Source organism: Electrophorus electricus, chromosome 16 (assembly GCF_041902795.1).
Source record: "Electrophorus electricus isolate QZ-2024a chromosome 16, ASM4190279v1, whole genome shotgun sequence".
NCBI lineage: Eukaryota > Metazoa > Chordata > Actinopteri > Gymnotiformes > Gymnotidae > Electrophorus > Electrophorus electricus.
In genome coordinates, this window is record NC_137512.1 from 14,261,428 (window position 1) to 14,332,607 (window position 71,180).

The 71,180-nt window shown below is 38.1% G+C and overlaps 6 protein-coding genes and 1 pseudogene across 9 annotated transcripts; 5 read left to right on the forward strand and 2 right to left on the reverse strand.

The window, feature by feature from the left end:
• The first annotated feature begins 2,229 nt into the window (after positions 1-2,229).
• On the forward strand, positions 2,230-15,170 carry LOC113574194 (uncharacterized). Of its 3 annotated transcripts, none has more exons than XM_027004944.3 (8): positions 2,230-2,689; positions 10,005-10,092; positions 11,585-11,608; positions 12,738-12,905; positions 13,028-13,062; positions 13,288-13,339; positions 13,526-13,656; positions 14,183-15,170. In XM_027004944.3, the coding sequence occupies exons 1-8, from the start codon at positions 2,381-2,383 to the stop codon at positions 14,441-14,443; spliced, it is 1,068 nt and encodes a 355-aa protein (XP_026860745.2). In that variant the 5' UTR covers positions 2,230-2,380; the 3' UTR covers positions 14,444-15,170. The 3 variants fall into 3 exon arrangements, with proteins under 3 accessions (XP_026860745.2, XP_035388128.1, XP_035388129.1); XM_035532235.2 differs by having other exon boundaries at positions 13,526-13,650; XM_035532236.2 differs by having other exon boundaries at positions 13,535-13,656.
• A 518-nt stretch (positions 15,171-15,688) lies between these two features.
• LOC118242294 (tumor necrosis factor ligand superfamily member 13B-like) lies at positions 15,689-19,023 on the forward strand. The gene is made up of 5 exons (XM_035532359.2): positions 15,689-15,698; positions 16,067-16,168; positions 16,277-16,293; positions 17,094-17,217; positions 18,832-19,023. The coding sequence occupies exons 1-5, from the start codon at positions 15,689-15,691 to the stop codon at positions 18,945-18,947; spliced, it is 369 nt and encodes a 122-aa protein (XP_035388252.1). The 3' UTR covers positions 18,948-19,023.
• Positions 19,024-19,503: 480 nt separating this feature from the next.
• LOC113569450 (transforming growth factor beta activator LRRC33-like) lies at positions 19,504-21,022 on the forward strand (annotated as a pseudogene).
• Positions 21,023-24,254: 3,232 nt separating this feature from the next.
• On the forward strand, positions 24,255-37,887 carry LOC113568028 (uncharacterized). Its single transcript, XM_026996190.3, has 12 exons — positions 24,255-24,615; positions 26,233-26,455; positions 27,383-27,521; positions 27,602-28,439; positions 28,516-28,728; positions 28,812-28,942; positions 29,018-29,184; positions 29,290-29,444; positions 30,534-30,613; positions 30,701-30,815; positions 32,140-32,291; positions 35,611-37,887. The coding sequence occupies exons 1-12, from the start codon at positions 24,419-24,421 to the stop codon at positions 36,450-36,452; spliced, it is 3,252 nt and encodes a 1,083-aa protein (XP_026851991.3). The 5' UTR covers positions 24,255-24,418; the 3' UTR covers positions 36,453-37,887.
• Positions 37,888-38,016: 129 nt separating this feature from the next.
• LOC113568026 (gap junction alpha-3 protein-like) lies at positions 38,017-42,159 on the forward strand. Of its 2 annotated transcripts, none has more exons than XM_026996188.3 (2): positions 38,017-38,699; positions 39,691-42,159. In XM_026996188.3, the coding sequence occupies exon 2, from the start codon at positions 39,726-39,728 to the stop codon at positions 40,791-40,793; it is 1,068 nt and encodes a 355-aa protein (XP_026851989.2). In that variant the 5' UTR covers positions 38,017-38,699; positions 39,691-39,725; the 3' UTR covers positions 40,794-42,159. The 2 variants fall into 2 exon arrangements, with proteins under 2 accessions (XP_026851989.2, XP_026851988.2); XM_026996187.3 differs by having other exon boundaries at positions 38,021-38,699; positions 39,702-42,159.
• Positions 42,160-42,728: 569 nt separating this feature from the next.
• On the reverse strand, positions 42,729-50,403 carry rnf128b (ring finger protein 128b). The gene is made up of 7 exons (XM_026996186.3): positions 48,170-50,403; positions 45,392-45,636; positions 44,658-44,729; positions 44,469-44,551; positions 43,577-43,664; positions 43,180-43,333; positions 42,729-42,868 (listed from the first exon to the last, which is right to left on the reverse strand). Exons 1-7 carry the CDS (start codon positions 48,729-48,731, stop codon positions 42,729-42,731), a joined length of 1,344 nt encoding a protein of 447 aa, XP_026851987.2. The 5' UTR covers positions 48,732-50,403.
• Positions 50,404-50,548: 145 nt separating this feature from the next.
• LOC113568027 (vacuolar ATPase assembly integral membrane protein vma21-like) lies at positions 50,549-51,898 on the reverse strand. The gene is made up of 3 exons (XM_026996189.3): positions 51,736-51,898; positions 51,016-51,125; positions 50,549-50,905 (listed from the first exon to the last, which is right to left on the reverse strand). The coding sequence occupies exons 1-3, from the start codon at positions 51,795-51,797 to the stop codon at positions 50,763-50,765; spliced, it is 315 nt and encodes a 104-aa protein (XP_026851990.1). The 5' UTR covers positions 51,798-51,898; the 3' UTR covers positions 50,549-50,762.
• Between the last annotated feature and the right edge of the window lie 19,282 nt (positions 51,899-71,180).

Sequence of the window (71,180 nt, forward strand, 5' to 3'; positions counted from 1 at the left end):
TTTTTTTAATACCGGTTCTGAGGTCTCATTGCCCGACACCTTTATTATTTACAGAAGGGACTTAGCAGCCCTACCTATTTTGTTCTCTGTCCTCTACTCACAGCTCTTTTGAGACATCAAACATTTTAACGATAGACAAGCTTGAATAGTTTTCACTCCTTCCTTTTCTGTTCAAACATTAACTGATCTGACTTAGTTAGCTAATAGGCTGCATAAACTGAGAACTGATGATGATTATTATTGTCATCATTATTATTTTCACTCTAGTTTATTTTTCATAGCAGTACTACTGGTTGTGAAGTATAATGACTTAAATGCCAACTAAAAGATGTTTGACTTTGTGAACCTTGTATCCATTTCTGATATATCAAAATCAAAAAGACATTTTTTCAGATCTTTTAGCAAGCTACTTTTAATAAACATAACCCAAATACGTGTGCTTTAACTGTTTTGGCAACTACCCTTGGCAAACTTTTCTTCCCTCTAGAATCAAACAAGCTTAAAAGTTCTTTCATTTAGTCATAGCTGTTCATGACCCTTATTGGTCTAAAATGGGAATACCATATTGCTTCAAGTGTTGCCAAAACATGTTTCACGAGTGGTTTAATTTGGCCTCCTCTGATTTTTTTTACAAACAGGTGGGGACCCAACGGCACTTGCAGCTTTCTGTTTTTAATTCATGAAATATGTGAATTTTATAAGACACAGTAGGGTGCAGGGAGTAGTGAGTGTGAGTTTTCAAAATAGCCTACTACATACTACTTGCGTACAGATTGGGCCTCATATCAGTATGGCATATGCAGTATGCGATCAGACCTATCTATTTGGTGTACTGAAACACGTCATGTAAGGATAGTGGACAGAAACATTTTACGTTCACGTAGTATGGTTAGCGTTTTGCATACTGGATACTATACGGCATACTACCATAGGAACCAGTATGCAGTATGCAATATATTCTGAGTGCAGTATACAATATACAGTATGTTTCGAACATAGCCAGTGAGTTGCTGATGATGGGGAGGAGGAAGTTAAAATAGTTATACTCGTTACTGCCCACAAGATGTCGCTAATTTCAAAAGGTTGGATATTCTTGAATGACAGATTTACCTTTAGGGAAATGAGAGTTCCCACTGAACAAAGAATCAAGAAAATTAATAGAGACACTTGCTTTGGAGGCAATCACATACCCCAAAGGCTGGGTTGATTAACAGAAATTATGTTAGTATTGTTTTACAAATAAATGTCATTACTTATTTAATCTGTAAAATGAGTTCTCCATTGAAAAAGCCTTTCAGTAAACTCTATAAAGAATCTTCAGCTGAAGAACAATATCTTATTCCTATTTAAAATGCACATAAAAAAGTTTTAATAAATAATATTAATAAACCGCTTTACACTTTTCATCTTCATTGGTATTGGTTAAGAGTACAAGTAAAAAACTGTGGAGTAATAAGGGCTTGGTTATAAATTAACTCTACACATAGATAAATGTAACTTAAGATCAACAGTTCTCATTAATCAATTGTGTGATCACTTTATGAATGTAATCTACCTCGGCAATTGATATAGAAGATTAATTATATACTTTAACTCAGTGTGTCATTTTAACGAAACGTATTGATGTGTTTTCTGCTGTATTGCTGTGAAAAAAACAACAACTTTGCTCTACTACTGATTGTTACTCACACACCAATTCTATTGGAGAAGTGAGGCCTTTGTGGTGCTGGGCCTGTGGGTGGGTTTTTAGTGATAACTTTCAGCTCTGCGCCTGTAAATGGGGATACCTAACCTCTCAGCACTTTCTATATGCATACACACATTACCAGAGACTTAAATCATTCAAATTTTATCTATCTGAAATGTTGACAGATTTTTTTTCAATTTGTCATCAGTAGTACTATAGCACGTTCTACTAGTTAGTTTATGTTCCTTCAAATAAACTTTGATTAGGTTACCAAATATATTTGATTAAAAACCCATATTAATTAGTAGGTGAGTTTAGTAAATGAATTATCAGGTATCTTTTGTTGAGAGCTAAAGGAAGACTTCAGTCGATAAATTATAAGTTCAGAATTAGGCTTATTATTGGAATAAAACATAGCTCGCCCCTATTTTAATATAACCGTTTACAAAAAAGGACACAGACCGCGGACTGGCCAATCAGGGATACCGTGGGCGTACCCCAAACACCTTAACTACAGAGTCCTAACCGCAAATATTGTTCTGCGATGCCATTACTCCTTCCGAATAACGGATACACGTTATCAGTGCGCGCCTTGCATTGTACTACCGAGTAGGCTACTCTAATGAATACTAGTGGATCAGCACCTACAATAGAACTGATTATGCCAAGATAGCACTGTCTTTCCCTCTTACCATGATGGCATGCGAAAGTTTAGAGGGCAGGTTTGCTGGCATCAAGGCCGAGTGTTCTCAACTTCATTACTCTTGCACGTGCAAGAAAAACTGTAACAACTGCAAGCTTTTCTTCGGATTCTTTATCGTTTCGCTCTCGTTACATGTAATCACGCTATCATGCTTTCTTGATCTTCGGTCTGAAGTAAAACGCGAGCTCTTGCAAACGAAAAGAGAGCCGATGCTCACCGTCGGTACGGAAGATGAGAGTAAACCAACTGAACACGCAGATCCAGAGGAAAGCGCCAACGATGTATTCTTCGGCTCTGATGTAAGCAAAGTTTTTGACACAAACTCTTTACTGTCTAAATTGTTTCTCTGTAACAATGTAAAGTTAGTACTCTTGGCTATGTAGCATTGACTCTACTGACGCTTCAACTGGTGGTGTTGAGATAAGAATAGAGTGTTTGTCCTCAGAGGAAGAGTATGGATTCAGTCGTGGTTTCTGTCAGTTTCTTCCTCGTCGTATTGGGGAGTCTATCCTTGTTACTGTCGCCCGCGCTTTGCTAGTTAGGGTCTGGGCTCTGTGACATCTGTAAAACTGGTCTTTGAAAAGCGCTACACGCTTAATTTTAACTGGTATTACTACTTAACAGCAGTTTATAATGTTCAGCCTATAATAACTAAACGATACGTTGTAAAACGCCATTCCACCAAAATAAAAGCCATAATTTATGCAATAAGAGTCTTTAAACAGACATTTAAACATTGCATAAAATATAGCTTTTATTCAAAAAGCCATTGAAACTATTTGAAAAAAAAAGCTACTTTCACAGGTGTCAGTCTTTTATGAGAAACCTCATGGGTTCACATGATAAATAATAAAAATAATATAATAATGTACTGAATATTAATTACACTATTATTCATATCCTGTTATCTTATATGCAATGTTAATAAAATGAATCATATTTAAACGTGCCAAAACGTTTTATTCAAAATGGCCTACCAAATTTCTTGGTGAATTTTAGGAACCACCAGAGGGGGTCAAATACTTTTAAAGCCAGCATTTGTGTCAAACTGGGATAAGTTGTTCCTAACCAAGCCCATGGCACAATTAGAAATGGGATGTAAATTGTAGAATGAATACCAAATTAAGATGGAAAATTCACATTTGATATAATCCAAACTTAAAGTTGGTTTGAGACCGGCCGGTTCTGTGGAGCTTGACCTAGACTTTGCCCTAAAACAGGTGGATAACTTTCATGTTTGAAGATACCCATAGTCCTAGCCCAAACAGATGAGAGAATGAAAATGCAAGAGGGAATCGAAACCTCCAATGCAATGCAGTAGATGGATTACTTTCCTGATGCAACTGGCATTGCAGTAGCAATATTCTCAGAAGTGTCACAAGAATATTCCCCAAGCAAGTATCCATGGGGTAGCTCAGTCTGAATGGAAATTAAGGGTAGAATGGGTTTCAGATTCACCTAGAGGCTTAAAAAGGTATTTTGCAATGTTAAATACCAAAACAAGAAACATAATAAATCAGTAGACTCACAAGAATGAATTGGCATAGTGTTTTATCAGAATGTGCACACAGCTCACTGGAACATAAAGGCTGTCTGTAACCTTGACTAGGTGCATGGTAATGATCCAGTACACAAAGCAATTGATTCAACTGTGTAACCATACTGTTAATGGTCATATTTTAATCTTTAATCTTTTTTTAACTGTATACACCAAGTAGACACAGTAACCTTAGACACTACCTACTTTCTCACTTTACCAACCCTTTGCTGAACTGCATGCTCCAATTGTGACTCTGTAACTCTGCCACTGCAGCTTACCATGAGCTGCATGTGTACAGTAATCCTGTACAGTAATTTCATGTACTGAAGAAAGGGGAAAATTGCACTTGGGGAGACCCGTCTCACTTGAATGTTAACAACTGGAGCATGATAAAGCAAATATGCATAATAGATGGAACAGAGAGAGCCGAGCTTTGGCGGTGCTGCAGAGCAGATGTTAGGCTGGGTCTACAAGGGCTTGTTTCATCTGTTTGTGTAGTTGTCCCAAATTGGAAATATTTGAATCCACAATGAACTGTACTGCATGCCATATGGAAGAGTCGGGGACCAGTTGACCATGAGGTAGCAGGTGGAAAAACATTAGCCAAATTGCTAGCAGGTGCACTGGTTTGTGGAAATTTAGCGGGGTTTAGTTGAACATCAGGAACTTGGCCATGTGCCACCTAAATTTGATATGTGGCTATGAAGTTGCGGCATCACGCTTTGAAGGTCTCGAGATGGAATGAATCATTAGGTCCTAGACAGTTCACGCCACAGCGATGGAACCCCCCAGCCCCAAAAGAACAGAGCAGAGCATTGTACTTATGGTTCATTCTCAGCTTTTGATGAAGTGCACGTGCACACTGCATCATTGTCTAATGATAATAGCAGATGCTTAAGATGAAGGATAAGGGTAGATTAAACATGCCTAGAACACAATCACTTGGATGGTCCTGCATGGTGATATAAAGCAGAATACTACAGTATTTGTTTGCTTTGGGTTTCATTAAAAACCCTTTGACATTTCAGTGGTATTCCATTTTCAGACCTGCAGGTGCCAGGAAGAATGTTTAGTAATTGTGCAATTGCTCTTTCATGTTTACCACTGCACATTGTTGTTGTACTTTCTGAAGTTCCAAAACTGATGAGTTCAGTATAAACAATATTAGGAATTATATAAAATCTTTCAAAGTTATTTACATATTTTTCTGTACTGGTAGTTTTCCCCTTTATGTAAAGTCAGTTATGAATGTAGATCAGACAAGCTGCATATCTTATAACTAACACAAGTGAAATTCTCATGTTGGCCCATGCATGCAGTGTCAGCTTGTCAGCCTACTAAATTTAACATGGTTGAAACATGTAGCTTGTTCAGAGTGTAACACTTGAAACTACAGTGTCTGTGAAATGTCAGCCAGTTAACTGGAGCATAGGAGTTATTTTTTCTTCAAAATCCTAAAACAAATTGATTAATGTTCTCAAAAACCTCTCTCTCTCTCTCTCTCTCTCTCTCTCTATCTATCTATCTATCTATCTATCTATCTATCTATATATATATATATATATATATATATATATATATATATATATATATATATATATTCGCAAGTTGTTCAGTGGGATTGTGGTTAGAGCTCTGTGTGGGCCAGTTAAGTTCTTCCAAACCAAACTAACCCAACCATGCTTTTATGGACCTTGCTTTGTACACTGGGGCACAGTCATGCTGGAACATTAAAGGGCTTTCCCCAAACTGTTCTCACAAAGTTGGAAGCATCCATTTGTCCAAAATGTCTTAGTATGTTGAAACATTAAGATATCCCTGGAACTAAGCAGCCTAGGCCAACCCCTGTAAAACAACCCCGTAGTATTATGCCTCCTCCACTAAACTTTACAGTAAGCACAATGCAGTCAGGCAGCTAACATTCTCCTGGCATTTGCCAAACCCAGACTCATCCATCAGACTGCCAGATAGAGAAGCATGATTCTTCACTCCACAGAACACATTTCCTCTGCACCAGCGTTCAGTGGTGCCATGCTTTAACACTACATCATCCAATGCTTGGAATTGTGATTGGTTGATTGGTGATGTAAGTTTTGCATGTAGATGCTTAGCCATGGAAATGCGTAGCATGAAGCCCCCAATGCAGTTTTTGTGCTGATGTTGATGCCCATTTATTGAGTCAGCAGAGCATTGGTGACTTTTATGCACTATGTTCCTCAGCGACCCCACTCTGAGGTTTTTGTGGTCTGCCACTTTGGCTGAGTTGCTGTGGTTCTTAATTGCTTCCACTTTTCAATAATACCACTCAGTTTAATTCAGAGAGCTCTTTAGAATGAAACATTCTTTCACAAATGTTTGTAAAGGAAGACTGTATGACTAGGTGCTTTATTTCCAACCTGTGTCAATGGGACTGAATGAAACGCCTGAATGCAGTGATTAAGAAGTGTGTCCCAATACTCCATATAGTTTGTGTGTGTGTGTGTGTGTGTGTGTGTGTGTGTGTGTGTGTGTGTGTGTGTGTGTGTGTGTGTGTGTGTGTGTGTGTGTATGTACAATATATATATATATATATATATATATATATATATATATATATATGATGTGGAATTTAAGCCAGATGGTGATGCTTTGTGAGTTGAAAAACTCATACAGCTGTAAACATTTAATGGTGGTGCTGTCCATCCCAGATGTCTCCATTAAACAATCGTGATTACAGATACCACAGTTTACATAGCTGAAGAAACAGGAGCATGTGGGTCCAAGTAGATGTGTCTCCCTCGCAGGCTGCCAGACAGCTCCACTTTGAAGATTTTAAAACACTCTAATTAATTGTTTCTTTTTTATGTGCATGCCCTAATTGTTCACATTCCAACACCTGCTAGCTCGTAGTGTCACCAACCTTTTAATCAGGGCCACTGAGGTACCAAAAGCAATGCTCTTCAAGGGAACAAGGAATCCAGTGTTAACAGTGTGAATATGTGTCTAATACTGAAAGTAATTTATTCCAAATGCTCTTAAAAACACTATGTGCAGCAGAGAGAAGTTTTTTTTTTTTTCCCCACCACAAACAGGCTCTAAAATTTGGCTGCAAGAGCAGTTTGTAAAGCCATGTGTTAGAGTGTTCATTGACACTTCATTGACTTGATACCCCAGTGCCAACACCTGGTCTCATTCTGTGGGAACACCTGCATGCCAAACGAACAGTGAACAGACTGGGAGAACATCTGGAAACTCGAGCGCAGATGAGCCGTCCAACCATATAACACTTTATCAGCCTGGAATCTCGCACTCATGAGGGTCAGAGTGCCCATCCAGATGCTTCCTGGCCAGAGCTCTTGTCCGATGTTCTCTAGCTGGGTGGATGGTGCCAGAAGAACACCCTGGTGGGCAGCCCCTCCTGCAGAGCATCGATCCGGCTTCATTTCATAAAAAGCAAAAATGACCCAGCCAGAGGAGACGGGGCCAAATTGTGGTGGGCCACGCCCAGCTTTGGTTGTAGGGCCAAGTGAAAAGAAGAGAAACTAGCTGGATACTTAGGCCAAATGCTGTCAAAAGGAGGACAAGTGCTTTGGTACACATAATGCCCACTGGGAACAAAATGAGTGGGGAAAATCTAATCCACCGAAATTATTTCTTCTCAACATCATTTTCGAATGTCACAGCATAGAACACACCAGAATGCAGCACATGTCATCAAACAAATGGTATCCTTTGAACAAATCAGTCACAGATGTGGAGAGCCGCACTCCAAATTATCTGAATTGTGTAATATTGCACAATAATTCATGTCTGCCTCCTGCCCCATGGGGCTCAGGAGCACTCCAAGGAGAATGTGTATGCTAGTTGACAGCAATGAGCTATACCTTGAAGTTAAACCTGGTTTAGAGGCATGACCCAAAGAGTGTGACTCCTCTAGAACGATACTCTTCCAAGTGCTGTCTTCTCAATGAACGATGGAAGTCTGTTTTCCATCAGACTCATGCTCCGAGGCCTTTCCCATACGAATGTGGCCAGGCCATGCAAGTCATTCTGGCTATTAGAGAGACTTCTCTTTCCAGACCAGACGCATAACATCTTCCCTCTGATCAGCTATCTGATACCTGCAAACCTTCCATTGAAATGCACAGGGCTATGTGATGTTTGAAGAAGGCATGTGAAATATGGTGTGGATGTTCTCCAAACGAGCACACGGGGCCATAGAGTCATGTTGCAAAGTCTAGACGACTTGTTCTGCTTTCCTGCCGCAGGTCAGTGTACACACCATGGATCACCCTGCCTTTTTTAGGCTCCTCCGTGCCATTCGAACCCATCAGCCTTTGGCTCGCCCACCGTCTCAAAACGGCCAGCTTCCTCCAGAGCCCAGCAAAAGCCTGATAGCATCTAAAGCGGAAGTAAAGCAGATAAACAGCATGCACTTGTATAGCAATTGTTTTGTCATTTGTGTCAGTTCGCTGCAACGGGATGAAAAGAGGGCTCAGTGTCATGAATATGGGTAATTTTAGGCTGGTTGCAGTGTCACACTGAGACATCCGTTCAGCTATCAGCCCAACAGTCCTCAATTCACCCAGGGGAAAAAGACACCTCTTTCCTGTTCACAGGGCTGAACAGGGTCTCACCACATGAGAGCCTTGATACTGCTCTTTTTTCTTAAATCAGGTAATTCATGCCAGTTTGAATAGGACGGAAACCAGAAAAACCAAGAATGAATATACTTCTTGGATGAGTTACAGATTTCCACCTTTTGTATTCAGAGGGGATATTCAAGGCATTTGTGCTCCTGCGAGTGTCTGAAAGATGGAAAGGAGACAAAAGTATCTTGGGTTACAGGGTGAGTTACGGTAGCAATGATTTAGACAATTAAATAACTTGTTCTCGTTTCCGTATTGTGTCCGTGTCCTTGTACTCTTCAAATTCATACAAACTGGCTTTGCTGCTCAAAAGATTATTTTTGAGATCCACTGAAATAATTTCAGGTCAGGTAGTATTGCACAAAAATCCAACATTGTTGTGAAGAGCGGGTATAAAAAATTGTATGCAGATGTGTACACTTGTGTGCATGTGTGTGTTATATATTGCCAAGGTCAAACATATAGGTAAACTGATTGGAACATTTGGATTGAGCTACACTTTTTTCCAAGAGGTCATTTTCCTCAAATTTCATGTGCTTTTAACATCAGTGACCTTGATTTCTTAAATTATTTGTTAAAATAAGATATGGCATTGTAAAATACTACATGATGTTAATAAAATAGGAATGTCTTTATTGTATTCTTATGACTTGGAAGATGATCAATCGCATTTTAGGAACCATTCATACAGATATCCAGAAATTCAGACAATTGAAAAGGATTCGGAAACTTTTTTCTCTCAGAACTGCATAAGACATCATTTATATAATGCCTCAGATTCTATGGGGGAAGCAAGGTGAAAGCACTGCTTTACTTTCATTCAAGTGTGCTTGTTCTAAAGCCAAATGTAATTATGTGCTATGTTCTGTGCCTGGCATGATTTACTGCAAGGAGGCCCTCCATTGTTTGCAAAAAGCAGTGTTATGAATACACGTGCGCACGCACGCACACACCCACACACACACACACACACACACACATGCAGTGACATCAGAGCTGCGCAATCACTATGCTCCCCTTAGAGAATAGTCTCATCTGAATTTGAAAATTATTAATATCCCACCCTAATTTTTAAATCTCATCTAGAAAGGGGATACCTACATAAAAGTACGTTGATTAAGCCTTGAGTCTGACCCTTTTTGCTGGCCATGGTTATAGTTTCTACAATTTTCAACTCTTGTGAACAAACTATTGTTATAATTCTGCAGCTGGTGTCATTACGTTGCAATCTTAAATCACTACTAATTATTTTAGGCATGACCTATTCCACACTGTGTGTTATGTTGTGATATAAATATAGTCATCTTCTTTTGTCATCATGACAAAAGAAACAAAAATATATTCATACCAATACAGTATCATCTCAGTATGGTTCCTGTACACTTCATGAGAATGTCATGAAGAACTATATAGAACTCCAATAATCATTATGTTCTCACTTCACAGGCAGAGACCCAGATACAAAACCATGATTCTACTCATCCAAGAGAAGAGAAGACAAGCTCTCTCTGGAGAACAAAAAGGGCAGCCAAAGGTGAGGCTTTCACAGTATTTAAATTTAATGTTAAAAATATTCAGATTTTAAAATCTCATTAAAAGCACAACTCTTCTGTTTTAGATAACTGATATGGGGCAGAAATGTCTTTGTTTATTTCTTTCTTTTGTTTCTGTCTTTCAAGCATACCAAAAGTCTGTAGTCCACTTAAACACTAGTTCTGTATGTTCTCCAGTATGTAGGCATATAATGCAGAGATTACAGCAGACCTATTGCGCCTACTATTTCAACTTTCCACACAGCTTACATTTTCAAAACATGAGTCTGAAGTTGCACAAAACAGTATAAAAGGTTATAAACAGATTACATAGTAATTCCTCAGGCTTTACTGTTACAGTGTACTGTAACTTACATGTCATAGCTGAAACTAGCCAGGTTGCCTTCTTAAGAAAGGGGGAAAAAAAGAAAAAAAGTCTCTATGAAATTTTACTGGCTCTGAGATCAATGTTGATTCCCAACACATTGTAATATGTCAGTCAGTGATCCATATGTTCCATGCAGCTATGTGCTTTTGATGTTTGTCCTTTGAATACATGCAAATCCACAGTGGAGCTCATCCACTGTTATAATTGCTCACATCCCCTCTAGAAATGGTCTCGCAACAAGTGCTGCAGTGTGCCAGGATGACGTGAAATTTCCCACATTCTATTGCGTGACAAGAAGCTCTTGATAAAAGTGCACCGCTTGTGTTTAAAGAGCAAGGAGGCGAAAAAAATTTTACCTTGCCTGACTTTTGCTGTAAATCAGTAAAAATTCGGACTCTCTAAACAATAATTGCTCCCAGGCTCTGCACGCACCATACAGACAAAGCTTTCTGTAATCTCAGCTCCAGATCACAAAGCTGTCTGTATTTTAGACGTTTGCAGTCATAACATGTACCAGATTTCAGAGAGGGTTGCTCATTAGGACAAATTCATGTGGGCGCATCCAGTAAGGTGCATCCCGGGAGAAGAATAAAAAAAATCACTGACCACATGTTTAAGGGGAACTCAAACTGTGAATATTTTAAGGTTAAATGGCCTTTGTGGGTCTAATGACATGGTACACATTAAAGGATTTTTTTCAGCATGCAAGCATTGTAGTGATGCCCACCTCTCTGGACAACACACACATACACCCAACCCTGCCACTTTCATCTACATTTCCCATCTGGGCCTAATTCGTAGGAAAGGATTTTGGCAGGATAATATATCTCTCTAATTAACCTCTTGAGTTCCCTTGCCGGCTAATGCTTCAGGCACATGTGTATGGGGTGTACGGGAAGCCACACTTACAAGCTGTAAGTGCATTGTTCAGTGTTACCTGGGCCAACACTGCTGACCCACGTCATTAAAATTCAAGCCCAGATCTTTCTTAGAAATTTGTGTGTACATCGCACATTTGTATGCTTTAAGTATGCTTCATTCACTCCCTTACTGAATGGTACAAAGTAATTTTTTTATATTCTAATATATCTTATATTCTGTTTCAGAATCGAATGGAAAGCGAAAAAAAGGTAATTGATTCACCCCCACACCACTCTCATAGGAGTTTAATCCATTATAGCGATACTGTAGTAGAATGCCTTGGAGCTGTGTCTAAGAGATCACCACTGACATTAAAAACTGAAAATTGAATTATCGGTAATTATCGGTACTTTGTTCAATCACCTAAGATATGACCGCTAGAAGACTTTTTAATAAGTGAAGTAATTTGTAGATGTTACACCACTATGAATAGTAGTGTGCGCTATGAATAGTAGTGTAATTTTTATTTTTTCATAATAAAAAAATAAACAACAAAAATAAACAAATTTCCAGTCCTGCTGCAGAAAACCCCACCCCCTGTAATGTGATACCACCACCACCATCACCACCACCATGGTGTAACCTGTGTGGTTTGTTGTTTCATTTTTACCAAACATACTACCAAAAACTTCACTTTAGTCTCATCAAACCACAAAACTTTGTGTGCGTATCATGTTGTAGGTGGTATAATAAAATATTTTAGGTGTAAGGATGTGTTTTTCCATTTCCCTATAACATTTTGGTACAATGGTTTGGTGCTTGTTAATAATTGAGAAGTGTTTTACATTCCAGCCCTTGTTTTCTGTAACTCATTCAGGGTCACAGCTGACCCAGTAGTTTCTGTTAGAAAGTATCCAAGCTTTCTGGCAACTAGGTGTAGGTCAGTTTAACTTTATATTTAAATACTTTATATAGTATAAAGTCAATTTCCACTTAGACCATTTTCTACTTGTTTTGCATTTAATATTTTGTTTAATACTTTGTTTAATTAGTGAACAATTATGTTTGAACATTTTTAAGATTCAGTCTAAAAAGTGTTTGGAGCCAAGTATTTTTCAAGAACAATTTACTTTACAAGAATTAAAGTAATATTCCTTAATCTTTGCAAAAATAAATAAATAAGTCTTTGTAAAATATGTTCTGACTCAATTCATGTGCTCAGATGGTTGTCCTCAGTTTATGTCCTCAGATGGACAAATGCATGCTGAATGGTTAGCCAATTAACTACTAAGTTGATTAAATTTATTATGACATCAGTGATGACAAAAACAATTATATGACCCTTATGTCCACAAATAACCATTATGTTGTTGTATATCTCCATGTTTCTTCTCACAGGCAGAAAAAGATCACCAGGTGCACCTGGTCCTCCTGGCCCTCCAGGGCCACAAGGGCCACCTGGTATTCCAGGAATTCCTGGTATTCCTGGCAGCAATAGTTTAGGCCCTGCAGGGTCACCTGGACCCCCAGGACCAAGGGGCCCTCCAGGGCCACAAGGGCCAGCAGGTAAAAAAAATCATAAAATTTGTATGTTTATATTTTAGCCTGACAGGATGGACTATCCTGTAAACATTAAAATGCATACTTATTTTTTATGTTAATTAAAGTAAATGCTTTTTTTCCTTCAGTTGTTGTTGAAAAAGCCAAGGCAAGGGAGTTCCAGGTATGTATTTAAGCAGGAGATGGGTGCAATATGATGAACATGAGCGTAACAACTTGACTGCTATGTGTAAGCTAGGCCACCTCATTGGTTTCGATACAGAACTGCCTGTTTCATGTTATAAAGGATGTGGTTAAAATAAATGCCCAAAGTCCCACAACTGTCAGAAAATACAGCCTTTTAAAAATTATTCAGAATCCTTAAATAATTCTGTCTTGTGATTTGCAGCCTGCTGTGGTCCACTTGCAAGGCCAAGAGACAACAATACTGGTGAGAGAAGGTAAGAGTAATGTTTCATACATTTTCTCAAAATGTGCTGAACTCTTTCCAACTATACTACAGATAATGCAGATTAATTGCTCCCTTACATAAATGAACACTCAAAAGTAATAGCTGTTTCACCAAATATGGGGAACCGCAATGTTCTCTGACTGGTATTGAGCAACTACCTTTTCCTCACACTGAGATCTTCCAGAGGGCGTGCTGAAAAACTGGAAAATGGTCTCTGTGCACCACAAAGTTTTCAAGATGCACTCTCGCTCCGGACAGCTTGAGGTGCTCATGGATGGCATCTACTTCATCTATAGTCAGGTAGAAGTGAGTACGCTCCTGGGCCCCTTCTTGCAGCATGCACATCGCCAACATGAGATTTACAGCCGCTACCTTTTTAGTTTTAAATGGACCAGTTCCTGGAAAATGATACACATAACATGTAGCATAAGGCCTATTATATTCATATAGTCAAATATTAAATGCAATAACAGATTCTAAATCAGCTCTTCAGTTCTGAGAAGTAGGCTAAATCAGGACCTGTGTGCTTCATAATCTTGATGAATGGTGGTCATTCAGGGGTGTCCCAATTTGGCAAAACCCAAACCCTGAAGAAGGGTGGCCTTTTGATCAAAATGCTGATGGTGTCATAATAGGCCCACAAAACTGAATAATAAAACTTTGTTTACATGAATCATTTGTATATATTAAAACACTGTCATCTCTAGAAAAATGAATACAAATTTAAAAAAAATAGGCAAAGAAAGTGAAAGCCCCCCCAAAAAAAAGGAGAAAAATAAAACGCTGTTACAGTATCCTGTTCTCTGTGCCCTGTGTTTTTGGTGCTGACCAGATTTACTATCTCAACTTCACGGACATTGCCAGCTATGAGGTGCTGGTGGATGGCCTGCCATTCCTGCGCTGCACATGCAGCATCGAGACGGGCCAACGCAAGTTCAACACGTGCTACACAGGAGGTGTGAGCATGCTCCATGCCCACCAGCGCATCTCTGTCCGCATCGTGTACGAGGACTCGCTCATCAGCATGAGCGATCATGCCACTTTCCTGGGCAGCGTGAGGCTAGGGGACGCACCTTCTGCTGGTCACGCTTAAACACGGGACATTTTCAGCCTGTAAATATGCTCAATGTGTGTTTTACATTCACTTTCTTTTGCACTAAAAATAAAATTCTTACTCTAACTAGTAGTACTGCTTCTGATAGTGGGTTCTAAATGACAGATGGATTAAATTTAAGTAATTCATTCCGTGATGTACATAAAAAATGTTTTCTCTGTGTGTGTGTATATATGTACATAAAATAGAAAATAAGTTTTTTTATAAATTGATTCAGATACAATAAATACTTATGAACGTGTAATCTATTTACTGTGGATGGTAGTTTTTGTCATCTGGTTTGAAACTCAAGAATGCATCACAAAGATCAATATAAAGATGCTATAGAGTTTGTAGAGTACAAGTGAACATGTTATTAGTCAACTTGGCCAAGCTACTCAAAGGCATTTCCTGATTAGTCATGAAATGAAACATGGATACATTTCCTCATGGGTTTTCCCCATCTCATATTTATGTTTTATTTTGAATGGTAAATTATTTGAATTTACAGCTAGTGACTGACACAAAGACTAAACAAGGTCAAACAAATCCTGTTTGCTTAAACAAACCCTTGGCTGCTCCATATATCTGACCGCTGTTATACAACTCGCCTGGTTTATTGTATAAATGAACATTATTTGATGGAGAATATTGTAAACTTTCTTCCAGTGGTATTCTACCACATGGCTGAAAACCTCACTGAGATCTGAACTGATACCGTTTTGAATATAAGAAGATATCATGAGAGCTGTGGTTTGTTTATTTGTTTGTTTAAGCATTAAACAAGTTCCTCATTTGCAGTGTATTTTGGAAATTTCCTGTGAAAGTCTGCTCCGCCGTTTCAGATTAGTCAGCAAGAATCTTTGTCAGCAGTAGCCTACCTTACAGTAACTGCAACTATGTTTCACATAAGGCCCTTTGGAAACCATTTTAATTTGCTATTTTCTGTAATCTTGTTGTCATTATGTTTAAGTTTCCTGCTAATCCAAGATGTTAGTATCATGAAAAGCAAATTGAGGATATTAAAAAACAATCTAATACTGTAGTTTGCACAGCTGCAGCCATCAAACATACTTGACGACGACATATTGATGTCTAACATGTGGGAGGTATGTCAGTTCACTTCTCAGTTTGACTTATTGTGGGTTCGTCTGAATCACTGAAACTGTTTTGAAACTGCGACATGTTTGGTTTTGTCGTACTCTCTTTATATCATTGTGTTTACCTGACATGCTGGAAACCAAAATGACCAACGGTTATTCACCGGGGTCTTTCAGCGAATCAAACGGGAGCTGACTGGCTGTACATGTAAGCACCAGCACCACAGCCATATGGTTGCAGTTTTTACGATTTACGTAGATCACGTACGGGGCAACATTTGACATTCATTACAGTAACAACTGATAGCAGCCTATTCCTCACAGCAGGCCATTCATTTCTGCACCTCACACCAAAAGGTGATGAGAAACCACAGTTAAGAGGCAGAAGATGCATAAGTAGGCATAAAAAAATCACAAATAGTGTATTTAATAATTAGCCAGTGACATTTACACATTATATGCATCAATTTAACAATAAAAAACATCTCTGGTGAAGTTGATTCTTTAGCTTTTTTTGACAAAGGAAATGTGACTGTTATTCCTTGGGCTATTACTGTGCAGCAGGGACCAGCTTTTGCTATATTCAACAACCACATTACAGTACAACAAGATGGTGTATGGACAGGTACTCTATGAAACAACAGGCTAAGAATGCACTTAGCACAGCCTACCAATGCTGTATGCTCCCTCAGACAGTATTTATACTCAAAGCATTCTCAAAACCAATGTTCAGTCTACATGACAGCCAGAGTAAGGCCCAAGAGCCTTAATTACTATTAAATCACCAAATGTGTCTAATGATAGCTCTATCTCAGGGATCTGATTAGGGCAGTAATTACTACAATCCGCTGGTAATCTTGCTTGGTGACAAAATACTTTGGAATGACCCTGGGAGCAAATCAGCTCGCAGCATATGTATATGCATACGAATCCAAGAGAAACTTGATCTTTGCTGTTAACCACATGAAATATGCAGGTGAAACAGCTAGGCTAAGGCAGGAAATGTACTTTAAACTTGGAATGATCTACATTAGTCAGGTTTTATTGCATATTCCTCTTTGTATTCCAAACTGAAAGTAGCTGTTTTAAACTTTCTATTTAAATCAACTCAATAAAACTTTGACATCTAGCTCCTAAATGCAACTATACCACTGGGATAAGAGGCCAAGTGCCCTTCTGAGAGTCTGATCAGCTGTGCTTGCTATGGAGGGGAAAGTACTTTAGCTGTTTTGAGCAATGTGGAAGCTGCTGTGCAATACAAACCACACTGATATGGCTGCAGTGAAAACTAGATGAAAACAAATACAGGGAAGCCTGCATTGTTGAACCGACAGCCACAGTCCAGATGGACACAAACAAACAATGTGGGTGTTCCCAAATTGGAGTTTGCACTGTGGATTATGTCAGCTAAGGGAGAAAAACTGTGTGCCTTAGTATAGGTATATTTAGGTATGGCTGAATTAATTATTTAATACCTGAATTGGGTTTTATCCTATGAATAAATCAAATATGAAATTTCAAATTTCTAGGTCTTGTTTCTACACCCAAAGGCAGTTATGGGGCATGTGATCACACACAGAACACTGGGTGCAGAAGGTAAGGGACAAAGTGTAACACTGTTGCACTGTCTGCAAGAAATGCCAGAAGATAACGCAGCAAACACCTGCTATACTGGTAAGCGAAAAACAATACATTGTTTTCCTACATGAGAAGAGCGAAATAATGGTGGTTTGTTTTTTCTCTCTTCAGCTTATAGCAGGGTACATAACCATGATAGATGTATTCGAAAATCACCTATCAAAAGGACCACCCATCACATAGATGTGGATTTGGTTTATTGGTTGCAAAGAAAAATGTATATTTATAACAGCCAAAGATTGTAATTTTAGTGGATGTTAAAATAAGCCTCATTCAGACTTCTAATTATAGTGATAAAAGAAATGGCAAATAAAGAAACAAACAACCATGCTATGTAATTTCAGTATTTGGATTTTAATGCCGCGTTTCCAATAAATATGTTCTCTTGTCAAAACCTAACAGTTAATGCTACAAAAACCGCCATCTGCTCTTAAGTTTTTTTTGTCCCTCTTCGTACTCAATACGTGAGTCAACCAATAGAGGGCGGTAAGTGCATTGTAGGTTTTTCATGAAAGGATCTTGAAAATTTAACACTTTTTAAATGAAACATGAAAATAAATAACTGTCAAATAAATGACTGTCACATTTGCGGGTATTTACTTTATAAAATTCGTCCTGTGAAAGATTAAAACAATTGGGAAACTTTATAAATAACTGTTATAAATAGGAGCTTTATAAAATAAATGTTTAGGAGTTTAGGAGCTTTTTAAACTACAGTGATCCGACAAGAAATCATCCCAATAAAGCATTCACAGAAAATTCTGGAGTGGAGTAATGATAACCTCACTCCAGACGACAAAAATACATTTAAAGTGTATGCTGATACAAATTACAAATTAGTTTTGAACACATTTTCATCAAAATGACAAAATACTGATGTCAAAATTTTATTTGATTGGCATAAATAAGGTAATTTGTAACTCGGTTACATCAAAGTAAATTGAACAAGTGAAAACATTCTTCTCGCTATAGACTAAACAGTCAACATAGGTACATTGACTATTACTGCAGGCATCAGAATGAGTGAGTTTTGTAGAAACTGATGTCATCACTCAAATATTGTGCAAATCTACTCATTCACACATAGCAGTTCAATCAAGAGGTTGTCATGGCCATAGGCTTCTGGAACTGGCTTTCTTTTAATGATAAAAATGCCTAGGTAACATGAGCTGATTGCATCAGCAACCGAATAAACCACTAAGAGGGGTGGTAGAGAAGTATCATGAATTGTTAGACCTAAAGGCTGTAGGATAGTAATGTATATTTTAAATAAGCTGTCATACTTAAATACAAATGTAGAATACAAATTACATGTAACTTTTTTCACTACATTTAAAAACAAATGAGAAAATATTGAAAATCAAATGTTACATGCTAGTGTCAGACACAAAATGATTTTTTAGACCTACTGTGGGAGAACAAATTGAAGCTGACTTGAAGAACAGAAGTAACTTTTAAGCGAATACACTTAATCTTGCTATTATAGACAGCTGAAATACAAGGAGTGAGGCAACTTTTCAAGCAAAGATGCCTCCAAAATCCAAGTACCAGTAGACTTTTGTGATCTATTCGGTTTGTTTGATTGTTTGTGTTTTTCATATGAGAATTGCCTGGTGGATATTTGATCCTTCTTTTGATCTCATCCAAAAGGAATAGCCAGGCTGGATTGTCAAGATGAACTGGAACTTCTTGTTCCAGATCGCTCCAAAGTGGAGACTGCCATGCACACTGAGTCCACCTTCTTTGGAGTCATACAGCTATTATGACTGGTGTCAGCCCTGCAGACAACACACAGTGCAAGAAGCCATCCTGAGCAATATAGACACAAAAAAAGATGATGCCTTAAACAAAGAATGGACTGATCAAAAACATGGAACATACACTGTTCAGTGCAATCCTTTTTTGACTTCATATAGTTTCATATAGAGATTATGCCAGTGAGTCATATCTATGTACTGCAGAGCTGCTTAAAACAGAGTTTATATATATATATATATATATATATATATATATATATATATATATATATATAAAGGTTGTTGTTTGCTTTGTTTGTACTATCTTTCAACACAGGGCATTCCTTCCTATCTAACCCCATCTCTGTTTAACCAGCCCCTGCATTATCCTTTGTTTGTCTCATTCTATTTTTGAGAGGTTTCCATTTTGTCAGATTCATTTCAGGGAAATAGCAGAATGTTAAAGCCATCTGCATATAGGATGGTTTTCAGGCATGGTGTAATCTGTGGGTTTTTTTTTTCAAACCACTGATTTGGGAGGGGAGTTAACTATAAGTATAAATGGACAGACAATGTGCAGTAATATATGACATGCCTTGTTAGGAACCCTGCACAAATGGCTGTGGATTGTACCAGCTTACTTATTATGTGCATTATATGTGTTCTCATTCTTTGCTGTGCAATGAGAGATAAGCACCAGAAGGTAGGAGCTATTACAATATTAGATCTGATGTTTCTAAAGTTTATATTTAAAAAAATCAATTTTTACTCAAATCTTGATATATATGTCCATAGTGCACTGTTATGGGGCAATCCTAGAGAACAGAAATCTTTCCACAGTGCCTGTAAACTTAGACTTTATGCTGAAAGCACTTGATTTATCGAAAAATACCATCGAGCAATTAAATGCACTCAATACCAAAGCCCTTGAGGACCTGAGTTACAACCATTTGAATTTCATATGGACAGAAGCTTTCAAGAACCTATTCCATCTCTGCTACATGAACTTGCAAAGCACTTTCAGGACAGCAATTTAATCAACAACAATAGAGCTCTCCAACACCTTTATAGACTAAAATGTTTGGACGTTTCACTGAACAATCTCAATGATTTTGCTGTGGGTTTATATATTCACAATGTTAAAGCTCTTGAACATCTCACTCTCAGTGGAAACAGCTTGACTAAACTTACACCAAATCTATTTGCAAACAATAAGAACCTTGTAAGTATTGATATTGAAAACAGCAATATTTTTGAAGTCAATAAGGGAAAATTTGATCTCTTGAGGAAACTATCGATATTGAACCTGGCCAGGAATAATTTGGTACACATTTGTGGTACACAGTTTCATCAACTAACCTTTCTCAATTTAAACTGGAATTCAATATAATTCTTTTTTACCAATCAGAATGAGCAAATACATCTCCTTGAAACTCTGGATTTAAGTTACAACAACATTCTATATTTTCCATTTGTTTCCAGTAGGAATATATTGAAGTACCTTCATATGCAACACAACAAAATAGGTGTTTTAGGATTGGAATTCTCCATTTCATAAGCTAAAACATTTTATATTAACTCAGAATACAGAAATTCAAAATGAAGATAACAGTAATGGAATGAGCCTTTTAACATTACATTTCATTGACTTGAGTGCGAACCATTTCACAGATTTTGCCATGACTTCTTTAAGGGACCTGATCTCTTTAGAGATGTTGAATTTGAGTAATAATCGTCCTCAGAATATCAGGTGTGGTATGCTGGAAAAAGTCAGCGAAAGAGGAGTCAGTCACCACTACCTGCCATCCTTACACCATATGTCTGCAGAACAATCAAACTGAACACTTGCCCAGAATCTTTTTTGATTCTTTTCCAAAATTAGAAACACTTATTCTGAGGCAGAATTATGTGAAGCTATGTGGAGAAAGAGCCAATACAATCACAGACAATGTGTCTCTTCTATGTATGACAAAGTTAAGAATTTTAAATGTTTCTTATAATCGGTTTGGAGATCTTCCTGACTCGTTAAGTTGTGTATCACTGAGCATTCTTGATGTATGCAGCAACTGCTTCTCTTCTTTAAACTTTTTGACAAATATGCCTGAATCGGATTTACTTTACATCATAAATAATACATACAATTGTTGCAATACAGGGTGGTTAACAATTTTAAATGAGACACATGTCTGTATTCCAGACTTGGACAAAGTTGAATGCCAGCATAACTGGTGGTATCATTACATTTCACTTGTTACAAAACCATACCATAGAACCATAACCATACCAGTGGGAGGCCTCCTAGACAAATAAATATATTGTACAAGTATTTATATCATTACTAATTATTTTCCTTATTAGTGCTGCATTTGCACTGGTGAAATGGCTGTCCAATAAGGGATCATTAATTGTTTAAGAACTATCTGCAAACATCTATAATTGTTCAGTGAAATAAGCACACAAGCTCAGTTTTGGTTATCAATATGGCAACAGCAGACTTACAAGTGATGAAATATCAACCTGAAACTGCTACTCAATGTATTTCAAAATGTTATACACAGGAAATAAAACTATAATGTTAATTTAAAAAAGAACAATGTTAAGGGGGGGGGGGGGGGTGTATAAAGGAAGCCTGTTCAGTTGTTTTTTTTTTGGGGGGGGGGCAGTACTTTGGCAGATACCTTGCCAGGTGAAGTCAGAAGTGCACACTAATCCAAGAGATTCAACATGTATCATTATTTTATTATGCTACATATTTACAAGAACATGATGTTAGAAAAGAATGATTACATAATTACAGCTGTGGAGGTCCAATAATAGTCAAACAGAAATTAAATTGCTTTAGTGTCAAAAATAATGCATTAAACCATGACTAAAAATAGGTGTAAATTACAAGGAAACATGCCTGTGGTTTCACAGTAATGATTGGTGCTAAATGGGATCATAGTATCTTGACTTCTATTAATTTTGCTGCAGGTGTGGTTCACCTGATACGGTATATGCAGGAATGGAAAATGTGTTAAATGGCTTTTGGCAAATGATAGCTTGTCTTTTGTTGTTGTTTTTCTTTTGAGTGAGATTTATAGGGTACAGTAGGAGCCGTGACTATGTTTACTTACTTCATGATGTAAAGGGGAGTCCTACCGCGACTAACCTCTTTAAAGAGCCCAAAATCAATTACATTTACATTTATATTTATGGCATTTGGCAGATGCTCTTATCCAGAGCAACTTGCAAAAGTGCGTTGTCATTTATTCGTAGAATACATCCTAGCCAGTGCAGTAGGTTAGAGTCCAAAATAACAATGAACTAGAATGCTGTTGAAATACAGGGATCAATGCTGATGCCTAGAAGTGCAAAATACACAAGCTCTATCTCAGACAAAAAACAAAACAAAAAACAAAACAGTGCAATAAACAATACCCTACAATAAGGACTAGAATTTCAGTTAGTCAACATAGCAGCAGGATCAGTGGTCATTTAAATATTCCACAAATAGTTGGGTCTTCAGTCTGTTTGAAGACTACAAGGGACTCTCCTGTCCAGACAGCAAGCGGAAGTTTGTTCCACCATCTCAAGAGCCAGGACAGAGAATAGTCTCAATGCTTGTCTTCCATGAGACTTGAAGCATAATATTTCAAGCCAAGCCATACTTGAGGTTCGAAGTACTGGAGGGCTTTGACCACTGACATTATGTATGGAGGGGCTGGTCCATTTTTGGCTTTGTAGGCTTCATGCGAGGGAAAAGGCCAAATCCTTTGTTTAATAGAAAGGAGAAAACTGCAAGACCGGGTCAGCACTGCATGTGCCCTGTGTTGTTTGTGTGCTTGTGATCACTGACAAAAAATGGACACGGGTTATCTGTAATTAAATGTTAGCAATGTTACTAATAGCCCTACATCTACAAATATGAGTCAGGTCCCCCTTCAGAGGTTTAATCACTTGTTGGTCTAACAGGAGCTGCCTAAACTTTGCATAAATTGCATTTCAGTTGCATTTAATCTAACAGTAAAACTTCTAAAGAGTCAGGCTATGAGGGGTAAGTAAGCTTCCAAACTGCACATTACATTTTTAGTAAAAATTTAAATTTTGAACCAAACAAATGAAAATAAATTATTTGTAGATTTGCTATCCATGACATTTTAGTTGTTTGAATGATCTATCTATCTATCTAAATTTGACTTCAATCTATGGCGGTCATTTTAACCTTTCATTCAGCAAATCAGTGCTTCATGCAAGAGCTTTATCAAATGATTACAGCAGTGTTCGAATACAAACAAGTGTTCTATCCGTAAGGCTAAAGGGTTTTCCCGTCACACTTGTTTTCGTTATCAATTTCCATCTGAAACAAAATCTAAACAAAAATACCAAATTAGAACACTCATTGGGAATTTACATATGTATTGTCTGCGAACTCAGTAGGAAGATTTTATTTGTGCTTTCAGTAGCTAACTTGTGTGTAAACTGCCCGGTGACCGCAAGATAGCTAGAGACCTAAATTAGCGTATCTAATTTAAAACGATTCACTCTGGAGAAAGCCGAAGGGCTCATAATGTCGTCGGACTGGCAATGTCATGGAGACATGAAAAGGTCTCTTATTTACAAACTAATTATCCTCGAAAATTGCAGAAACGTGCTGAACGAAGAACTGCATCATTTCACAAAAAGGGTAGGCTAAGCGCGTTACCAATCTTATAAATAATGTGGAGATAAGTCTAACTAGCCAGCATGTTCCCGTTAGCTAACCTATGCAAGCTAACTAGCTAATTCATTTTTATTGTCAACTTTTAGCATGCATAACGCGTTGTTCAGAACAAAGCCATTTACGTTTGGACACATTGACAGGATATTTTGTGACTTATGGGTATATATGTACACAAGAATATATAATGAGCCTGGGTTAATTTGATTCTATTCCCTGATCGATTACGGCATACGGTTTGTTTAAATAACTAGATAAGCTAACCTAGCTAGGTAGCGTTAGCTAACGCTTGGTTATTCATTGGACATGGTGAGTGAGCGGTTGCTAGCTATCTGATAAAGTTATTTAAGTATGACTGCTGTGGCTAAATAGCTAGTAATGTACATTTTCAGATTCGATACCAAAATAAATAGTTAAATGAACATAAAATATAAACCCTCCCTATTGTCGCTTGTCCAACATAATGACCAAGATGCTTTACTGTGTTTTAAAACGGGCAGCACGCGCAGGCAAATACTTGGCGGGAGGATGGCCATTAGTTAGCGTTAGCTGTGTGATCGGTAGTAACTAATGTACTTATTAAGCCGCCATGGGAGTCAATCGAAAAAGATGTTCAGTGTGGTTACACTCTAGTACGGTTGGAAGCCACAAGACGTGTTTCTTATTTCTCCAGAGCACTAAGATATGTTATAAGAAGTGCTATAATTACTCTCTAAATAGTCACATATACGATGCATATCTGTACATACATACATACATACATACACTATATTGTCAAAAGTATTCCCTCGTCTGCCTTCGCATGCATATGAACTTGAGTGAAATCCCAATCTTTGCAGCTATAACAGCTACAACTCTTCTGGGAAGGCTTTCCACAAGGGTTACGAATGTGTTTATGGGGATTTTTGACCATTCTTCCAGAAGCGCATTTGCGAAGTCAAACACTGATGTTGGACAAGAAGGCCTGGCTCGCAGTCTTCGCACTAATTCATCCCAAAGGTATTCTATTCAGTTGAGGTCAGGACTTTGTGCAGGCCAGTCAAGTTCTTCCACACACAACTAGTTCATCCATGGATCTTCACCTTATGGACCTTGCTTTGTGCACTAGTGCACAGTTATGTTGGAACAGGAAGGAGCCATCCCCAAACTTTAATCCACTGCATATGACAATTTGCATTGTGCTTGGTCATGTAAGGCTTGGATGCAGCTGCTTGGCCATGGAAACCCATTCCATGAAGCTCTCTATGCACTGTTCTTGAGCTAATCTGAAGACCAGATGAAGTTTGGAGATCTGTAGTGATTAACTCTGCAGAAAGTTGGTGACCTCTGCGCACTATGCGCTTTAGTAGCCACTGACTGTGCTCTGTCATTTTTCGTGGCTAAATTGCTATCATTCCCAATCGTTTCCACTTTGTTCTAATCCGTTTGCCAGTTGACTGTGGAATATTTAGTAGCGAGGAAATTTCTGGACATGATGCCACCAGTGCAAAAAGTCCAATCACGATACCACACTGGAATTCACTGAGCTCATAAATTTTCCCCTTCATGTGGTCTTTGGATTTTTATATATATGTCTGTATATATATATGTGTGTGTGTGTGTGTGTGTGTGTATATAGATATAGATAGAGATAGATAGATAGATAGATAGATAGATATATATATATATATAGATATATATATATATATAGATATATATATATATATAGATATATATATATATAGATGTGTGTGTGTGTGTGTGTGTGTGTATATATATATATATATATATATATATATATATATATATATATATATATATATATATATAAATGAATGAATAATAATTGTGTGTGTGTGTGAGTGAGAGAGAAAAGTAAAGTACACAGTACTCTGTCTCAAAGACTCTGTACTTTAGTAAAAAAAATAAAAATTGGTTCAAAAGCAATGTACAGTGGAACTAATTAGAATGTTAATGTTTAAACAGATAAGAACAGTATAGAACTATATTCTGACAGTTGTAGAAATTAAAGACCTGTAGGAGCGCCAGGGCTGTAGCCTTGTACTCAGCTCCACTGTACATTTAGAGTCTGATAGAATGGGTGTGAGGAAATGTTTGTGATGACTAATATCTTGGGCAGCATCCCCCTCTCTACAACCATCTCAGTTTGAGCCATGAGCCAGTCCTTTTGGATCATCTTGTTCAGCCTGTTAAAGTCCTTGATTTTGATGCTGCTGCCCCAGCACACAGCAGCATGGAATATGGCACTGAACAATACAGATAAATAAATGTGCATGTTAAATTGCCATACACACCAAAAGACCTCAGCTTCCATAGAAAATGGAGCTGTCTACAGCTCTTCTTGTACAAGCTGTTTGAATTTGCAACCCATTTCAGCTAGTCATCCAGGTGAGCCCCTAGGGATCTGTGGATGTAGCACTCTAATGTCCTCTCCCTGGATGATAACAGGAGCTTGGAGACTTTATCCTATGACAGTACATGAATTTAATACTACTAAACAAAATTGTTTGTAAGGCTCCTGTACAACTCCCTCCCTCTCTTCAGTAATACATCCCACAATTCTATATTTATCTGAAAATATTTTGGATATGACCTGTCTTGGGGTATTGTTTTCAGTCAGAGGTGTAAAGGAAGAAGAGAAATGGAACAAGAACTTTCCATCCGGAGCTCCAATGCTGCTCACTTCATACTGAACCTGCCAAACAGGACACTAAGACGTCATCCACTTCTGCAGCACTGCGTTCCTCCTGTCCTCCCCCAGCGGGGCAGACTGCTTGGTGTTAAAAGTGCTGGAGAAGTTGAAGAACATAATTCTGGCCCAGCTCTCTGGCACCTCCAGGTGGGGGTATGATCTGTGCTGCAATTGTACTACAGAAATCTTTACCCCCACATGGGCAGTAGGCATCCATTGCTGTCTTTACCTGGGCTCTGAGGTAATCCCAGATCAGCCTTTTCAGGGTCTTCATCACGTGTGAGCACTACAGGTCTGTAGTCATTCTGGTCCTTTGGAGTTCTTTTTCTTGGGCATGGGCTCTTGTCAGGATATCTTCCAGAGCCTCTGTTCCCTTTCTAGTCTTAGACTGTGATTGTAAATATTCCAGTTAGTTTATTTTACTGCTAATTGCTAACATCAGCTTGCTGATATATTTTAAATTAGATGGTAGGTTAATGGCAAAGATGATGCAAACTTAAAGTTAGTGTGGCAAAAAATGTTACAGTTCCTGGCTTTGCAGCCTCGTGCTATCCATTTCACTCCTTCACCTTCCATTTCTGTGGTGGTGGCAACAACAGTAACTATCTGAATAGACCACAAAGGTTTTATCAAAAAATAACCTTGGAAAATGACCACCAGGTGTAGGAATTACAAGAGTGACTACAAGCTTACTCTAATTACTGAAAGAGCTTGACTAAGTGGCTCTTGTAATCTGCACTCACTTGTGGTGAGAACCAGTGACAGGCTATAACTTCAGTCACAGTATGATATGACAACTGTTAGCTAGCTAATTTTTAATCTGGTGGGTTATCAGAATGCATTTTCATAATTGTCAATGTGCCTTGGCTAAATCTATTCAGCATTTAAAGGCTTTGCCAAAAAAAAGCCCAAAAAACCTGGGATACAGTGACCCCAGAAGCCCACCTGTGTAAGGTTATGCTATGATGTGGCTCGTAATGAATTTAATTCACTCTTTTGCCATTGTCCATTATCCTGGATCTTTTCACTCGGCTGACTTAATTAAAGTAGACTACCCTAATAATAATTTTGCAGACTGCTGAAGATGTTGAAGAATTTCTGAGTTCCCCATGTTCAAGTCATTCAGAGGATGGTACCAATCTGCTGAAGACTTTAGATTCCAAATGTCATGTGATCAAGGAACTAATGGCAGTTTTTGAAGACCTTAAATCAGGTATCTAATTTATTCAGTCTTGTCCTTGTAAAATGTTGTCTCCAGTTTACAAAATTCGACTTTTCCATTTTATGCATTAGGTCTAGACCTGCATTGCTTGAAGATGCATTTGGAACACAGGGACAGACTGTCACCATACCATGTGCTGCAGTTCAATTACTTGAAAAAATGTCATCCTGGAGTATTCATTCCGCGAGTTTTAAAATTTGGGCCATTGCTACAGAATGCTATTCTGGCAAGTTCAATTACCAAAGCTGTGCAAATAATGGCAGCAAAAGTTTCCTTCCAGCAAATAATTCTGTCATTTGAAACTGAAAATGAAGCATCACCTGGCAAAATCTCATCTAGTTATGGTACAGAAGTGGAGTTATTTAGCCAAGATAACTCCAAAGGGACTGAAATGGAAGATGTCAATAACAACTTACAACAGAACATTGCAACTGAAGCTCAAACCCCGAGCAATGTTGCAGACACCTTCCTCCCAAAAGAAATTTTTTCAGGCATGACTCAGAATGTGACCACCCAGCTCTTTCATCAACAATTTGGAAATTACCTTGAAGTTCAACACCAGAAACAAACTTCCTCTCAGCTCATGCATTTTCTGAGAACAAATGGAAAGGCAGAACAAATGCCCAAGCTCAGTTTATCTTGTGCTGTGAACAGGGCTTATGCATTATTGCAGCAACAGAACAGCAAAACTGAAGCAAGTATGGCTGACAGGAATACATCACAGAGTGCACAGAAGAGGCAGTTAGTCTCTGTGATGGATGTTTCTAGGCCCATCTTTAAATTAAAAAACAGCAGTGCAGGATCTGTGACCTACAGTTGTATGATTGCTACACCCTCTGAATTGTGGGACATTGGGGATATTTCCACGGAGGTGACAAACTCTGCGCCGGGAATGATGTCTGATGAAAGGTAGGCTTTGGCTAACTAATGACTCTACTGTCCCCGGGGGTGACTTCAGTCTAAGTATCTGTCCTTCAAACAATAGATCTGTGGCCTCAGAACACGTGGAGCACCAATGTGGCCCTGACAAACTGATGGATAGTTCAGTGGATGACGATGAGGCCCAAGTAAGAATTCCTGAATTTCAGATTAAGAAATTTGAAGAGCTGCCTGTTGTTGCCACCTATGTGATCACCCCAAGCAATTTCTACATACAACATAAAGACACCAACCTACAGGAGCTGTCTCATATCATGGCGTAAGTAGCAGTTAGTCTTATGCTGTTTAACTTTCTTCACAATATTTACTAATGCACATTGTGCGCTGTGGACATTAAAACAGAAGAAAAAGATGTGTGTCCTATGCTGAGAGGAACAGCATCCCAGATATTGGCACTTACGTAATGGGATGGTTTCCCGAAGAGAAGTTGTGGTGTCGGGCACAAGTGGCAAAGATATGTGGGATAACCAGAGGTAAGTTTTAAAGAGCGAGGAGGGGAAAATGTAAATTAAATTGTACAAATTAAGATCATTTTTCTATTTTAACAGGTAGTAATCACTTGTGCAACAGCCTGGAAGGCATCAAAAACATTGAAGTGGAGGTCAGGAGAATTGATTATGGAGATTCAGCTTGTCTTTCTCTTTCGAATATTAAGGAATTTTGTAGAGAAGTTGCTAAAATACCAGTGCAAGCTCTGCAAGTCTCTCTGGCAAATGTGTGTGTCATAAAGGTTCCTATAAAAATAATAAACCTAATCATATTTGTCATGATCATGTATGTATTTTTTTTTTTAATATGAAAACAGTGTTTGATTTACTAGGTAAACCCAGGGAATGGAGAGAGCTGGTCTGCTGAGGCAGTCAGCTGGTTCAAAGACAAAGTAAACAGCAGAACACTTTATGCCAGGCTCTATCCAGAAGACACTAAGGTTATGGTGGAGCTCTTTATGGAGAAAGGGAAGATTGGGACCATGAGGTAAATCTGGTAAATTGGATTAGAGATATAAATAATTTATTAATTGAAACTACAGAAGCACTAAGGAAGGTGTTTTACATATTCTGAAAAGACCACCATGTCACTGAAGTTGATTCAACTATGTTCATAAGTATAAAATGGGAAAGTGAAAACTCTTATAGGAAATACCTGAGGCATTGTGACCACATTGCTTGTATGCCTGAACTTGATTGACTGAATGTCACACAGACTTGATAAGTCACTTTGTTTGTTTTTTGTTTTTGTTTGTTTTTACTACTTGCTACTAGACCTTAGACTGTCAACATGGTCATTGTGAGCTATGTACAAGGCTTTTGTTTTCTTCCTGTCTTCACCCATTGTGGAAACATTTTTAAAGTCATCATGTTAAGTACTGTCCTATCCAAAACTGAATGAGACAATTGTATCGTTTGCCGAAGAAAACTACATCCTTGGTTGACATCCACAGTGAAAATAATAAGGAATGTGTTCATGTCTAGAAATTTGAAAAAAGAACTCTGCTAATACCAAACAGTATTATAAACATGAGTTCTGAATGAATTATTATTGGTTGTTTGCTTTCATATCGCTACAAAAATAATTCTGTTATCAAGGTAAATTTAGTTTAGTGATGAGGATGGCCCAGTAGTTATGGTTAACTCTCCTTTTTAGAGTATGCCTCGACCTAAAATAGAATAATCTGGAGTATTGCTATGTAACATAATAGATAACTAAACTGATAGGAATTCAGAATTGCATCAGATATGCTTGTCAACAGCTGCATACAAAGATTTTTTGTAATGTGGCTAGCAAGTAGCAGTTTATTATAGGTAGTTGTGCTGCCTTTTTTAGGACTAACTCTCCATAAAACTGAACTATTTATGAGGCTGTGAGAGTACTGCCATTGGTTAATGTGGTGTATATGCACATAACTATATAACATCTGAAATCCCTCTGCCTTATGCATACTGCAGCCTCATTGTGTTTTTTTTTCTTCCCCCAAGGGACATTGACGTTCTGGACTGCAAAAGTAATTTACAATTAGTATAACTACTTGGATTTGCCAGGTGTCTTTTTGTTTATTTCCAACAGGAGAGGTGCTTCTCTGTCTCTGAGACTGGCTCAAAATGGACATGCCAAGCATAACAAATTGAACATGGCACTAAAAAGAAGTGAGTATACCTTATTACATGTCGGTAGAGGGCATTCATTATTCCCGGTGGATTTCAGTAAAGCTTTGTGTGGTAATTGTCTTCCAGGTCATGCCCAAGTGCGATCAAGACAACACGCAAAGGAGTGGGAAAAGTATCATCTCTTGTTGCTCTCAAAACAGAAGATGACAACTCCTGTATATAAGGAAGTCATTTTTGATTAGCTGAGCATCTGTTTTGTTAGATTATACATTGTTTGCCAAAACCTGGGCTTAAGTTTGATGTGCCTTTTGTAACCTTTGCAGTTTAATGCTCAGTCTTTACTTTTTCAGTGCTCATTAAGACTGCTCGTTTGTTTTCAGTGATACATTTAAGATTTGAAGGATAATTGTTTCAGTTGACCTTGGATAAAATAGACATGATTTTTCTTCTGGTCATACTAATTTGACTTACCATTGTTTTATATTCTTTATATAATGGATGGTCCAGTGGTTCCCAAGCTTTTATCCTGTGTCTTTATTTGACAAAAAAGTTTTTAAAACTTTGCATTACACCTCTGATTTTTAGATGTTGCAGCTCATGGCTCCACTTAATGAGGATTTGTATAATATGCTCATTTTGGGCCTCTGGTAACACTGAGGTTATATGCTTCACTAGAGGATGTATTGTATGTGACTTTGATGAACATCCTGTTTCTGACCACAGATCAGGTATTGGCTGGTCTTCATGAATGCAGGTTACACACGGTTACTGCACAAAACACACGCAGCAGTGCATCTGCATTGTGTTAGTGTAATGCACACTGCAGGGAGTTAGCAAAGAGGAAATTGAAATGCTGTCTTTATCAAATAAACCTGTTTTCTCCCCCCAAATTGTATCTACACTCAGGCCTTGGGCATACGTCTACCTGCTAGATAGTCTTCTCTGCTGTGCAGTCTGGCATAGGAAGTGAAAAAGCACCCAATGAAATACCCACTTCATGTATACCTATGTACAAGTACAAAAAATACATATAGGCAGGCACTGCATGTAATTATTTGGATTAATTGTATTTCTGTGTGAGTTATGTAATGATAATTATTAGAATAATAACAAAGAATGTACATTTAGATAAATTAAGGCCTGCTCTTATTTCCAAAATGCAAATGCAGACACCACTAATTAATGAATAAATGTGTGGCATCAAAATAGGTGTATTGCTACTCAGTTAATGTTTTATTGTGCTAATGAGTCAACAATTTAAAAACTAAACGTGCTCTCGGTGTTGCATATGTAGGTGGTTTGGGACAAATGTAAATATTTGTATTGGAAAATTTGGGGGTAGGAGAGAGAGCCATAAATGCACATTTGGCACGTTTCTCCTCATTTTAATCATAACTTTATTCCTACACAGTTTTCTTTTAAAGGGCTTTCCTATTCTGTGGTAGCGTCCAACTTGGAAAAATTAGTGCTTTTGTGTACTTTTGGAAGAGAACTGCATCCTTGGGTGACAGTCGTGCACGAAGAACATGTGCTAAGTGTGTGTTTCCTTTGTCATGTGTAACCAGCCACTGCATCCTTTTGATCTGCTGCTCACAGTGTCATGAGGATGCTGAATGTGCAGCACTTTGTATCAAGAGGGAGACAGCATGGGTAATAGTGTTCTGGTACATGTATATTCAGTGCAGCTCAATACTTCAGGCCATGGATGGCTGTGGCTGTGACTTCTGTGCTAGCTCTGCACAAATTTGAATCTGGTATAAATGGACCAGAGGCTTTTATATCAGTTTACTTTTGCCATTTGCTTCCTGACCAAATCTATAAGAAAGGGAAGTGTATATAAGAATGAAACTATGGGGGCTGGCATTACCCTTGTGATTTCAGTGTAAACTGGTACTTCCAATGTGTAAGCTTTCAGGATGGGCCTTGGCAGCACAGATCTGACTTGATCCATATATCATTTTGGATGCTGGCTTACAATGATAATTTGGTCACTAAAAGCGACACCATTACTTCCATTTGGGGTCCTAGAGTTTAGGACTGGAAGGAAATGTGCCCCACTTTGCCACATACTCTCACTCTCTCCCACACACAGAGAGAGAAGTCCAGTTTGTGCATAAAGCACATCGCTATCATGTTATTCCAACAACAGCTGGAAAATGGACAAAAGGTGAGGATCCTTAGTACACACTGCCTTTTTTCATAATAATGTGTAGGTGAAAAAATTATAAGACCACAAAGTGGTCTTTTTCCCAAATTGTGCAATTTGTACTATATTCATGCAATATACATACTATGTGGTTTTTTGGGGTTTTTTTGTAGGATATTGTCATCCCAAATCACATTGTACTGTAAAAAAGTTTACTGAACATTATTAAAGCTGCTGTAGTTTTTTTTTTTTGTTTGTTTGTTTGTTTTTTTTGCTGTTTTTCAACAGATTTAGCTATACAAGTATCCAAGCCTTTTCTCTAAAGTCACATCCAAAGATGTGTATGCTTAATGCTTGGACTAATATATTAATGTTAATGCAAAATAATTGACAGGCAGGGAGGACTGCCTCCTCATAACAAGTAGTTCCTGATTGGTTCCAAGTTTTAGCTGTTGATGATGGAGGATACAGAAGTCACTGGAATTTTTTATTTATTTATTTCTCATTAACTATTTTTGTGGGGGTTATTAGAGTAAAGACAGTTTAGCAGCAGTGTTCTTAATCACTGTCAACCACTTTAAGCTTTTGCAGTGCCCTGATGTAAAAACTTACAAACGGAGTTGAAAAGGACAGTTCACAAGCAAGTACCAAAAACTGAAGGATCAGGAAAGATTATGGATTAGATGGTTTCAGGTGTCTTCCAGATTCCAGCATCATAATGGATCATTCACTGCTGTTATCTTGGACAACAAGTATTTTATGCAGTGGTGCCAATTATTCTGAATAAAATGCCTTACCAAAAGTTTGATTTCTCTTATTATTTTCTGTGTAAGGTGATGAACAGCAAATTTCTTCATAGCATTTTTGTTCATCTTTACCAAGGATGCCAAAATCTACTGTATTACAATATAGCTCTCTAGTCAAACAGGGAAAGCAACTTATAATAGCATCTTTGTTCATTGTGGCAGCCAGTATTGACGTTTTCAAACTCAATCTTTGTGTTGCCTTTCCCTGTCGGAGGAGTTTGAACTGGTCACTTGAATAAGCTGGGACATTTCTTTGCCAAGGAGGTGGGCCAGCAGACGACAGGGGGTAGAACCATACGGTAACAGACACATGGCTCATGTAATTGGCAAGGGGGGCAAAACAACTCCTCTGCAATTTTCAGAATGACAAAATAAGTTGTGAATACTATTGTCAAAATGTGACATTTCTGCACTGACAAAGAACATAAGCTAGTTATTGTGGAAGTTTCTTCGTCCAAAATGTTCCATATAACAAAAGAAAAAAAGCAACAAGGAAAAAGAAAAGCCAAAACCAAACCAAAATGCATTTAATGAGACTATGCATGTAGACCCAATTTCACTATACTATATTAGCATAAACTCTCTCAGTAACCTATAACTGATCAGGTTTGCTATTGCAGCACTAATTCTAGGGAAATATCTGAAGGAAAAAGGATACAGTAACACAACTGTAAATCATTGTAAATGCTTGGTGGTGGTGTTACTCTGTCCATTAATGTGTCCAGCTGGAAATAAGACTATTAGTGAGTGTAAAATTCCCAAATGGGCACTTTTAGAAAAGTGTTGCTCTTACTCGTCAAAAGACAAAGTTATGGTATTGCAATAACAATCCTAATATAAGGGAAAAATAGCCCACATCAAAAAGCATGCGCAGTTAATTCACAAAAAAAAAATTAAAATTAAAAACCCATGTGCTTTTTAATTCACAAGAAACAAGCGAAACACGAGATGATTTGCAAAAATGTTAGTGTTTAGGACAGTCATTCAGGTCAAAGACACCCTTCACTTCCCTAGCCTGCCAGGCACAATGAATAATGATGCTGAGGCCTTTCTGTCCACACAGATTCATTCTTTTGCCTTGAGTAGGCGGAAATCGAGGCGTTTGATCTGAATTCCAGTCTTGTTGGTCTCAATAAAGGCCACCATTGTATGTAAATGGTTTTTATAAGACCATATGACTTCTATGGTGCAGGGTAGTGGCTAGTCTCGTGGAAAGTATTTGCATTTTCTAGAGGGATGGTGTTTTTCAGTAAACTGTCTAGTAAATTTTCTCTGCCTTTTTCTGGATATGTTTATGTACCACCAATACTGAAGGTAAATGTCTTTTTAAATTTCTTCTCCTGATAGGAAGATTTGGTTGCTCACGTACAAAATTAGTAATTTGCTATCCACATATTTTTTTAATCAAGCAAGAAGACATAATTTACTGTGGCATACACTGAATTTTATCTTTACACTCCCATACTTGGAACTGAAACCTGAAATAAAGGACTGAAATCACCTACTCAGTTTGTTCTGATGAGGTGCATGTTAGCATGTCCAGTGGATGTGGCTATTTTCTCAGGTGCCTTGACGACAGCGAATCTGCTTTTTATTGAACTGCAGAGAATGTCACATGGTCTTTCCAGAAACCTTGCCATTGGCTTTTCCTTTCGCATCAGGTGACAGTATGTGGCAGTAGGCCGTCGCTCATGCTCTTAAATGGCTCCAATGTGAACAGAACACTTTTGTCATACTTTATTCCTCAAAGTGTCCAAATGTCCAGACTGCACCTGATGTGCAATATTTTTGGACCCTGCACAGCCAATGCTGCTTACAACAAGGGCTGAGCTGGTAAATTGTGCTTTTGAATTCGTAATAATGTTACTTACAAAATGCATTTAGGCCTTTTTTTAAAGGAGAAATGTTTTATGTATTTATTATAAGGGTACTGTAAGTGTCATGTAGTACTTGCATCATTTTATTGTTGTAAGTTAAATATGTTACATCCAGTTTTGATGATCAGGAATGTTTAGGATAAGTCAAAATTCCTTTTGAAATGTAAATTTTTTTGTGCATCCTTACATTCTGCATTTTCTCTGCAGACCTGGAAGTGAAAATGAATTGGGCGACTTTTTATGCTGTGATCAGCGGTGTAAACAGGCACTCGACAGGCATCGGCCGCATCTGGCTCTCCGTCATCTTCATCTTCCGCATCCTGGTCCTGGTGGTGGCTGCTGAGAGCGCATGGGGTGACGAGAAGTCTGGCTTCACCTGCAACACGCAGCAGCCAGGCTGCGACAGTGTATGCTATGACCAGTTCTTCCCGATTTCTCATATACGCCTCTGGGCCCTGCAGCTGATTCTGGTGTCGACACCAGCCTTGCTGGTGGCCATGCATGTAGCTCACCGCCGCCATGTTGACAAAAAGATCCTGAAGATGTCAGGACGAGGCAGTGCCAAGGACTTTGAGCAAATAAAGAATCAGAAGATCAAGATCACTGGTGCACTTTGGTGGACCTACACGATAAGCATCATTTTTCGCATCATTTTTGAGGTGGTGTTCTTGTACATTTTTTACGTAATCTACCCTGGATTTAGAATGGTGCGTCTTGTGAAGTGTGATTCATATCCCTGCCCCAACACAGTGGACTGCTTTGTCTCTCGGCCAACAGAGAAGACCATCTTTACTGTCTTCATGCTGACAGTGTCTGGAGTTTGTGTCTTGCTAAACATTGCAGAGGTTGTTTATTTAATAAGCAAAGCATGTTTTCGATACTTTCAGAGACCAGAAGGGGACCCTAAAGGACCTTGGCTGACTCAAAAGCTGTCCTCCTACAAGCAAAATGAGATCAATCAGCTCATATCCGAGCATTCATTCAAGCCCAGATTCAATGTGGCCAGAAAGAGCCCTGTGGACAAGGGGGAGAGATGTTCTGCCTTTTAGCCTATACCATCCTGGAGGATTGTTTCACTAATCATCAGTAACAAGCTTAGAATGAGGCCTCAATAATTCAATCCCTCATTCTCATCTTCATGCCTTTGTCCTGTTCATTCTGGTCATTTCACATTTTACCACAGCTGGAATATTGCCCTTGTTCGGGCAAGGAGCAGTAGCAAGAGAAAAGATGCCTTGGATATGGAGGGATGCCAATGGTAAGGGCTACAGGTAGGGATATTGTCCTGGGCCTAGAACAATGGGGGGGGGGTGTAGGGGTTGCCCAGGCAACAGCAAAAATATCATGGCAGATTAGGTTGTAGATTAACTCTTATAAAGGGAAGTCTTCATTCAAATTTAGTACATAACATTTTTAAGTCACGAAAGGTGAATGTGGAATGTTTTTCTTTTTTTGTATTTTTTCTTTCTTTTTAGGATACAAAGAAAAATATAGTGTGGGCTGTCTGACATTTTAAGGAATAATATTTTCCCTGTATATATTATATTATATTATATTTTCAATGCACAGGCTGAAACCCATGAAGGAGTCCTGAAAATTCAGACACTTGAGGTTTAAGTTACAAATGTTTTGTATGTGTGTGTGTGTGTGTGTGTGTGTGTGTGTGTGTGTGTGTGTATATATATATATATATATATATATATATATATATATATAGTCAGTTACTTACATTGTAATATTTGCTCAGAAGATTTCACAGTTATTATTTTTTCATTTGCTTGATGCTTGTCAGCAATTCTTTTACATCAGTGATCACTGACCGAATGGAAATCATATTGAAAAATGTAGTGCTAGTGCGTTTTTACACACACACACACACACACACACACACACACACACACACACACACACACACACACACACACACATATATATATATAGATGAGGGTATCTCTTTATGTTATTATTATTGAGTGTGCATAGTTTTCAATACAATGTAGAGTACCTCATTACCATCAAATCATGAGTCATATATATATATAATTAGGCAGGATTTTAAACACAATTTGAGCATAATCTTTGCCTGCAAATGTAACAAAATTAGTAATTAATAAATAAATAAACAATTTTGTTTAAACATAAGAATAGGCTCTATACATAAGTGTTCTGTATCTTTCAAAATAAACATTACATGTTTACAGGTTTTCACATAAAAATAAGAACTACATTTTTTTAGAGTATTAACTTAAACAATAAAAGAGCCACACAATCAAATATACTTGATTTATGTATTTATATACTGGCATGTTTGCAAAATAACATTTTTATTGTGGATATTTATTGAATTGATTAGAGCTGCTTATTTCTTCTCATGATAAAACCTTGAAATGTATGAAAATGAAAAGAAATTTAATTCAGCTAAAGTTGTAAATATAAAAAGTTCTGAAAAGTAAAAGTACTGAATAAAATTCAAGGACATTTAAATTGTCTTTTCAGTCTTTACGCAATGTTATTTTCCTAACATGCGTGATTGTTTTTAGACTAACATCCTCAGCATATATATAGCAATAACAACATTTTGCTTATTGTCTATGTCTCAATAACATGAATGAAATATGCCTTCTTATTTGTCTTTACATTACTTGCTAAAGAGTTGCCTCTTAGGCAGTGCTCACAGTTGTTTCACATTTATGAAGTAAAGAATATCAGAATAAGAAAAGAGCCTCAAATCAAAATGGGCATGGAATAAATTTGTGATATAATCTACAGCACAACCACAACATTGTGAAGTACTGCCATGGTTAAGATTTCCATCAATGTCTTCAGGGCTCAAATGGCTGTGCTCTTCCAGCTCAACTCTCCCATGATAGGAGCGATCCTAACACTATATTTAGCCTTGCCCTTGGGTCACTTTGTGGGTGTCTCATTGGCTCCCTGCCCTGTCACTTCAAGTAACAAGCAAGTGCTGGGCCTGATAGTTTACATTAGAGCGTGTGCCCCATGCCAAATTTAACCCTGGGGAGACAGAGGAGAGGGCCAGCAGAAGCCCTCTTTGGCAGCATTTTCAACAGGTCGGGATCGCCGCAAGTGAACAGGCAACGCTCCCTCGCCATGGACAGGAAAAAACGGAATTGATGTATCACGATTGGATCCGTGGCCATAGGCAGTCCGGAATTTCATTCCCATTCAAGGATATTGCTCTGACATGGGCCTGAGAGTGGGGCCTGTGTGGCTGACCCACATGGATCCATGCATATGGCTCCTCTTCTACCACTGGAGATGTGTTCATTGACAAGGTTGGCTACTTTATTTGTACAACTCTCACTCATTAGGAAAGCACTGATCTAAAAAAAATTCTGTGTTTACTCAGGGCCTAAACAGGATAGAAATGAACAGCTAAAGGCACTTCATAGCACCACTAGTTTTGACACAGATGATGTCTCTTGTACTGTCTAAAATATTTAATGTAACTATCACAGCAATGCAAACAACTGGATTTATGTCTTGCCAACCTTTAAAAGATGTGGCTGGATATTTAATGTCTCAATATGAGCCAAGCTATTTGTGACTTGCTATAGCTATACTGGCTTTTGCCAGTGCTATGATAAAGAGCTGACTACTGACTGACTAAAGTACTGAGCTGACTGACTACTTCTCCTGTTTTAGAGATAACGCGCTTCTGTTTTAACTGTTTGAATATATATCGCAAACATTTTTTGTGACTGTCTCCAAGTATTACTGTAACACTTGCTTTAACAACTTAGTCATGAGATTGAAAGTTTCTGTTTATAGAATTATTTTTGTTTAAAAGGTTACACTTATGAAAAATACATTAATTTTACCAAATGTCAGGCTTTCTCTGCTGGAATACTGGCGAGATCACTGTTAGTTTATGTATATTAATTTGAGAGGTCACTCAAATTTGACATTGAAATAAATATTTATGAAAAAAACAGAAAAGGGAAAATCATAACTGTTTTGCAGTCATTTGCTAGGCATATTAGATTATATTGGTGAAATCAGAAATTGTCTCTTGACTACTGCTCAATACAGAGTTAGGTTTTGTTATGTTTAAAACTAGCTCCACTGGTAACATGATAAGAGGGAGCTTTTAGACATGAATGACTTGTGTGTCAGTTTTCATAAGTACATAATGGTTTAATGTCTCCTGAGGTTAAAAAAAATTCAAATATTATAGACTCTTGCAATCAATTGAGGTTTTTTATTTAAAGAAAATTTTAAAAGCTCCACCATGGCCACCATACTGTTGCACACTTTAATATCCAGATAATGTGCAGGACTGGGCCAAAGCACAAGCCACAATGGGAGACTGGAGCCTGCTGGGGAAGCTGCTCGAGAGTGCCCAGGAACATTCCACCGTGGTGGGTAAAGTGTGGCTGACTGTCCTCTTCATCTTCCGCATCCTGGTCCTGGGTACAGCTGCTGAGAAGGTCTGGGGTGATGAACAGTCTGGCTTCACCTGTGACACCAAGCAGCCTGGCTGCCAGAATGTCTGCTACGACAAGACATTCCCCATCTCGCATATCCGCTTCTGGGTGCTGCAAATTATTTTCGTGTCCACACCCACACTTGTTTACCTAGGCCACATCTTGCTTCTGGTGCGCATGGAGGAGAAACAGAAGCAGAAGGAGAAGGAGCTCTCCCAGCAGGGGGACAAGCAGCCTCTTATTGTCAATGGCAAGACCAAGATGGCCCCACTACGTGACGAGCAAGGCCACATCCGTCTCCAGGGTGACATCCTACGGACCTACGTCTTCAACATTATTTTCAAGACCTTGTTTGAGGTTGGCTTCATAGTCGCACAATACTTCTTGTATGGGTTTGACCTCAAACCTCTCTACACATGCGACCGGCCCCCTTGCCCAAATCCGGTGAACTGCTACATCTCCAGGCCAACCGAGAAGACTATTTTCATCATCTTTATGCTGGCAGTGGCATGCCTATCACTTCTTCTTAATCTGGTGGAAATGTATCACTTGGGCTTCACCAAATGCCGCCAGGGCATATCTTACAGGAAGGCTGAGCTGCCACCTGAGCCATCATCTAAGGCGCCCAGTGAAGCAACTGATCCATTTGGGCCCAGTTATAACTATTTCCATGGGCACCAGGCATCATATCAGCCTGCCCCTGGATACAATGTTTCCCAAGCTGGTGATCCAGACTCTTTTCTTCCATACAACAGCAAAGCTGTCTATAAGCAGAATAAGGAAAACTCTGCAGTTGAGAGGAATGGTAAACCAGAGGAATGTAATCTGAAAGCAAGCAAGGTTTTGGGTTTGTCACCTGGATTGTCTGGTGATCAACAGAGCAGGGTCATCCGAACCGCCAAGCTGGCAAACAAAATTAGAGTAGATGATCTGAGGATCTGATAGATCTGATTCTGCTCTTTAAGGCTCCTAAATGTTAAAATGATTTTATGACTAAAAGTCAATTTTAGGATTCCATGATGGGACAATATGAAGTCCTGCTTCATTTGTTAAGTTTTATTGTGTGATTTCTTTCTCCAAAAGCCCTCAAATAGTTTTACAACTTTTACATATGCTACAGTGAACTGCAAGATGCTATAAACTCTGCAGTTCTTCCAAGTCTAGTAGAGGCTTTGTGACATTTTTTTATTTATACTATTATGTTGTTTACATGCCTATGGCATTTTAAAAGGATCTGATTAACAAAAATATTGAAAGCCCACTTTCTCAGTTTCATTACAATATATAAGTTTTAAAGGGCCTTTTAAGATCATTACAAATGCCTAATTAATAATGCACTTAAGGATCCATCATAGAACAAACAACTAGACCATCATTTTCATTCTATCTTTAAAGAGATTCTTTCTATACAGTCTGCAAAGTTCCTGGTTTATATATGAATTTATATAAACATTTGCACTCCTGGTTTATTTATAGTTGGAATGAAAATCCCTGGTTGCACTTTGAGCTACAATGCAGATCAGAAGCTTTATGGAATTCTCCAACTTGGTTAAAGGAGCTAAAGCAATTCATAAACCAACTGGAAAAAAAAAAAAATGAACATGAAATCCACTTCCTTTTTTAAAACTTTCCTACAATTTCCTACAATCAGGAAAACCGTTTTGTACCATTTCACCATTAACAGCTCTGATTGTTGAAAGATATATAAAGTTTATTTGGAGATTGGACATGAAAGTTAAGTCTAATTTGGGCATATACAATTCATAATCTAAAACTAAGGCATACGTATGTTGCATAACCCTTTTTAGACTTGGTATCTCTTCTCTGCTCTGAGGAAAGGGCCAATTGGTCTAAAGGGTTAAAATTAGAAGTCTTCTCAACCATTTCTAAGTCACATACCAGCTTGTAACTCCTCTGCTGACTTTGTCTACTTCAAAGATCCCCTATCCAGAACTATAATTAGCTTCCAACTACTGCAAGGGAAACAAAATGCTACACATGACATGCTCCCCAAAATCAACAGTGTACAAAACACAGTAGATTATACAAATCTGCTCACCTGGTGTGCACAGTAGCTGTTGTATTTAATAAATCTATATTGTGCTCCATTCACATTACCCTTGTTTAGTACAGACCTGCTGGCAAGAGAATAAATGTGAGTATGAATGGCCTGTGGTCACAGGCTTGTCTGAAGATATTTTCATTAAGAGGTCACCTGCTTTAAATAAATATTTTGACATATCAAGAGATTGGTCTTAGGTTTACAGCTGTGTTGCAAAGGGAGAAATAAACATTCAATTTATGCGAACTGTGTTGACCTCTGTTTAAAAATAAGTGCAAAATTATTTTTAAAATGTGTTTATTGTTTATTTTTATAGTGTTACAGGCCAACTGATGTAGCAATATTTAATATGCATAATAACACAATATATGATTTAATATTTGGCCCCTTTTACATACTGAGTGAAGAAAATTGTCACAGAATTTGATTCAATACTTCATAAATATGCACAATCATCCATAGATTCTTAGAATCTATCAATCCTATGAACAATAAAGTACTGAGTACACAAAAATAAAGTAAACTGAGCACAGTCATGAAACAGAAAATCTCAAGATAAAAAATCAAAAACCTTTGAAGTATGTATTGTTTCAAGCAAGCTGTCAAACCCATTTAACAATCTACCAATCTTTGTTTTTGGAAGTCTTTGAAATGAACATCATCATTGCTGTTACAGTTGATTATTTCAATCTGTTAGTTGCAAGAACTCCTAATTTCTGTGTCCAATATACATTGTGTGTACACAGAGACCTTTTTTTCTTACACGGATTATACCTCAAAGACTTAAGTGGTACTTAACATCGTGCAAATAAAATCTACATTTGATGTGTTTGACAGTTAATGCCCTGATGGTCAGAGCACTGTTGTTCCTGCTCAAATGTTGGATTCTCATAGACATGTTCCTTTTTCCTGGTATCCAAGTCTTCATAAATAGGATCTGACACCTGAATGGCAGCTGATATCATGAGGTAAAAATATTTGACATCAGACACGTCAGTGCTCTTCAGTAAACATTTCAGCACTGTGAGCTGACACTTCTGTTTACTCTGTTAATGGCATAAGGTTGCTGGCAAGATCAGTCAGTCAGTGTAAATGTACCATACAGTCACACCAGACAGGTCAGTGTGTGTGTGAAATATAAACAAACAAATTTATAACAGAACATTATCCGTTTTAAAAGGAGGTAGGTCACATGGACGTCAGTGTTTGAGAAATCACACATGATTGTGTAGTAAGGTGAATAAAAATATTTTTGGACCATCTTACCTTCAGGGGCCTGAATGTCTAAGCTTAGCCAGGTATCGGTATGATGTAATGTGAGTGCATCTGCTGTGGCAGGCAGGGACCCAGTCACAGTGCTTGGATAAAACCTGACATCTGCTGGTGGCAAGGAGGACGCTTGGCCAGCTTCCACCCCAACCTTCAGAATAAGACAGTGACATTGTGCAACAAACATAAACAATTGCTTAACTGTGTGTTAAAATGCTTACAGAACAGTGCAGCACGAGGTAAGTTATGTACGACCTCTGGACTGCAGTTACAATGACACATTACAAATGTTTCCAATGTTTGGGCTTATAAATAAAGTACGTACTGAGAAACTGTGTCAAAATTAAGCTACAAAAAACTATTATAACAACAGTAAATCTACAACAAAACTTACCTCGCCTTTTAAAATATCATATTTACACATGGGGCAGGTATGGTGTTCCAATAGCCATGGTTCAATGCAGGTCTTATGGAAGACATGTCTTGAAATGGAATAAAGGGACATAGTTTAGGTTGAAAAGTCAACATAACAGTCCCCATAAAGCTAGAAAATCATTGTCACACACTATATATTCTTATTAGTTTGTCACACACAATTCAGTGACACAGTCATCCAAGAGTCCTTGGAACTCCCTGTGAAACATCACAAGGTTTATGAGATGTCATCATGTGATCCATTACAGAAATTACAGCAATATATATTTATAATATTCACTACTGACAGAAGATTTGCATTTAAAATGATTCAATTTCACATACTGCCAGAAAGGAAGGGAAACAGATACAGATAATTAAAACGGGAAATAAAACAAGCAGAAGGAATGGAGGTTAATAAATCAAATAAGATTGTTTATACAAGAGAAGAGTATAAACTGAACAAGTCTCTGAAAATATATATGAATATACAAGTCCTTGTTGTATGGTGTCTCTTTTAACCCCAGTCCAACTCCAATAACTATTCTAAAGTGGAGCTATTTTGATAAAACTACAAAATATCCATTGCCTGCAGACAATGATAAAATGAACCTGCTGGACATTTTTGTAAACAATTACTAGTCCAGAGATGTATGGGACAGTATTGGAGTGTGTGCCGACATAACGTGACAGAAGAAAACAAAATATTTCAATGATGATTTGTAATGGGATACATTTTACATGGGCTGCATTTGTTGCAGAGGTCAGGTGTTGTATTTTTCAGCTTTTGTATTTTTTATTGTAGACTAGGCTAAGTCTGTATCCAGACAAGTCTCTCTTAATGTTTTACATGTCTGTTCATATTCATATACCTGCAAGGTAGATTTGTTACAACATCGCCCCTCTTGAAGGAGTCTATACAAACAGCACAGCTGTAGTCTTCTGCTTCAATTTCCTGTCAAGACAAACAATAGTAATTTCTACACATGCCCTTAACTGTTGTTGTTTTTGTTTTGTTTTTTACAATAAATGATTTAGAAATAATGTCTGTTACACAATACCGGATCAGTTCGCCGCAGAGTCCGAACTTGTAACTTGGCAATAGCTTTCTCAGCCACTTTTTTAAGTTCCCTCTGTAAATATGATTGAAAAAGGATTGTTTTGTGTCATCTTTTCTGGTGTTTGTGACAGTTTAATTCAGTTTTTCCTGAAGTATCAACATGTTAAAATATATTCTAATAAGACTGTAATATGGGGGGGGGGGTCATGGGGGGAGTGGGACAAAATGAAATCCCATTCTGACAAAAAAGAAGGAAGCAGGTTTATTTAAAAAGCTGATTTGACTGTAACTAATGCATAACCTTCAGTAAGGAACATCGCAATTTACACCTAAACAAAAGTTGTTAACTGCCCCCCCACACACATACACACATCCCTGCCCAACTTAAAACATTGAAACGTTTATTGCAAGAGGTAAACCTTTTGTCTCAGCCAGAAAAAAAACTATATACATACAAGAGTGTTGTTATTCCTAAAGTGTGGATTTTACTCCAAGCATTTTTGTATGTAAAACGTTTTTTCTTCTACTTGTGTACTGATGTCTGATTAATTACTGTTAGAGCTGGTAGAGAAATGGCAGTGGAAAAACAGAAATCCAGAAAGAAGATCAATTCATTAATGAGAAGCTCAGGCTTGATCTGGTAGCTGGACAGACCTCTGAAACTGATCTCCTGAGTGAGCTCCAAAGGAGCGTAACTGATCTTAGTGGGTCAAATGTATCCAGTAAATGCCTAACCTGCTGGATCCGAAGCTGCTGGTTCCTGTATAGGCGCTTAAAGACTATGACGATGAAGTAGCTCAGAATAATGACTGTTATTGCAAAGAAGGTGAAAGACATTATATAGATCCACAAAGGGCTGACTGGCCCGTGTGGACCAGCCACTTTTATATCCATGTAGACTTCTGTTCCACTCTTGATCAGGTTGGCAATTTCTGTTCCCAGGACATTACCAATCATGATGGCCACTGTACTGCCAGTTCCTGTGGGATAAAGTACACAACATGTGGAACACATGAAAGTATCTAGATTTGCTTGGGAGAGTAGGATTAAAACAGCAATTCTGCTGGTAGTGCAGCAGATCAATAGAGGCTTGAGAAGCAGCTACTAAATAAACATTTGCTTCTCATACTCAGAGTAGGTACCAAATACATGCATTGTGTTATATTAGAAGGCGTATTCATATAATGAAGCTTGTGGCACTTTCTTATTCCGGCCATTCATACCAGAATAATAAGTAACAGAGAACCAACAGAGTGGTCTAGCAAAACCTTAATAATTTATTTGCGATGTTACCACTTTGCAAATTGTAAAATAAACACCATGGTAGGGTCAGGCAATTCTTCATGATCTCTTAGCCATTGAAAGGTTTCTTTAATCAAGAAAACTGTATGCAGTGACTATGCAATGACAAAACTAATAAAAATGTGAAAGGTAATGTCAATCATCAAACCTTTATGCTTATAAATGCTGTACAATCTAGATAAAAATGTGAGCATTTATTAGACCATGTCAAATATGTATATGATAAATAAGTAGCTCTGAATTGGGTCATAAAAAGAGACACTGATCTAGGACTTAATAAAACAGGCTTATGGTTATTTTTCCTCAGCCTATTTATGAAGTCTAATTTGTGCTCATGACCATACATATGCTCAGAGTACATGTGCAAGGTATATTTTATGATTTCATTATGAAATTGTCCCATCGAAAAATATAATATTACTACTATTGCTACTGCTACTAATAATAATGGGAATAAGTAGATTTATATAGCACCCTTAAAACACGTTTACATAGTGCTTTACATGTTGAATAAAAGCAAAATAAAGTAAAACATAAAAAGGAAAAAAGATAGATGTTAAAATAACTTGGGAATAAAATGAGAGAATAAAAAAACACTTTATCCAAGGACAAGCAAAGCCCTCTCTCTCATGCTTTATCCATACGGCTTCCCACTATACACTATATAAGAAGTATGTGTTCACTGTAAGAATTATTGAACTCTCCTAATAGTAATATGTCAACTTCTTTTTCAGATTTCATAACTTCATAACTCATGCAAAAATGTGCTCAAATGTAATGTATTACATTATCACATTAATTATTAATGGCCTCCAGCTATGTGGAAAATTAGTGGACTATTTTGAAGGATAAAATACACATGCCTCTGCAAGGCCTCACATCATCATAGGAGCCATTCAAATGAAAGACTCAAAATTAAGACAAACAAGTATACTAACCAAGTTGGAAATCTGATAATTGAGAAACACAAATATGGCGAATCCTCTGGAGCACTTTTAAAGGTCTCTGAAGCAAATGGGATAAATGTCCTGGAATTCAGTGTATCCCATTTTACTGAGGAAAATGATTAACCACCAGTCAGGTCTTGCTGTATAATTAGGTCTTAGGTAGCTGTGCGGAGGCCACCTTTGGCTCTGGATAAGTTGGTGGCATTTCATTTACTGGTACAAATATACAGCTGATAACCTGCTTTGAATATGGAACCTTATCTTCCTTCCAAAGCCACACTGAACACGTCATGAGATATGGAGTTTAGATGGTCATCAAAAGCAGCCAAAAGGGACTTTACATTAGGTACACAGTATCCCAGACTGTCCTTATTCAGCTAAGCATTTCACCCACTTCACTGTGTCAGCCTTAACATTTTGGAAGGCAGCACATTTTTAACTATTTTTGTCCCAATAGCTGGCACTAAAATAATTTTTAAAGCATCTTACTCCTCCCAATACCCTAACTGAATACTGTTATGGACATTATTTTGTCGTATGTGAAACCAAGAGAACAAAATACTTAAAATATATACAAAGGTTATATATGGTTGTATGTGGTTGGATTGTATCCTTTTTATTTCCTTTTATTTGTACATAATTATTATACATTTCTGTCAGAGTAGAGCCCATTGAAGCACTTAAATACATGTTATTTCATTGTTACTTTTCAATAATTAATTCATTGTTATTTCAATATTACTCTTCAGTAATGCCTTGATGGAAATTTGCGTCTATTATGAATTAGCTGGATGTATGAATTAACCTTTCAAAACAGAACCTCCCTAACAAATAATGTGACTCAGCATTCACAGTGAAGATAATGTATTACAGTATTAAGTAAAAGAACTGGACTGTGTGGACCCTGCCTTCATGAAGTTAAATCTATGAAGCTGTGTAGCAGCTGTGCAATGCCTGTATTACAATAAGGGCTTAATCTATGAGAATTACAGCACAGAGCAACATACAGGACAAAGACAGCTATTTATAGAGTGTAATGAGTTGATTACATTAGAGACAGATGGAGAAGACAACTGCAAAACCACAAAACAGTGTTTATCCAATAAGATTACATTGAATATTCATTTAAATGTTTCTGCTTGTAGCTCTCAGGTTTCTCTGAACTGGAAAGTGTCAATTATGTAAATAGCTCAGACTTGGTGTGAAAGAGCTATTCATATTCCACCTCATCACAGCACTAATTTACAAAAGAAGATAATCCTACCTGGATGGGACATCGTACTTGTCTCGTTGCCAGTCCCATCAACATTGTAGATAACTACTGCCGAGGCTCCTTCTTCCTGGGCGGCTCGGATTTTTTCAGCATGGCTACAGTTCCCTCTTTTGATGAGAGCTATCCAAGGCTGCTGGGTGACAGTGAATGAAATATTCGAAAAGCAGGCCAGTGGATCGGGACTGGGAAGCACGACGGATCCAAAGGCCCGTTGCAAGGGTGAGTCGAGACCATAAATGCCACATTTACATGTATTTATTACAGTTTGGTTGGTCCCAGTGCTGATGTAGCTGACCTCCACATTAGCGGTCCAGATGATTATAGAGGCCCCTGGATGAAGCTGAAACTGGAAAATCCATAACACCAGCCAGGCCCAAGTCAAACACTGCATTCCTGTAAGGTCCTTTGTCATTTTTTTCCAGAGCTGGTAAAAAACCCTTCTGTTCTTTGCTACACTGTGCAGTGCCTCTCTGTACCTGCCATTAATTGTAATCAGATCTCTCCCTGTTGTAATGCAAGATTGCTCTACGTCAGTTGGAGCTGGTCTTATCATCCTGGACCTTGAACACTGGTTAAGATTGTATTCTTTTAAAAGGGTTGTGCCCTACCTTTTCCTCATGGGTATAAAACAATGAAATCCCTCTAAAGAACAATATCAAAAACATTCATTACATTTATAGCATTATAATAGTAATGACATTTTTGGATTTAAATACTGGATGGCAGTCAACGGGCATACATCTCTGCATACATCCCAGACCATAAGATACACCATATTTTCATCTTGAATCACCTGGTAAAAGACCAGAGAATAGTACTACATGTTTAGTGTGGCTAGTGATAGCTAACACGTAAGTAAACATCACTGCTGCATTTCAAGACAGAACTGATAACAGGAAGTCGATTTGAGCTTTAGAGCAAAATGTAGTTTGTTGGGGGGTGGTTAAATCCCCCAATTTTACTGGGGGATTAAATCAATCATTGTTACATATCAGAAACACCCCCAGAAGAGGGCATTTTAATACTGCCCTGATTTACCTACATTTTTCCTTTTATAATGCCAGACAGTGGCCTATTCTTGATAGTCAGATTCTGTGTAACAATAGTGGGAATTGCAGACAAACAAACAAACAAACAAACAAACAAATAAATAAATAAATAAATAAATGACCTTTTAAAACTTTGACTTGATTCAATACATAAAGCATACATAAGACACTTTACTAATTTCCTCATGATTAATTAATTTATTTATCTCAATCAACAAAATGGTGGGGAATATTTTATCATACATTATAACAGTAATAAGTCGGAATTTTGGGGACTTTTGAGAAGCCCGCTGCCAAGTCAATAACACAACAAACCGCCAATGCCCGGATCATTTCTTTTTGCTGTGCAATCCATGTTACTTAAAATGAAATTCAAATATAAGTTCCAAGGTTTTCCACAGCCAGTTACTTCACCAGTTTTATTTTCGGGGTAGGGCTATTTGGGGGCATCGAAACTCACCAGATGCATTGCAACTGAGTATGAAAACCTGAAAAATACTTGATTATAATAATAATCTTTTTTAATCAGTATATTATCATTACAATCGATAAATAATAAAAACATAAATAAGCATATTATGCCAAATAATAGCGGGTGTATGCACGTACCACAGTCATTTATTAACTTCGATTCCCAAGAGGTTTGCCACAGGCCGCGCAAACTGTGACTTGGTGTCTTAGGCTTCATAAATGAGTTTGTCTCCATGAGCGGGGAGGAAAACAGCCTAACAACATCTAAATTACGGAATAGGATGATCGAGCGCGTCCTCCGTCCTCCTTGATATCTCGTTAGAAATCCTTCTTTCTCCTTCATACATCCTGAGACGTGCCAAAACGTTTTACGGAATTCGTTTTTGTTCGACCTATTTTAATAAATATATGTCATATCCAATAACAGAACAGTTCGGTACAAACTTGTGTATAACGTACCATTACAGTCTAGTTGTGGTACTTAATTTGTTTTCTTAACTTCGTGTTGCTTTTTTACATCGCTGCGAAGGGTGGATACGACATGCTTGGTAGAAAGCAAAATTACCAAGCACAACAAGGAGGTAAGAAGAAACGGGTATACTCCGAGGTGTCCAACGTTATGCGTGTTGTGTCGTTAGTTTACGCACTCGACGGGTAGTCTATGCATTATTCATATCGCATATTTATCTTTATTTTACTTAGTTAGCTAGCTAACAGCTTAGACATTTGATTGCCTAATACCTTTTGTGAGTATAAAATGTGGTGACATGTTATTTTATGGCATATTATTTCAGAACTTTAAAATGCTTTCACCTACAGCATAAAACAGTTTAATAAAAACAAGAAAGGCTTGTGGGATTCTCAGATTAGAACTGATTGACATTTTACTGCACAGGTCCCCATACATTTGAACATGACTACAGTACAAAAAAAATGGAATAAAATCCACATAAATGAACTCAATCGTAATGCTACCGTTAACTTGAAACTTTCATCCTCCTCTCTGACATTAAAGGCCGGCATGGCCATATGGATGAACTCCGTTTTACTTCTGCCATCTGAGTTTAATCATGCTTGCCTTTCCTCCTCTGTGATGAACCTTCCGTCCAGGCTACATAAACAAAAAGGGCTAGGACTACATGCACTGCCAAAACTGCTACAATAGCAGCATAGAAATAGCTATCTGTGTTGGACATCTCAAATGAGCCTGGAGAGAGAATAAAGCAGTTAATTTTCTGTGGTTCACAGAGGGTCTCTTGTATGAGGCCTTGATGTAACCAAAAGATGTGCATGTGTGCATAAATGTCAGATCTGTACCTTCAAAAATGTATGCCTTGGATGCAAAATATAATCCTATTGGTAGTGTAACCATTAAGATGGTAAAAAACAGCAGTGTTTTAAGAGCAGACACCAAGGATCCATCATTCCTGAAATACACAAACACAAATAAGTGAGGTCATATTTTGTTGCATGTTGGCCAGACGCATCACTGCATAAGGAGCTTATGCATGAAAGTTTACAAAAGGTCTAGAGTTGATTCTAGATGCAGCATTTCCATCTGGAGTCTAGAAAGCCTGTCAAAACTGTTAGAAACGTTCAGGAAAAATACAAATACCCACATAGCTGATCTTAGCACCACCAAACAACCTGGCAAGCCACAAGAACCACAGTACTTGAAGACCAAAGAATGCTTTAAATATTTAAGAACAAATGAAATCAAGATTACTGCAGTAGGTTATATAAGTAAAATAAATGAAAGTGTCAAGTAAAAATTTGTATTTTAAAATAGGTTGATTGACTGCGCCACTTATTTAATAAATAAACTATGTAAAATAGCTTAGTTGTGTTTACTGAAGACTCTAGCTCCCAAGTTCTGATCTACACAATGTACACTGATCATAGTACAATGATAATTAAGGATTATATTTAGGGAATTTTGGGCATTTATAACACAATGATTAATAGCATTTCTGGGTTAGCTAACTTAGTTGGCTCGCTATGGACAAATTTAATTTGGACAAAGGGGGAACAACTTACCCTCTGAAATCCGGGGCAGTTTCTGATGCTTGGTTTAGGGACGTTTTCATAAACCCCTCCATTAGATTTTAAATCCACGTGAATAATACTAACCAGATCCTAAGATAAATGTTTTCAGATAGCTAATTTGGTGTCCTTCCGCATGGGTCATATGATAGCGATGCTATTATACACGTAGTCCGTTTGTACTGCGCCCTCTAATGGAGGGAGGCACAATCGTAGTAGTGAATGATTCTTGAGCTACAGTGGCACAAGGATAAGGTGATAGGGGGAAAAGTAACGCTACTGTAATGTGACAATGGTTATCAAACAACCCAGTCTTAGCAGGTAAATTTTCGTATAATGGAAAACGCAACTCTTATTAATACAAACTAGTTTGTTTAAACCTTTTTGGAGCATTGGATGATCTGTAAAATGATCAGGTATAATTTAGGCTAATGTAATTTAATTTAGGCTGCATCTATCTTTTAATCATATATTTAATTGAATCTAATAAAATTTAAAATGTCAGAAATGTCCAAAACAATAGCATCTTTTACAAATCTAAGGCTTATTATGTTTGAAATTGTGATATTGAAAAAAAGGTGAAATAAAATAAAAAAAACCACTAACTGACTAAAACACTGTCTATGACACTTATTTGCAGTAATATTTGCCTCACTTAATCATAACATTATGCAGCAAATGCTTTAGTATTAAATGTGCACAACTTCATGCCAAGCCACTGGTGTGTGCCCACTAAGATGATGAATTAAAAACATCACAATCTATATATTCTTGTTTTTGGTCGAGTTACTGGATAGGCGACATATAGATGCATTCAGTTGTTCACTCCACCAAAAAAAAAAAAAAAAGAGTGTGGGTTGTGCTATTCTGCTTAACAGACCATTCCTGTCTGTGAGCCAAGGCAAATGAGTGGTGCTTTCTGTTTCACTCAAATGTGCAGAATCATAATTGGTGAATAGAGCACAAAAGCATTGCAAGGCAGTGGTAGAATGTGTTTGCCCATTTAAACGTAATTTATGGAACAACATGGCAGAAGAGTTAGACAAGTAGATGATTCCTTGTTACAGAAAATGAAGTACATTTTACAAAACAGGTAATCTGATTTAAATCACTTTGCAGATGATTAATATTTTAGAAATAAGATTGTATTAAATGGTTTCCTCTAGTGTTCTAAGTTATATTACCATTCTGGGGCAAACTATTCTTTGAATCCCATTTGGAGCAAAGTTATTTTCATAACAGAAACTGATAAAAAATCAGTATAGAAAAAAACATAAATAGAATTAAAGTAATAATGGGTCATTTACCCCCAAAGATTCTAAAGTCATAATTTGTTGTTTTTTAAAGGTTTAAAGTTTAAGGCAATACCTTTTAGATGTCTTTAGATACAGTTCCCAAATACTTTTTTTTTACTCTACAGTAAAGCAAAATGGTAAACTCTGCTTTTTCAAAAGTCTATATAACTACCTTTTTCTTGTATAATAAACAAATAAGATAAATAAACAAACAAGTTAAGCAAACAAAAACACATACATAGGCCTAAATGCAATATCACCTACCTTAGTCTCTGCCCATACCAGAGAAGAAAACAGTGAGCACATGAACAGTACTCACAAAATAAATCTACTATTAGTCACATATTGTTCTTAAATCAGAGGTACCCTACCCTTTGGTGGATGGAAAAGGCAACAGTGTTTTCATCAAGGCTGTTGTTGCAAGCACAGAGTTTTCTAAGAAAGATGGGACAGATTGTTATATGAATAAGACAGAGACTTGATGCAGTAGACTGATATAATTGTTTTAATGCGATAATTAAATCTTAAATGAAAAATACGGTATTAAAAATAATAATCATAATATTATTTAAAAGAGTTGTTCAGCAGTTATGCTACTACTCCCCCATGAGGTAGTTGGCAGTTGTTGCAGCCAGTAACAAATGACCCATGCACCCAATACAGAGCCACAGCTCAGTGGGTTAATTAAATTTAGGCACTGGACCTTCTAGACAAAATGTAACCAAATTTTAACTTTTTTTCCAAGGATTGAAAAGAAGACAAATTAATCAAACTAAAGCCAGGCATGTAAATTACTATTGGCCTACAAAGGAAATTTACAAAAACACACTTTGACTCTGATTTTGTCCCCATAGCAGGCTCAATATGAGGACATCCAGCATTTCTTTAAGTATTTCCCAGACTTTCAATGTAGTAAACAATGTAGTGATTTTGTTAGCTCAGGAGAAAGTGTTTACAAGGACAAGGCAGCTGATATCACTCTGTCTTGCTAATTAGAAGAGCAGACTGATTATTTTAAAAGGGGTGGTGGTGCTTGAAATTTTTTTTATATTACCCATGGTTACCTCCAAGGAAACTCATGCAGTCATCATTGCATCGCATCAAAATGACTTCACAGGCAAGGACATTGCTGCTTGTAAGGATGGCGCCTAAATCAACCATTTATCGAATCATTAAGAACTTCAAGGAGAAAGCTTCAGGGCACCCAAGAAAGTCAAGCAAGTGTCAGGACCGTCTCCTAAAGAGTATGCAGCTATGGGATTGGGTCACCACCAAGTGCAGAGATTGCTCAGGAATGGCAGAAGGCAGGTGTGAGTGCATCTGCATGCACAGTGAGCCAAAGGCTTTTGTAGGAAGGCTTGGTGTCAAGAAGGACAGATGTCAAGGACAGACAGACATTCTGCAGGAAGTATATGGATTGGACTGCAGAGGACTGGGGTAAAGTTATTTTCTTTGATGAAGCCCCCTTCAAACTGTTTGGGACATCTGGACAAATGATTGTCCAGAGAAGAAAAGGTGAGCGCTATAACGAATCTTGTCATGCCAACAGTGAGGCATCCTGAGACCATTCATGTGTGGGGTTGCTTCTCATCCAAGGGAGTGGGTTTGCTCAATATTTTATCTGATAACACCACCATGAATAATGAATGATATCAAAACATCCTGCAAGAGCACCTTCTCCCAATCCAGGAGCAATTTGGTGATGAACAATGCTTTTTCCAGCATGACAGAGCACCATGTCAGAAGGCAAAAGTGATAACCAAGTGGCTTGGTGAACAGCATATTGGAATTTTGGGTCCATGGCCAGGAAACTCCCCAGATCTCAAACCCATAGAAAACCCATGGTCAGTCCTCAAAAAGAGGGTGGACAAACAAAAACACAGAAACTGTGATCAACTCCAAGCACTGATTAGGCAAGAATGGGTTGCCATCAGTCAAGATTTTGCCCAGAAATAAATATGTATGAGTTTGGGGGTACCTGACTCTAGTCCTAAAATGTCAGAGTCAAACAATGTTTAATGATTTCACTGCTAACGCATCGGAATAAACTCAACAGTTAATTGCCAGGTTTAGGTATATCCCCAAAACAACAGTACACAAACATTTTTGAGCTTTGGTTTAAAAAGTGAGCATTCTGTTTGGGTTTTGAAGTTTAATTTTAGATACATTAATTGCATTTACAGGTGTGACACCATCTCAGGAGGACACCACCAGAGGTCAGGATCACTGAGCACCCTCACCCTTATCTGTCTCCCCATTATCACCTGTCCCGTGTGATCAATGGCAATGTATTTACAATATCTCCATAGAGTAGTTTAGTTGTGAAGTCTTTCTGTTACTTGTAATGTGGCTCATTTCTTTTTTTTCTTTTTTTTTTTTCTCCTTCTTGGCTTTGATCTTTGCTTTGTCTACTTGTCTTGAGTTTGGATTGTCCTTGTTTTCTTTGCCTATCTGCCTGTTGACCTGTGGGCCTGTTTACACCTTACATTCACATGTTTCATGTCTGGATCATATCTGGATATTTTTTTGACCAGATTTCTTTTATGCTTCTCTCTAAAAAAAAACAAAAAAAACAAAAACAAAGTGTAACCAGATAATATCTGATTTTACTGTCATGGGGGTGTTTACCCCAGGCTTGTCTTTTCTTGACTTTAGTAGGGGCAGTGGTAGCTCAGTGGTTCAGGTACTTGACTAGTGATTTGAAGGTTGCCAGTTCAAACCCCATTGCTGACTTGCCACTGTCGTGCCCCTGAGCAAGACCCTTAGCCCTCAAGTTGTATTTAGTCATAAGTGTAAGTTACTTTGGGTAGGTGTCAGCTAAATGCTATCAATATAAAATCTAAAGGTGTAATGATGGTTCTCAGCATGATGCTGTAGGTTTGAACAGTTTTCTGTGCACCTAGAACCTGAACTTTCTGTCAAGTGGGAGAAGCAACAGCGCCGGCAGCATCACCTCCTGACGATCTTTCACAACGGGAAAGTATGTAATCTGACCTATGTTATGAAAAAGAACTTCTGGATTGAGCATTTCCTAAACTAATCTCTATGCCTGTATATGGTCCTGGGTGTGGGTTTGGTTCTGCATTGTATGACATGTTGAGATTTCCAAATCAATGTACATCAGAAGGAATATTACTGTTACACATGCATAGTGAATATACGGCATCATACTATGGCTCAGAAACGTCCGAATAATAACCAACTAGGTAATGCTTCAAAAAAATTTGAAAACATACAGGTTAGTCAAAATGACATTTTCTATTAACTGAATCAAAGTTTAATAAATTTACAAAATAGTTTACACCAACAAGATTCTTTGAACCAATATGTACTACACACTGTAAATCAGCTGAATAAAAGTCTATCTTTAACATCAGAATCTGTTAGTCAAAATGAATATGAACTGCAGAGTCCTGAAAACACACAGGTTAGTCAAAATGACATTTTCTATTAACTGAATCAGTGCTTGGCTGCATTAAATGAGAGGCTCTTAAGTGGTGAACATGCTCAACAGCCAGGGTCACAGAATTCTTCAACCAGTTTTGATAATGAAGAACAGAGTCCTAGAACGTATGAAACTGATGTAGAATTTCTCCCTTCAGATAATACTGAAAACCATATGGAAACGGAACAAACGGGGTATGGTACAGATCCTGACATTAGAATAATTCGTAGAGAAAAGTTCAATAACACAGAAATTAGGAGGAAAGTTCAATTTGCCTCACTGGGTAACGTTAACAGTTTTGCAGAATTTTACAATTACGTTCTAGAGGTTATAAATGGCATGATGGATACCGTTAATGAAATGGCTGGTCCGAGAAATGCTGTAAATTTTCTAGTTTAAGGTCTTAATCTGAATGTTTCATCACAACTTGAGTTGAATAACGGGGCCGTGGAACTAGACTCTTTTCTAACCACGCTCAAGAAAGCTATGCAGAGCAATTTTGAGATCCTGGCAAGTGATAGTGCAGCGCCCCCCCCCCCCCCCCCCCCCCCAAAAGGCGGTGTTAGGAATAAATTATCACACCTATTCAGATCAGATGTTTTCTGAAAGATGAGACATCTGTATGTTTTTTACAACACTGACAGCAATCTATGGTTTGCCTTATGTGTCGCACAGCTTTTGAATCCTCAGCAAACACCCCAATACATTGAAAATGTTGCTAGACAGATACAGCGGGGTGTAGGATTATCCAATAATGATACAGTTAGTTTTAACGATATAAACTGATTTGAGAAGTTAATGAATTGTAAAATAGTAGTGTTCTATCAGACGCTCAACAAAAGCAGTTACTCTTTTTTTTTTTTTAAACTAGCAGGACACCCCATGAGAGCCATTTTCCTATTCTTACACGACAACCATTACTACGGTGTTAAAAATATTGAGGGTCTTCTTGGGTTTCAATACATCTGTCGTTTTTTTCAATGTTCCGTCATAGAAAATTTGAAGGATTCACATTTATAGCACATAATGCAAGGGGATATTATTCCTATCTTTTGTTTAATTATCTGGTGAAAGAAGGGGTTACTCCTACTATCATAACACAAGGGGGCAAAATTTTGTGCTTTGAAGACACCGCTTATCAACAGAGATTTATAGACTCTCATTCCTACCTATGAAACCTAGCGCCATTCCAAAAGCCATGGGGTTTACAGATGCTAAAAAAGGAACATTCCCCCACTTCTACAACACCCTAGAGAACCAGAACTATGTGGGGTCATATGCTCAGCCTGAATTTTACGGTGTGGATACGATGAAGCCCAAAGAGAGGCAAGATTTGTTTGATTGGTATGAAATGGTCACTGATAAAGTCTTTGACTTCAGTAAAGAGATTAAAGAATACTGCTGTAACGATGTAAAGATTTTGAAAACAGGGTGTCAGATTTTCAGGAGTGAGATTCTGAGAGACACAGGCGTTGACCCGTTCATCCATAGCATCCGTATGCATGAAAATATTATGCACCATGTTCCTGTCTGAAAACACTTTGGCCATCCCTCCCCTAGATAATTACATCAACTGTCAGAAATCTTTCTCGACGCCATCTATTAAATGGCTTGAGTACATCTTAGACAAACAGAACATACCCATTCAACATGCACTTAACAATAGGGAAGCCAAGATCGGAAATTATTTTGTAGATGGTTACTTTGATGATGGTAAAATGTGCAAAGCGGTCAAGTTTCTAGGCTGCATGTATCACGGATGTGATATGTGCTTTCCGTCCTGCATGCCACACCCTTTAAGTAAAACCTCAGAAATCTTCATAGACGTTCGTCAGAACAGTCTTAATAAAATTCGGACACTGTAGTATATTCACAAATTGTCTGTCACCATCATGTGGGAACATGAATGGAATGATATGAAAAAGAATTATGAAGATGTAAAAAAGTTTCTCAAAACCTTTGACTTTCCAGAGCACTTAAATCCTCGGGATGCTCTGTTTGGGGGTCGTACCAATGCCCTGCAGCTCTATTACACAGCTCAACCTAGTGAAAGAATCGATTACTATGACTTCACCTCCCTCTACCCTTATGTGAATAAGGTAAAAATGTACCCCATAGGTCACCCTGTTATCCTTTATCGTCACTTTGGGTCATTGGAAAACTACTTCGGCATTATCAAAGTAAAGGTTTTACCTCCCAGGGGGTTGTGGGCCCCTGTTCTTCCCTACAGGGTAAAGAAGAAACTCTTTTTCCCTCTCTGTAGAACCTGCACTGAGCAACAACAGTGTAACTGTGATCATGGGGATGAGGAGAGGACCCTGACAGGTGCTTGGTGCAGTGTGGAGCTGATGACGGTCCTACAGAAGGGGTACAGAGTGATGAAAGTATTTGAGATTTGGCACTTTCCTAATAGAACAAATGATTTTTAAATGTTTTTGAAAACCAAACAAGAGAGCTCAGGTTATCCTTCCTGCGTGCTTGATGAAACCATAAAAAAGGAGTACGTTCAAAAATATGAGGAGAACAAAGGGTTAACTTGGAGGAAGAGAAAATTTCAGTCAACCCGGCAAAGAAGTCTGTAGCTGTCACGGAATGCTCGCCTCCCGCGAGGCACGTGGTTTGGCCAGCCACGTGCAGTGGAAGGGTCATGTTCGTAGCCACACCTGCGCACACCTGTATTGTGTTAGTCTTTGTGTATTTAAACTCTGGTCGTCGTGTCCAGTGTTGTCAGTTATTGTTGGCATAATGTGTGAACGTTAATATTTTTTTTTTTTTTTTTTTTTTTTTTTTTTTTTTTTTTTTTTTTTTTTTGCCGTTGTTAAATGTAATCGTGTTTGTTCAGTGGTAACCGTGTTGCGCTCATTGTTTGTAACACATCTGAGTGCCGTTGTCTTTCTTTCAATGAAATGTTCGTCCATGTCGAAGAGAGTCTGCGTCGTGCCCCTCGCCCTGCAGCACTCGGGCCACCACATTACAGTAGCTAAACTCATGATGAATTCTTTGTGGGGTAAGATGTGTCAAAAACCAGACAGGGTCAAACACGATTTGAGATCCTGATGAGTTTAGAGTACATGTTTTCAAACCTGTACAATGTAAGTCATTTCTCTTTTCTGAAAGACGAGGTGGCAATGGTGCAGTGGCATCACAAGGACATCAGGTGCTATAAACCAGGGTACGCTAACGTGTTCATAGGTATTTTTACGACCGCATATGCTAAGCTCCAGCTGTACAGTTTGATAGATCGTTTACAAGACCGTTGCTTGTACACAGACACGGATAGCATCATCTTCAAAAGTCATCAAGGTGACTGGATAATGCCTTTGAGCAATTACCTGGGGGGGGGGTTTACAAGTGAGTTGGACTGTGGTGACGAGATTGTAGAACTTGTCAGCTCAGGACCTAAAACATACGGGTATAGAACTCTCAAAGGTAAAACAACAATGAAAGCCAAGGGTATCTATCACCTTAAACTATTCAAATGCTAAACTCGTAAACCTGAAAACTCTGACAGCAAGACTAACCTTCTAATTCTAGATGATTTGATGAATAATGCCAGTAAAAATGAAGAAGTAGAAAAGGCTTTTACAAAATATACTCATCACAGGAACCTGAGTGTATTGTATTTGTTACAGAATCTGCTTTTTCAGGGAAAGACCAGCTATCAACCTGAATGCAAACTACATGATTTTATTTAAGAACGCCAGAGACAAGTCACAGGTCAGCGTATTGGCTCATCAGATGTATCCAGGAAATGCCAAATATTTTGTGGAATGTTTTCAAGACGCCACCTCTAGACCTTACGGATATTTATTTGTAGACTTGAAAGTTCAGACACCAGAAGACCTTCCTCTTAGGTCAAACGCATTTTCCTGGGAGACCTCTGCGATGTATATTCCTAAGAAAAAAAGCTTTAAAATATTGAAAAAATAAATAAATAAAAATGTCGACACGACTAAAGTCAAATCTAACGATGCTGAATACCCCTTATAAGTCATCCCCCCAGCAGGGGAAGGTTATATTACGTAAGGCGTTGGCTGATCTCATACTTTCCATTTGCGAATTGGCTTTTAATCTACTTTGTGATAACATCCCTCTGATGGCTCATCAGTATCGGCTTTTGAAAAGATATAAAAAGTGGATAAAACTGTTTGCTAATAAAAGATCGTGTATAGATACAAAGAGAAAACCTATTAATCAGTCTGGAGGTTTCCTCTTACCCTTGCTTAGCGTAGCCGTACCCTTTATAAGCAGTTTGATTGCATCACGCAAAGATAAAAATGGATACTGCAGAGAAGATGTATTTGGTACCGCATCATCAGGAACATAGCATCCAATAAAACAAATTTAAGACAGACCGTGGAAAATGACATAGACGAAGTGATGCGACACATTGTAACCAGGTCTAACTTGGACCCTTATGAAAAGGCTAAACTTTATGCATCGGCATTGCAAAGATTTTTAAATATAGTTAAAAGCGGCGAAGAAGAAATGGCTCGAGTGACCCTATCCGTGCCCGCCAAAACTGAAAATAAGGCATTGACTGGGGTAAACGAAGAAACCGGTGGAATGGTTGAGGATGAAATTGCTAAAAAGGTTATAGGTAATGTCCCTAAGAGAGCTAGAAAAAATGCTTCCTACATCATGGACAAAATCGCAAAATCCGGTGATGTAGCATTGTGGAACGATGAAGGAGAGTTTATTTTCAAAGGAATAACCATTAAAGGATCGCACATGTTGGACTTGATTAAAAACTTTATCGCCACCCAAAAGATATCTGATGACCAGCGACCTTTGCGGTGGTACGAAATGCTGCATGCCGTAGCCAAATTAAATGTTCCATATTCAACCATTTCTAATTATGATGTTCGTCAAAAACTGTCAGACATTAAAAAATCTAAATCGTTGTATTCACCAGTTGTTTTACCCACTACTCCCTCGTCACCCAATAGCAACGATTCTATTTTCAGACCTTCTGTTTCTAAACCCCTTTCCGCTTGGTTGAAATTTGATTAAATACGTAAACACATTAATAAATATTATTGTAATGAAAATCTTTATTAAATAATGAAATGTAATAAAAAAAGACATTTTACGTATCATGAGTCTGTTATTAAACACACACACACACACACACACACACACACACACACACACACACATTACATCTGTAAATTAAACTTTTCACAGGTATTAGCACATTGCATGCAATTAAAGGTACAGTTCTTATTTATTCTAAGATACATGTTTTTCACATAAGATACTACCGCTTTATCATTTTGTTTTAAATCATCGGTATACATCGATATAATCTGATTAAAAAATCGTCCTTTAGCCCTTTGACACAAAAGATTATACACAATGTTGCCCGCAACAAACACAATCAAAACTCTGAACTGGTTTAGAGTTATGTTTTATTTATTTTTATTATTTGTTTACAGTTCTTTTTCATAAATGAATCAATAAAATGAGAGAAAAGTTCGTAGTTTGGTGGGTTTCCGTATGAATCTAAAAATTCTCCTGAGGTTTCATTGTTGAGCTGCAGGGCTAACCAGTGCTCCCCAGGCATGTGATTGGCGTGAGTGTTCACTATGTATAGAGCAGGGAATCGTCTCATCTTAACCCTAGGTAGCTGGTCGCACGAAACCACATTGCAAAAGATCCTCTCCAGATCACGACAGCTTCTCATTACATTCGTGAGCTCTCTGGTGTCCATGTTATTTATTTTATTGATAATTGATGATTATGTTGCGGCAATTGTTAATTTCCAAAATACTGTCAAAATTGGCGTAGACAACGAGATTTATGGTCCTCGGAAGCGGGTCTTTAAATCTGAGTTCGTCTCATATTACCCAACTTTATTAACGACAAATGTTGCCTGCAATCATCATCTGGGGATAGATTAAAAGCTATAAGGATATATCCTGCAGTGTATTCTTGCCGATGGACATGATCTTTAAGCTGTTTTCCTGAAGCTAGAATTAATGAATAATATTCACGGACCACGTTTCCGGACTGAAAATTGGGTTGATACGGTTTTGCAGGATGAGGAAGAGGATTTCTTGGGTGCACACACGACTCCCAGATGGTAAACTGAAGGTTTTCATGCAAACTCTGTCGATGGGGTATTTGGCAGTGGCACTTAAAGGGGCCTGTGCATGATCTAATTTGACAGCTGGTGAAACAGTCACTTTTTTCACAAACAGAGAAGCTGTGTGTATTTTTAGAACGTAATCCCCAGCTCCTTCTTTCATTAGACAAAACTCATCTTTACTCCTCACCATTTTAATTTTCATATCAACGTCATTCAGTAAAATTTTATCCTGAAAAAATATTTCAGAATGTATGTGACCGATAAAGTCAAAGGTTTTACTTTCAGCGCTGAAAGTGGCTCTGGTCCTGAGTCCGAGGTTACGCCCTGGCGGTCCGTCACCTCCATATGTCCTGACGTGTCTGTAAAACAATCCAGAAGAAAACTGTTTCCAGGGTATCCCTACTATAATTCAAAACACATTCGATGACAGCTCTGTAGGGGTACGTGTTACTCACTTGGCTGATGAGGCGGTCACCCAACATAACATCCACTTGTGAAAACAGAGACGCTATTGGATAGTTTACCACGCTGACCTTAGCATCGTTAGCAATGTTACTCCCGTCAAGGTTTGTGATTTTACATGTTAGATGCAAAGCGGTGTTATTCAAGCCCAGATAATCATAACCATTGCATGCCACGTAAAATTCGATCGGAGAATTGTCAGTAATGACTGAAAGCAGTGGAATTTCAACATATGTGTACTTTTCGATACTCGTTTGGGTGTAAGGTAATGTGAAAATGTCTAGTTCCGACTTGGTGCACTCGGTTGACAGACTATGCAGGAAGGCCATAGTGTTAGTATATGTTCTGTTTTCTTCATTGGATAGACGAAGAGGATGAAGAACGCTTGTTGCTTCTTGGTCTGTTCTTTTTCACATTGACCTTACTCTTGGTGATCTTACGGTTTTTTTATGGATACAGCACGACTTCCCTGAGGACGTCTAGCGTTCTTGTAAGTGATAGCCGCTAGTCCTGACCCTTCTTGCGCATGCATTTTACGTGTGATGATATTACTTACCACATCCCTTATAATTCCTCTTGCAGCAGATTTCAAATGAGCTTTTGCTATAGAGATACCTCTTTTAATAATGGGTACAGTCATCCTATATAGCACTTTGAATATACCACCGAGCCCGGAACCATACATCATCGGGGTTCCTGCAAACCTGGGAAGTCCATGCCCTGCCTGGTGCTTGTAGTAGTCCACATATACCTGAGGATTTTTTTTTTAAATTATTATTTATTTAATCAAATACAAAATGTGTGTTTTGCGGGTCTAAAATGAAGCTTTGCCACAAATGTCCCATACAGGGTATATGAATGTTTTGATCAGATTTCACCTGGATGGTAACATCGATTATGAGAGATTTGCTAACAGGTACATAGTGTGGCTTGTCGTATGTTAAAGTGATGATTTCGTTGTTCTTCCCAGTTATATGTACACATCTCAGCAAAGGAACAAAACTGTCCCTTACTCTGATATTGTATAATATCTGTATACATGAACATGGTGTAAAACCCCGCTTGAATGTTGGTGGGGAATGGTGCCTCTGGCTCATCATGTGTGAGAGGTTTATGATCCAGCCCCCGAATGTATGAAAGGTTTCCTTGAGTCCATAGTGAATAGGATCTGATAGTCATCAGACGAATTTTGTTTTTCACAGGTTGGTCATCTATTTTTAGATCAAGAGCTATACTTTTTATCTCCTTATTCATTTCCTTAACCAGATGTGCTATACTATTATAATACCCATGGTTCAGAAGACATGTAAATACCTTACCATTTTCTCCTTCTGTAGAGAGTTTAACAAAAAAGACACTTTCTGTGTCATGCTCCTTCAGCGAGTACCATGTGTGCGGGTATTGCACCTCGGCGAGTGTGACCTCCCATCCTGCCACCAACTCTGTAGGCTTCAGAAATTTGGTTGTGTAGCACAAAATGTTATTATCGGGGTAAATGTCTTTAGAGGCGTTGCACAGTAGAGTCACATAGAATCCGCTTTCTTCCATGGTGTTTAGATTATAATTTCATTTTGATTTAGCACCCCCCTTTTAACCTTTCACAATGTTAAGGAAGTCCTCGGCTGGAATCCAGGAGTTAAATTTATCAGGCCACCTAACCCACTTCATCAAGCACATCTTTTTTTCGGTTCCTAGTTTTTTCAGATAGAATTTTTTCTATTTTAAAGGCTTTGTCTTTTTCCACTAAAATCCTTTGCAGGTCCTAGTCATAAAAGGTCCCATCTATATTTTCCCCATCGAAATCCTGTGATTTTTATACAGGAGGGTCTCTCCTTAGACAGTAAAACAGTAAAATATTCATCCGTAAATTTCTGCTCGTACTCTTTCTCAAACTGTTTTTTAATCGTGAAATTCTGACAGTATCACCGACTCTAAACTTCAATCTTAGTTTTTCCACCTTTTTTTGGTTGAAACAACCCATACAAGGTTTTAAACAGCTTGAAGGAATTTCCTTCGTTCACTCCAACAAGTTTCATTTTAATGCTGTTGTGATAACTGTTGTTATAAGCATGAACCAAGTCCTGTACCACGTTGATGTATTTTCTCGGATTGACGACTATGAAGTATCTCCACATTCTGGTTTTCAACGTCCTGTTGAACCGTTCACACATTGATGCTTTTTGTCCCATCCCGGTAGCAAAGTGATTGACGTTATGTTTTTTCATTAATATTTTGAAACTTTTATTAAAAAATTATTTCCCTTCATCAGTCTGGTTTTTTAGGAACTCTGCCTTCTTTTAGAATCGAAACAAAGGCTTTGGTAACCTCAGCACCTGCCTTGTTTTTCATCACATGTACCAAAGTATACTTGGAAAGTATATCTATATACGTTAGCATAAATTTTATGTCCCCGTTATGTTGGTCATGTCCACCAAATTGGCCTGCCATTGTTCATCTATGTTTTTTACAATGACTCTGTTTCTTTTAAATTTCACAGAGATTGGTTTATGTGGTGTGTATGCATCCTGAGCTGCTAACCAGTTTTTGATTTCCTTATCACCAACCCTTTTACCAATTTCATCTACCACGGACCTTTGCAGACTCTCGACCCCTCCATAGGATCCCGGGTTTGAAGGAGTGTAGTAAATATTTTTCAGCAGACGTTCAGTCGAAATGATTAAAACACAATGAAGAGAGTGCTAGAATGGATTATGGTTTTATTAGCATCTTTTCAGCAAAAGAGGTTATGTTTACGTTACGCTCAATTAAAAATTATATACGGATTTGATCTTATCGGTTCTGACTCTATTTTCAAGGGTTTTAAAGAACAGCATGATCAACTCCGTCCTCAGCGCTTTTTTCCTTGGGTGAAGGACCAGAGCGGGTGTCGAAGAGGTTTCCCATATGACCTGATCACCAGGGTTCAGGCTTTCGTGCAGATTCCAGTAGTCCATGACATCGTCACGTACCTGCTCCCCGTACACACTACCTGCTCCTTGCACACGCTACGAACTCTTTGAGAGCGGATTTGATGTTCTGTTCCTCCTGCAGGTCGGTTACCACTACCTCAGCGAATCTTGCTAGATGATGGAGGTATCTGAATGCCACACAGCTTCAAAACTCTGGCTAGAGTGTGTATGAACCACAGCTTGAACAGTTTTTTTATTAGCTTAGGTGCGTTGAGGCTGAAATAGGATTCATCCGGATTGTACAGGCATGTGTGCTGACGCTGACTAGGATGGTCAATAGCACAACCATAACAGTTTTCTCTCATATCTTCATCAATTATTCTATACATCAGATTCCTGATCACAGCTCAAATGACCACCAGCACCAGTGCGTTGATGCACCCATTGGTTTCGTTGTTATTCATGTTTTCACAAAAGCTTGTTTCAGAGGGTCCACTCTCACTGTCATTCACTCCTGTAAGAGCCGCTTCATTGTCATGAGTTCATTGTTGTAGTATAGAATATCAGACCTGTTTCTAGACTCATCGTTTCAGCTGTAATGTTTTGGCCAGTCCATGCCCCCCCCCCCCCACCATTTATATTAGATGGGCGAGGTGGGGGTGGGGTTATTGCTCATGGCAGCAACACAGGGCTCGGTTTCCCTTTGACACGTGACACTACCTTCTATGTATGGGTATCGAATATCCGCTTCAAACTTATCAGAGACCCTCACTTTTAAAGAATCATTCAACAAAACGTTTCAGCTGTTTAAATAACATATCGATCAGGCTGAAATACTTTTGCAACTGAAACCAGCTGCTACATCCAAAGTTCAACATTGTAATAAAATTCATATGATTTTATTTAAAAGGCCAGGTAGTTATGTAGTGTCTTTTGTTACTTTGTCTTGTTTGACAGTTTTTCTTAATGTGTTGTCTAAAAACCAAAAGAACATGTGTTGTGGTTACCAGATCCAATCCAATCTTAGTTCTCATCTGTGTTTTCTTACTGCATTGTCTGTCAATGAGATGTACACCTTAACTCTTATAATGAGAGAAATCCTATTTGGGAAAAAATAGCCAGTTGTCTAATGATAAGGAAGTTAGTAAAGACAAAATTTAAAGTAACTAAATCCCTGAGGGGCATATTTGGAAACAGCACTCACACTCTGTATGCATTTATCTAAACATTTTACCTGTCTAAACATTGCAATTTCAAAATAGGGGAAGAGAATAAACATTATGATTTTTTCCCAAATGTAGGATGAAAGGATGAATGTTTATGTTTATGGCATTTAGCAAACACTCTTATCCAGAGTGACTTACAAAGTGCTTTGTCATTTACTCATAGAATATCCTAGTACAGTATGTTAGAATATAACATACCAATGAACTAGAATACTGTAGAATACAGGGATCAATGCTGAAACCTAGAAGTACAAAATACATAAGGTCTATCTTAAACAATAATACGTGTAATAAACAATAAGTGCTAGAGTTTGTTAAACAACATAAACAATGTCCTACAATAAGTACCAAATAGATGGGTCTTCAGTCTGTGTTTGAAGACTGCAAGGGACTCTGCTGTCCGGACTTCAAGTGGGAGTTCATTCCACCATCTTGGAGCCAGGACAAAAAATAGTCTCGCTGCTTGTCGTCCATGAGTCCTAAAGCAAGTCATTTCAAGCTGAGCCATACTTGAGGTTCAAAGTACTCGAGGTAGGGATCGGGCTTTGACCATTGACCTCATGTATGAAAGGGCTGGTCCATTTTTGGCTTTGTAGGCAAGCATCAAGCTTTTAAATCTGATGCTTGCAGCTACTGGGAGCCAGTGAAGGGAGTGCAGCAGTGGAGTAATGTGTAAACTTTGGAAGATTGAAGACCAGTCATGCTGCTGCATTCTGGACAAGTTGTAGAGGTTTGATGGCTCTTAGAGGAAGACCAGCAACTATTGAGTTGCAGTAGTCTATCTTTGAGACCACAAGAGACCGCACAAGCAGCTGGGCAGCTTCCTGTGATAGAAAGGGCTGAATCCTTCATATGTTAGAAAGGAGAAATCTGCAAGACCGGGTTAGATTAGAAACATGAGTTGAGAACGACAACTGGTTGTCCAAAGTTATGCCCAGGCTACAGGCAGCTTGGATGGTGATACCAGGGAGTTCTTGAAGGAAAATGTGAGGTCAAGGTAAGGCTTGGGAGTACCTGGGATGAACAGAAGCTCTGTTTTACTAGGGTTGAGCTTCATGTAGTGGGCTGTCATCCATGACGCGATGTTAGTCCAGCATGCTAAGAGACGTCTCGAGACCTGCTTGTCAGAGGGTGTAAAAGACAGAAATAATTGAGTGTCATCGGCATAGCAGTGGTGGGAAAAACCATGAGAAGATATTATATCACCAAGAGAACAAATATACAAAGAGAAGAGAAGGGGGCCTAATACTGAGCCCTGTGGAACACCCTCTCCACAGGTGTTCCACAGGGCTCAGTATTAGGCCCCCTTCTCTTCTCTTTGTATATTTGTTCTCTTGGTGATCTACAAGGTTTGGATGTGGATCCTCTCCATGTCACCTGATAGGACCGTCCCTCCAGATAGGACTGAAACCATCTTCAAGCAGAGCCAGTCACACCAAGCCTGGAGAACAGAAAGAAGAATTGTTGTGGTTCATTGTGTCAAAGGCTGCTGAAAGGTCTAGAAGAATCCAAACAGATGACTGTTTGGCAGCTTTCGCAGCGTGATGTTTTTCCGTCACTGCTATGAGGGCCGTTTCTGTAGAATGCTTCAGAAAAATTAATATGTCTGCTTGGGACTTTACCAACTTCTACAGAGTGGACAGCATATTGACAAGCTAATTGAGCCGGTAAATTATCAAATGCCAGCTGAACTTCACAAGACTGCAGGTTACCTCATGACTTGGTTAACTGCTGCTACGTGTAACATGTCATGCATCTTTCCCAAACATTATGGAATATGGCCTTGTCTAATACTTTACTTTCTTGTTTGGTACATTTTCTTACCAAAATGTCATAATCTTCAGCTCTGACCTAAAACTTATTAAACATTTGAAACTTTTGTCACGTTAGATGTTTTATGTTAACCTCAGTATGTTACCAGTCATCTTAACTTTATGTTACCAGTCACCATAACAGAGGTCTTGACACTCATGCTCAATTTTCTACTGCAGTCTCTGTCCACTCAGTAGAGGTCCATTTCAGCGAGCGAGCCTTAAAACTTATATATTAAGTCTATTGGAAGTATATATAAATATATTTTAGCCCATGGTAGAAGTAATTTGCTCCATGAGTCACGCAAAACTATCTGAGACACTTTTTCTGACAGACTCAGTACAGATGTTGGATTTGATAGGCTGTTACTGTGTTGTTGAAATTGTCATAATGTAGTGCTTCTCTGGATGCAATGTGAATGGACCGTCAGTGATATTTCCTCAACATGATGAACAGGTGACCTCAGCTTTGCCCCAGGCCATTCTCAACCTATTTTCGTAACCTAAAACTGGCTGTGTGCAATAAAAAATACACAAAGAAATCTGTCAAATTTATGTTCTTTAGGGTTTGGCATGCAAACCTTCATTTTGTTAATCCCCACCACTGAAATAATTACTTTTCTTAAATCCATTTTATTTAAAGACTGATACCAGATAACATGATAGCCATATTGCCACAGACATAAATGGGTGTCAAATTTCAGAAATCAGATTTTTGGAATACTTGTGTTCAGGTTGTAATCAGCAGCAGTGAAAAAATAAAAACTGAGTATATGCTATAATCATTTTTGCATTCGTACCACGCCCTCCAGGATTGCACACACCTGAACAGGGTTTACTGTTGTATGTTTGTCTGTCTATTTAAACCCCTGTCGGTGTGTGCTCCATTCTTGGTCATTGTCACTACATATGTGTTAATGTCTATCTCTGTAGCCGTAATGTTGGTTTCTGTAGTTACCGTTAATGTGTTTATATTCTTCGTTTAATGTTAATTGTATTGTCACGGTAGACATTATATGTGAGTGCCACTTTTTTTCATCTGTGTTTTAGGTTAATAAACGTCCTACACCATCAAGAGGGTCTGTGCGTCCTGCCCCGTGCCCTGCAGCACTCAGGCCTACAGCGTTGCAATTGGACTTGATAACAGTGCCTGAAGATGAGAATTGACCTTGGTATTACACTGGCATGAAAGACTAAATGGCCCTGACTCACAGGAATATGACATTGTACCAAATATCCACTACGCCCTGTTGCAGTGTAGTAGTGGTCTTACTACCCTGGATTCAGACTTTCAGGCAGATACTGCACTGCTCATTTTCAGAGGTGAAGGTTTAAGAGAAAGTAAAATTATTAACCTGGTTTTAACTTGTCAGTGCAAGTTGGTTTTTTGTGGAAAACTTTAATTATGTCCTATAGGGACTTCCATCTGTCAGTTCACAATATCATTAAATGTACTTGCATCACACAGCTACAAAAAAAATCTAATTTGGGCAGTCATAAATTACTAGGTGACAGATATTATAAAACAGAAGATAATTTGTCTTTTCCTGTCTATGTAGGTGAGTTGGTCTGCATGTGAGCAACTGTTCAGTTTTCCTTCCTGTCTCTGTTTAATACATGCTGTCAACAACAACAACATGTTCTTCTTTTCTCAAGGCTTTAAAGTTTAGTTTTTCATGATTTGTGTTTGAGTGACTTCGAGTCTATGAAATTAATATTCTTCAAGAATAAGCCCATGACACATATATGTGTAACGTGGGGAAGGTCGAGGGCGAACATACCTGCAAGGTACCACTGCCTCGGATGTGAGAGCAGGCAGAATTCAAAGCAGGGAAGCCATAACGAAAATGATAGACAGGACTGTGTAAATGAATGACAAGTTTAATAACAACAGGAACACCAGGAGAACACAATACAGAACCAAATCCAGGAACAAACAAAAGGAGAATAGGCTAATAAGGGTGAGGATGAGCACTAGATAAAGAAGGTAATTAAATATTAAGGGAAGACATAGGGGAAAACAACGAAGCATGAAACTAAGACAGGGTAACTAAAAACACAAGGAAGAGGAGTACATAGAACTGGGCTACTTAAGCTAACGAGGTAAACAATAACCAAGACTAAAATACAGGAAACAGATTTAAAAGGAAAACCAAGGAATCCTGAAAAAAATGGAAGGAAACCCCATATTGTTTATTGT

What these genes read in the sequence shown, in the direction of transcription:
- LOC113568028 (XM_026996190.3), top strand. Translation starts at nt 24,419, where the DNA reads ATGCATATGAACTTGAGTGAAATCCCAATCTTTGCAGCTATAACAGCT. An exon ending in CGCACTAATTCATCCCAAAG is followed by an intron (nt 24,616 to 26,232) that starts GTATTCTATTCA and finishes TATTGTTTTCAG; the next exon opens with TCAGAGGTGTAAAGGAAGAA. An exon ending in GGAATGATGTCTGATGAAAG is followed by an intron (nt 28,440 to 28,515) that starts GTAGGCTTTGGC and finishes TTCAAACAATAG; the next exon opens with ATCTGTGGCCTCAGAACACG.
- LOC118242294 (XM_035532359.2), top strand. An exon ending in AGCAAACACCTGCTATACTG is followed by an intron (nt 17,218 to 18,831) that starts GTAAGCGAAAAA and finishes CTCATCCAAAAG; the next exon opens with GAATAGCCAGGCTGGATTGT.
- LOC113568027 (XM_026996189.3), bottom strand. Translation starts at nt 51,797, where the DNA reads ATGGAGGGGTTTATGAAAACGTCCCTAAACCAAGCATCAGAAACTGCC. An exon ending in ACTGCCCCGGATTTCAGAGG is followed by an intron (nt 51,126 to 51,735) that starts GTAAGTTGTTCC and finishes TGTGTATTTCAG; the next exon opens with GAATGATGGATCCTTGGTGT. An exon ending in CAAGGCATACATTTTTGAAG is followed by an intron (nt 50,906 to 51,015) that starts GTACAGATCTGA and finishes TTCTCTCTCCAG; the next exon opens with GCTCATTTGAGATGTCCAAC.
- rnf128b (XM_026996186.3), bottom strand. Translation starts at nt 48,731, where the DNA reads ATGATAAGACCAGCTCCAACTGACGTAGAGCAATCTTGCATTACAACA. An exon ending in AGCAGCTTCGGATCCAGCAG is followed by an intron (nt 44,730 to 45,391) that starts GTTAGGCATTTA and finishes TCATATTTACAG; the next exon opens with AGGGAACTTAAAAAAGTGGC. An exon ending in ATGATATTTTAAAAGGCGAG is followed by an intron (nt 43,334 to 43,576) that starts GTAAGTTTTGTT and finishes CTTATTCTGAAG; the next exon opens with GTTGGGGTGGAAGCTGGCCA.
- LOC113574194 (XM_027004944.3), top strand. Translation starts at nt 2,381, where the DNA reads ATGATGGCATGCGAAAGTTTAGAGGGCAGGTTTGCTGGCATCAAGGCC. An exon ending in CCAAGGCAAGGGAGTTCCAG is followed by an intron (nt 13,063 to 13,287) that starts GTATGTATTTAA and finishes TGTGATTTGCAG; the next exon opens with CCTGCTGTGGTCCACTTGCA. An exon ending in AACAATACTGGTGAGAGAAG is followed by an intron (nt 13,340 to 13,525) that starts GTAAGAGTAATG and finishes CCTCACACTGAG; the next exon opens with ATCTTCCAGAGGGCGTGCTG.
- LOC113568026 (XM_026996188.3), top strand. Translation starts at nt 39,726, where the DNA reads ATGGGAGACTGGAGCCTGCTGGGGAAGCTGCTCGAGAGTGCCCAGGAA.